This window comes from Dryas octopetala, chromosome 1, assembly GCF_963921425.1.
Source record: "Dryas octopetala chromosome 1, drDryOcto1.1, whole genome shotgun sequence".
NCBI lineage: Eukaryota > Viridiplantae > Streptophyta > Magnoliopsida > Rosales > Rosaceae > Dryas > Dryas octopetala.
Window position 1 is genome coordinate 32,052,436 of NC_141366.1, and position 72,089 is coordinate 32,124,524.

At 37.2% G+C, this 72,089-nt stretch overlaps 5 protein-coding genes and 1 long non-coding RNA gene across 6 annotated transcripts; 2 read left to right on the top strand and 4 right to left on the bottom strand.

The window, feature by feature from the left end:
- The first annotated feature begins 1,074 nt into the window (after positions 1–1,074).
- On the top strand, positions 1,075–4,825 carry MAP70-5 (microtubule-associated proteins 70-5). Its single transcript, XM_086252880.1, has 11 exons — positions 1,075–1,180; positions 2,015–2,100; positions 2,232–2,297; positions 2,394–2,564; positions 2,671–2,841; positions 2,925–3,080; positions 3,206–3,352; positions 3,550–3,621; positions 3,724–4,320; positions 4,442–4,593; positions 4,735–4,825. The coding sequence occupies exons 1-11, from the start codon at positions 1,075–1,077 to the stop codon at positions 4,751–4,753; spliced, it is 1,743 nt and encodes a 580-aa protein (XP_086109006.1). The 3' UTR covers positions 4,754–4,825.
- Positions 4,826–7,170: 2,345 nt separating this feature from the next.
- SVR7 (pentatricopeptide (PPR) repeat-containing protein) lies at positions 7,171–9,617 on the bottom strand. The gene has a single exon (XM_086230190.1). The coding sequence runs from the start codon at positions 9,551–9,553 to the stop codon at positions 7,433–7,435; it is 2,121 nt and encodes a 706-aa protein (XP_086086316.1). The 5' UTR covers positions 9,554–9,617; the 3' UTR covers positions 7,171–7,432.
- An 8,573-nt stretch (positions 9,618–18,190) lies between these two features.
- LOC147299826 (Heavy metal transport/detoxification superfamily protein) lies at positions 18,191–19,960 on the bottom strand. The gene is made up of 3 exons (XM_086247842.1): positions 19,757–19,960; positions 19,339–19,420; positions 18,191–19,093 (listed from the first exon to the last, which is right to left on the bottom strand). The coding sequence occupies exons 1-3, from the start codon at positions 19,772–19,774 to the stop codon at positions 18,498–18,500; spliced, it is 696 nt and encodes a 231-aa protein (XP_086103968.1). The 5' UTR covers positions 19,775–19,960; the 3' UTR covers positions 18,191–18,497.
- Positions 19,961–28,426: 8,466 nt separating this feature from the next.
- LOC147299827 (uncharacterized) lies at positions 28,427–31,392 on the bottom strand. Its single transcript, XM_086228309.1, has 3 exons — positions 31,138–31,392; positions 29,377–29,458; positions 28,427–29,140 (listed from the first exon to the last, which is right to left on the bottom strand). The coding sequence occupies exons 1-3, from the start codon at positions 31,153–31,155 to the stop codon at positions 28,596–28,598; spliced, it is 645 nt and encodes a 214-aa protein (XP_086084435.1). The 5' UTR covers positions 31,156–31,392; the 3' UTR covers positions 28,427–28,595.
- A 9,651-nt stretch (positions 31,393–41,043) lies between these two features.
- LOC147299828 (uncharacterized) lies at positions 41,044–42,227 on the top strand. Its single transcript, XR_015123989.1, has 2 exons — positions 41,044–41,339; positions 41,526–42,227. It is a non-coding gene; the product is annotated as an uncharacterized LOC147299828 (long non-coding RNA).
- A 1,973-nt stretch (positions 42,228–44,200) lies between these two features.
- LOC147299829 (uncharacterized) lies at positions 44,201–46,432 on the bottom strand. The gene is made up of 3 exons (XM_086255171.1): positions 46,328–46,432; positions 45,048–45,129; positions 44,201–44,805 (listed from the first exon to the last, which is right to left on the bottom strand). The coding sequence occupies exons 1-3, from the start codon at positions 46,343–46,345 to the stop codon at positions 44,288–44,290; spliced, it is 618 nt and encodes a 205-aa protein (XP_086111297.1). The 5' UTR covers positions 46,346–46,432; the 3' UTR covers positions 44,201–44,287.
- Between the last annotated feature and the right edge of the window lie 25,657 nt (positions 46,433–72,089).

Genomic DNA, 72,089 nt, shown 5'->3' on the forward strand with positions numbered 1-72,089 from the left:
AATTAAATTTCTCTATAACAAGAGCTTTCCATCAACGTACGTAGACATATCTTGACAACCCTAATAATGCTCCTTAGCTCTTATCATTTGCAAAGGACTTAATAGAAGAAAGAGACTATTTTTCATTTCTATAATTTTTTCCCATAATAATTTTCCTTTACCTGTTTTGTATTAATTTCTCTTGTAAATAGAGTTACCATATACATCAGAATTCTGAAAGGTTGAAGAATGGAATGCAACCTGCCATCTGTCACCAAGATTATAACAAACAATCCCAATTAATCTGATGGATAAAATACTACATTTCTTTTGTTTAATTGGTTAGTGACTTGGTGTTCCGCGTTGATCTTTTAAAAGAATAAAAAAGAAAAACTCCCGTTTGGCTCTTGTGTGGTATTATCTATCTTCAAATAATAAGGTTGCAACAAATGGCACCAACAATTACACCTTAACACACTATGCAATATTCAATAATATGTGTATGCCAATCCTTGAATATGAATGGTCCAAACGTAATTATAAACATAGATTAGGTAGTAGAAACATTCACATTGGTTTATCACAATTAATTTAAAATGGAACAGTTAGGATTAAATAACAACTATATATGAATTTGCACTTGAAAGACTCATCATCAATCACAAATCAGAACAGCTAAAAAGATGCATGAGTTTTTTTTTTTTTTTTTAATTCTTGAAGAGACAATCTATTAATCTTGTTGGGATTATGAAATGGTTTAGGATAATGAGGTTGGAGATAAATGTCATGTCATGATTTTTAGAGTATTTATCGAAAGTAACCGTTACTGTCAAAAGGAGGGAAGAGAGGAGCTAAAAAAGGCGGTTCGGCCGGCCTCTGATTTGTGATCAAATTTTGCTTCACAGCAAGGGAAGTCCATCCCTCTCTATGCGGTCAATTCCTTAAAACTCACACACCATCCTCATTCCTCATTAAAACCCATTAAAACCCACAAACACATTCACTTCTTCCATTATATTCCCAGTTTATGAAATTATACTTTCTCTAATCTCTGTGTCTCAAAGTGCCCAAAGTTAAACCAAAAGTCCAAAAGAGATGGTGGGTCATGAAGAACAACTTGGACTTGGAGGAGAGGACCTCTCCCTTCTCCACCCAGACCCTATTGTCTTGGAGCTTAATCGCATGCAAAACCTACTCAAAGGTGTCTCCCTCCTCTCTCTCACTCACACACACACACACAAGTAGTGTTGATTTTGTTTCTGCATTTGAAGCATGGTGTAGTGTGTATGTTATGAACTTGTTTTTGTAATATTGGATGCTATACTAAGTTCAACAAGGATAGAACTTCTGATTTTGGGGTACTGCAATTTACTAAACCTCAGAGTTCTCTTTTAATATTTTGTATTTACTTTTATGACTGGTTTTTTTGATTTGGCCATTATTAGTGAATAGTGATATATAGTTCTGTCCTGTCTTGTGTCAATTTTTCTTCTGATTCTCTGAATGATCATTGTTTTTCACCTTTATAATGTAAACTCCACCAAATTTGCCTTTATTAATAGCAGAGCCTCACGGGTCTAGTGTATATACAAGTTAAACTGTTAGTCCACAAGTAGCAACATGGCAAAATGGATTGGAAACTCTGAGCACTTGAATATTTCACTTCTGCACTTGTTTGCTAAAAAATTACCTTAATATGAAAAAGAGCAGAGGGGTTTGTCACATCATTTGAGCTTCTCAGTGTTCTTATCTTCGGGTTCAAGCTGAAGAATTAAAACACAACTTATATTATTTAGGAGTAGAACTATGAATAAAGAGAAAAGATACATGAATTGTTTATTGTCAAAGACTCAAGTTTAAATAGATTTTAAGAAATTAAAATTAAAATTATGCAGTTACCTACTCAATGGTTTGGTTTTAATTTTTCTGAAATAATTGACGTGAAGCAGGTATATGATTGTTTCTTTCTCCTACATCTTAACAATAGAATGTCTTCAAGGATTTAATACTAGTTTTTCTAAATCAATTTTTGCAGAAAAGAGTCGGGAGTTGGGGAATGCTCAGGGTGAGATCAAGGCTCTGAGAGCTACTGAAGTTCTAAAGGATAAGGCAGTAGAAGAGGTACTCAAAGAACTATGTGCAGACATATAACATACACATTGATATTATTTATGGACATGTATCCTAACTGTGTGGTATTTCATGTTATAACAGTTGAATTAATATTATTTTTTTGTTATTATTTTTTCCAGCTCCGATATGAAGTAAAAAGATTAGACGAGAAACATCGAGTCACCGAAAATCTTCTCGAGCATAAGGTGTGTTTGGTTCTTGAGATTTTTGTGTATTTATATGATTGTGATTAACTTTTGTCACTAAAATGTTCTGTCTTGTCTAAACCTGATCAAATGCAGAATCTTGAAATCAAGAAACTAACAGATGAGAAGAGAGATGCACTGGCTGCACAATATGCTGCAGAAGCAGCTCTTAGAAGGGTACACGCAAATCGAAAGGATGAGGAATCTCGTCCTATTGAGTCTTTCATTGCCCCTCTTGAGGCTGAAATAAAAATGTATAAGAATGAGGTAGGAGAACTGGAGCCATATTCCATCTATAAACGAATGCATTATGATCTTTTCACATGGATGGCTCACACTGCAAGGATTTTTCCTCCCCTTCTGGCCTTTTCAGATTGCGGCGCTTCAGGAGGATAAGAAGGCTTTGGAGCGTCTCACCAAGTCAAAAGGGTCGGCTCTTCTTGAAGCAGAAAGGATATTGCGAAGTGCACTAGAAAGGGCTCTAATAGTTGAGGAGGTTCAAAACCAGAACTTTGAATTGAGAAGACAGATTGAGATCTGCCAGGCATGACTTCGTACCACATCCTATTTCATTAGTTGAACCTAATGAAGTATGAGTATTCAATCCAATTAATATACCATATGCAGGAGGAAAACAGAATCCTTGAGAAAACAAATCGCCATAAAGTTATAGAGGTTGAAAAGCTTAGCCAAACCATTCAGGAACTTGAGGAGGCCATTTTAGCTGCCGGGACTGCAGCCAATGCTCTTCGTGACTACCAACGACAGATAGAAGAATTGAATGTATATTTCATGGTTACATAATGATGATTTGCAGGACATATAAAATAACAATTTTACTGCTACGGAGATTTTGGTATTTGTGAAATTTATCAAAGTACTAACCGAGGTTTCATGCAACCACACAGGAGGAGAAGAGAACTCTAGAGAGGGAGCTAGCAAGAGTTAAAGTGTCAGCAAACCGGGTAGCAACTGTGATTGCTAATGAATGGAAGGATGAAAATGACAAAGTTATGCCTGTTAAACAGTGGCTGGAAGAGAGAAGACTAATGCAGGTAGTTATTTCCCAGAAAATAATACGAAAATTCACAATTTTTTATTCATACAGCTGCTAATCTAATTCTACCTTACACCCTTTATGGCGATGAGGGATGAACATGATTTTCGGTGTCAAGTTATGCTACTTACCAGGGATATATAAGAGAGTGAGATTTGAAATTTTTTATGGACAAATCTTTTTTTGCATATGTAGGCAGAGATGCAACGATTGAGAGAGAAGCTAGCTATGTCGGAGAGAACAGCTAAGGCAGAGGCACAACTCAAGGTGAATATATAATACTTGCAACCTTCCAGTCACTCCATATAAAACCTTTGTTTGTGATCCACCTGAATCAGTCAATCTTCATTGCTAATGTTTTTACATCAGGAAAAGTTGAAGTTGAGGCTAAAGACTCTAGAAGAAGGGTTAAAGCATGTTTCAAGTTTCTCCTCCAATCCTAATTCATTTTGTGGTTCCCCAAAACCAGAAAAGTCCGTTAACTTCTTAGGATTTCTGACTAGTAATGGTGGATCAGGAAAGAGATCGACATCTCAGCCAAGGGCTACTACCATCAGTAGAGGTTCTCCTCTTCAACAGCCAAATATGGGCAATCTAACAGCCAATGCAGGTGGAGAGCTAAAAAGATCAAATAGCTTTAGAAAGAAATATGGTTCTGGAGATAATATGTTGAGAAAAGGCTTATGGGTTTCTAGAAGTAAAGTTGTTGATAGTGGTGAAAAGGAGAACACAGAAATGAAGGCAAATTTTGATATCAATAAGAGTGATGATAAAACAGGTACTGCAGAAATCAAAGCTAAAGATGGTGGCAATGAAGATTCACCCAACAAGATAAGTACCAACTGTGATGCAGAAGATGTGGTCTCAGGATTTCTCTATGATAGACTTCAAAAGGAGGTCATCAATCTGAGGAGGCATTGCGAAGTCAAAGAAAATGATATGAATGCTAAAGATCAAGAAATAAAGGTGAAACTGAAATTGACAAATATCTCCCCCCCCCCCCCCCCTCTCTCTCTCTCTCTCTCTCTCACTCTCTCTCTCTCTCTCTCTCTCAATGTACTAAATGCATGATATGACTGTTTTCCAGATGCTGATTAAAAGGGTTGATGCATTGACAAAAGCCATGGAAGTAGAGTCAAAGAAAATGAAGAGAGAAGCAATAGCTAGAGATAAAGAAGCTGCAGCAGCAACCAAGGTGGATGATAACAAAAAGAACAGAACTATAAACTCCTCTAAACGGTAGTAACAAATTTTGAAGAGCCTTAATACCATTTATTCCACTATTTGTTTCTTATTTAGCTTTCATTTCAATACTTTGATTTTTCAAACCTGATCATCTGAATCCTCTCAATAATTTTATTGTTTACGCAATTGCTGCAGGGTAACAAAATCATCTTGAAAGCTTACATGGGAGACTATTGAAGATCATATGAAAATTTATTCTTTGTCAGCCATGTCTTGTGATTTTTTAATGTAAATATAAAAAATAAAAAAAAATAAAAAATAAAAAATAAAAAAAAAAGAGTTTCACCAAGGCCGGATAGCTAGCTGGAATAAAATTCTGACAGTAAAAGGGGGAGCTGAGTTTGTACATCTTAGGACATCTTAGGTTGGTGTTTATTGTGTTTTCCTCTGCTTGAAATCTACATAAATGAAATCCATTACAATTTACCGTTTGTGGTTTGTGGTTATGAATTAATTCTACTTGCCAGTTTTGGGAATGGTATCAAATAAATGAATTGCAAAATGGAAGTGAACAAGATATATCAGAGATGAAAGATAAGTTTTCCAATTTCCAGCCACAAGACATCATATAACTTATAAGAATGCAATAAGATGGCACAATCTCTCTTTAAGCAGCGTTATGTCTTGAAATTTGATGACTTGTCCTTAATATAACTCGTAAGCAGTTCTTCACACTGTGTGGTCTGTACCGGAACAACACCACCCCTAACCTCATCTTCCTGCAGCTAATGACACATTCCACTCGGCTTCATCTTCCCCGGAAGAACAATGCTATAACCCAAGAGAGTAGTTCTTTTCTAGTTTCTTCTTGAAAAGGAAGAGAACTTTTCATCTTATTCATGGTTTTTACCTCTAAGGAAATAGACAAACTTGAATAAGTGGTTTATGAACATTTCTGGGAAACAGAGAACTAATTCTTTGGCTACATCATCTAGTATTATTATACCAAAGCAAATACATTTTGTTCAGGTATATTCAATCTTTATGCATCGAAACACAAATAATTAGACTGAATGTCATCATAGTCTGCATCGTGAACTGATTGCAACCAGAAGAAGGATTACATTGAAAAATATTAAAACATGAGTCCCTCTGGTCACCTAGAACATCTACTAAACTATCATTTGAAATATACAATTATCATGGTAAATTGGGTTGTAGCACAGCTGGTAAAGGGTATGATCAAAACCCCAAATCCTATCTTTCAAAAACTGCGCATCTCTGGAATGGTAGCCAAAGAAGGCCGCCATTTCAGAGGCCTTTGTAACCCAGAACTCCCTGAAGATCGGACACCAATTTCTTTAGACTGGAACCTCTTTGCACTCTCCAACAATAACTCCAACTGTTTCCTAGTCACCACGATCTTTACCTTCTGTCTTTTGTAGTTTTCTTGGTAGACTATGTTTGAAGAAACCAAAGGCTTACTCCTAAGTAGTGCAAGGTCTGGCACAAGATGGTAAACCTCCCCAGGTTCTAACTTGGTGTTGGGTGGCAATGGTGTATATGGTTGGGCATAGTGTACGAGCTTATAGCCAATGTAAGGGCCAGATGTGATTTCTTCGACTGGTGTCGAGGCATTGAATACTTGTACAACTCCATTAAAGATTACTACTTTAATCTTCTCTTGGGATTGATGGGACAGACAATTTATGCAGTTTCCCATGGTGTGCAATACAAATGAACTAAGAGCTAGAACTCTCATTGTTTTATAGTGTGACTTTGATCATCTCACGTGGGAGGTAGTTTGACGTGCAAGCCATGACACTGCTTGTTTATAAGCTTTTACTTCCCCAATGTGGGTATTTTAGTTCGCAAAGTCAACTACTGGTGTGGGTGGAGCTATGCATTTTTAACAAGCACTCCCAGAATTATGTTAGAAGTCAATGGCCTGTGCACTTTTCATTGTTCCACGGCCTCAACAAACAAATTATATTAAATTAAAATGTTAAATGTCAACTCCTATAGACAAGTGACAGATAAGGTCAAACACGTTCGACTTTCTTTTTTCCTTCTCTTTTCTGTGTACATTATTTCAGTTTCAGCAATAGTCCTCAGATATACTGGGGCTTAGATTCATGCAATTGGGCACTTTTGACTGTTCGTATACATATATATATATATATATATATTCATGGCCGATTCTACCTCCTCTTGCACTACAACTATTTTCAATATCAAACTTAGATGTTTTATGTCTTTATTAAATAAATGTCAACGAGGCCTAAAATCACACAGGAAACCCAAGTCAACTGCCCAGATTATAATGGGTTTGGACCTCAATTTCATCCACAATAGATGTATCAGACCAAAAGTTGCAAATAACATGCCCTGCATCTCAGGAGTGAAAATAGTGGAATTAAGCCCGAGAGTGCAAGTACTTAAGGATAGCAATTGTCATTTACATGGTAACAGAACATGGTACTTCATACCTCCTGTTATTCCCATGTTACAAAAGCTCTCAACTGGCATTGATCAAAAGGAATTTTGACACCTTTCATAGCATACAAACAGGCATTTTTTCAATAATTCTGAATCTTCAACTTCATTCAACCAGGGTTTAACAGGATCTAATTGATAATGTTACTCAAAATCACAGCACAAATATTGGGAAATTAGCCACTGAGTAGATGGAACAATTCTAAGAACTTCATCAACTCTATAAGACAATGGAAGTAGATCTAACAGTTGAATTCTAATTGTACAAAAATGTTCTCTACCAAGAGAAAAAGTTCCAGAAATATATAAATAGGAAAAACGAGAAGTATCACATACCAGTTCTTGACATTACATATCAGTGTGACGAGCTTTCCCAGTAAACTAGAGAGCCCAACACCTAAGCAGCAACTAATTCAGGTGAACTTCTAGACTCTAACCATGACTTGACTGCAACCTTTGTAGTCAAAAACCAGCCAGCCTTGTCTGGGGCCTCATGGAACGGAGCATCTAACTCCTTCAAATGTGACTCAAACACACTTGCTAGACCTGTATCTGAATACTTATGTTTCCCATGTCCAGTATTAATTCCAAGCAACGGCGGGAGCTCCTCCCCAGATTCCAATGTTCGAGACAAGTCATTAATCCAAACATGTAATGCAGTCAGAGCTGCACCAAGAGAGAGACCCTTGAGAAACAGAGACCACTGGGTTGAAGACCTTGACTGTATATCTGTGTATATCTGAAGTGTAAGCCCCAGGTCTAGTAGCTCACAGGCTCTCTCTAAGAAATCGAGATTCACACAAAGATCAATCAAGCAATTGCAGTACGCCTTCTTTACATCAGAACCAACTGAATTAAAAAGTTCTGATGCTTCCTTCCTAAACTCTTCACCACTGTCTTGCTTCTCCACTAAAAGTCTTATCACATACCCAAGCTTTTCATTAGCCCTCTCAATACAATTGGTAAGCTTACATAGTTCTTCCTTTGGTGTTTGGGTCATTACATTCAGGAGACAACCACAGAAACGCTCATCTGGAGTTATGTCCAATTCTAAGAGTTGATTGAATACCCTGACAACATCATCAGTACGCTTGGCCTTCCCATAGCATTGGATGAGTGATGTCAAGATAAAGATATTAGGCTCAAAACCAGCTTCCACCATCCCATTCAACATTGTCTCTGCCTCTGAGACTTTCCCACTACAGGAATATATGGTAATCATGGATGAAAATGTCCAACTATCAGGCTTCCAAGTTTCAGAACTCTTCATATCTTCGAAAATCTCAACTGCTTCATCAATGTAGCCAATATCGGCACACATAGACAAAAGGGTATTATAAAGAATTACATTTAACTCCATTCCCTTCTCCTTCATCTCTCTATATAGATTAAGCGCATCATCACCATAGCGGGATCTACCAAAGGCTCGTAAGAGAGCCGCATAGGTTGTCCAATTTGGTGAGAGCCCCTTGTTGGTCATCTCTCGGTAAATTTTCTTGGCCTGCCAAGGCCTCTTAGCTCTTCCCATAGCATCCAACAAAGTATTATAAGTAACCAAATTTGGTTTAGCTCCAATAGCTTTCATTTCCTCATAAACATTCAAGCACCCATCATAATTCCCTGATTGCCCGTGAATTTTAATCAATGTTGAAAACGTCACTGGATCAATGCGCCATTTCTCTGTTCTGGCACGATCATACAAGCTGAAAGCCATGTCTACATTACCAGCACGCCCATAGGCATCGATCATAGTTGAGTAGGTAACATCATCCGGATTACACCCAAAACTAGGCATCTTCTCAAACCACTCCACAGCCTTATCAGGCAAAGAGCACATCCTAGAACAGCTAATCATAGTTGAAAACGTAATATTATCGGGTTTAACACCTCTCTTGAGCATTTCATCAAACAGCTTCTCTGCTTTATCCAAATCCTTACACTTCCTAAACACTTTCAAAGTCACATTATAGAGAATCGCCTCCCTCTTTGGTACCAACTTCTGCTGAAAGTACTTAAGAGCAAGCAACGCATTTTCTGGATTAACCATATTATTAAGGACAACCACAGCGTCTTGTTCCAAAATTTTATCACCTAAACCCTTTAAAACTTCAAAAACATCATTTTCAATAGGACTGGAAGAGTTCAAAGACTCGGCTACTTTCACTAAAGAAGCATACCTGGAGTCGTACGATTTCTGCCTAAGCTGTGAAGCTCTGGGGCTTCTTGGATTGACCCAGATATAGCTTTTGGACGAAGACCCAGAATTTCCATCTGGGCGTTGAGGATCATCATCTTTTGAAACATTGGGGCTCTGGGTTTCTTGTGCAACTGGGTCTTGTAATGAAACATGGTTTATTTGGAGAGAGGTCCATGATTGAAGTGAAGGAAACCTGAGTTTGGAAGTGTGAATATTAGAAGAGCTTCTTAGTCTTGGCCTACTCGGGGAAGAAAGAGAGTGGGAGGGAGTTTGGCGGTTATGGAAGAGAGAAGAGGGTGAAGAGCATACATGATAAGCCATTTTCCCTCTCTGTTTTGCTCACTCTGTGCTATGCAAAGGCTTTGCTTTGCCTACCAGCCTCCTGGAGATAGGATCAATTTTGTATTTACGTTATTAACCTTGTGAATATCGCAGCTTCCGATATTTAACTGGGCCAACTTGTCCATATCCAGCCTGAAAATATCAATCCGCGTAAAAGAAAGATCACTACTATTTAGACCCCTCTTTTTTTTTTTTGTCTGAATTTAGACACCTCTTTTACTACACACCCTTTTTTTATTTAGTAAAAGGCTATAAAGGACACACAATTTAAAAAGCAAAAAAGTAAAAAAAACACACAGTAAACCCTAAATCTGATCGTAGCCCTGCCACCTTGCTTCCGTCATCGCCTCTGGCAGTTGAACTACATCGTCGGCACCTCTCTCTCTCTCTCTCTCTCTCTCTCTCTCTCTCTCTCTCTCTCTCTCTTCATTTCCCTCCCTCTTTCCCTCTCCCTCCCTCTTTCTATTTGAGAAATGTAAAAGGAAGAGAGAGAAATGAAAAACACAAAAATTTACTTAATTGAGCTAATGTGCCAATGTCCACAGACGATAACTTCCACTATGAAATAATGGGGTTACAAAGGATAATCTCACCGAAGTGGATAACTCTCTCTTGAAATTCACTCAAGAGGATTTCCCTTCTCACAAAAGTGAGGTTTCCTCTTTTTCTCTTTCGAATTCTTTCACTGTTTCTCTCAAAATAAGGCTTTGTTCGATGAAACGAATATGCATGAGAATGTGTCTTTTATAAGCCATTTGTGCATGCATTCAATGGGTGCATGAAAGGAGGTCTTCCTTATGTTCCTCCACGCATTGTCCATTTCTTGGTTTACTAATTCTTTTCCGTACTTTCCTTTCTTCTCTATTTATTTCTTTTTTTTTTTATTTCTCTTTTAATTCTCTTCTCCGATAGGAGGGATGTCCTACAATCCCCCCCTCCCGACTTAGGTGGAAGGCTCCATCATGTCAGTTGTCTTCATGTAGTATTCGTACTTGTTCTTAGGTAAGGACTTAGTCATCATATCTGAACTATTATGATCAGTATGAGTAAAAATTGGATTGGAGGATCGAGTTTGGTCTATGTAGAGTAAATCAATCAAGAAAAGAACCCTTAATTTATTATTATTATTATTTAATTTATTATTTATATACAATTAAGGTCCGAATATTAATACAATTCCTCTAATTATTCAGGTAAATTAGAGGAATTGTCATTATTTATTATTATTGATATTATTTATTATTATTTATAATTCTTTTCAAGTTGTAGTTGCTTGGACTTAATTTAGAATATCACGTATCTAATGATATCTTACATCTATGTGCTTCAACCTTGAGTGAAATCTCAGATTTTTGTTCAAGTGGATTGCACTCTAACTATCATAACTAATGCAGTGTGTACTTATGTTTTTGTTGTTTCAATTCCTGTAGGAATCGTTTCATCCACAACATTTCCTTGTAAGCTTCAGTAGCTGCAATAAATTCTGCCTCTGTCATAAATAAAGCGCGCAACACATTTTTGTAGCTTTGATATGAGACAGCTCCCCCTAAAACTGTAATCAAGTATCCTGAAATAGACTTTAACATGTGAATTGGTTCCATTGGACGTATGCCAAGTCATATTGGGTAGTCTGTATCTATGGGACCGAGATGCCATTAATTACAAGAGGCTTTGCAAGTATCGTCTTTTGAATGATGGGAAGGAATTTCACATCAACTCTTGCAAGCCGCCAACCACAGATAATTTGATAACAGGAACCCAGGCCAAGAAATTGGTCAATTCATGTTGGCAATTTGTTTTATTAATGATTCGACCCTAAGATCTGTTTGGGAGCTATGACACTATCAACATTGACTTTATCACCTTCACAATATTCTGATATCGGGAAATTGCAGGAGGAGTTCAAGGACATATTCTAGGATGTGCAGGGGTTGCCACCGCGAAGAGCTGTTGAACATGAAATCCATTTGGTAGGAGATTCACCACTACCAAACATGGGTTTATATCGCACTTATTTGATTAAATCTAAAGAGATCAAGAAACAGGTACAGGGACTTCTTGAACAAGGAGTCATCCGACCAAACTGTTCACCATGCAGTTCACCAGTCTTACTTGTTCCCAAGAAAGATTGAGGATGTCGTATGCATGTTGATTATAAGGCACTCAACAAGATAACCATCAAGAATCGGTATCCACTACCGATGATGGATAACTTGTTGGATCAACTACACGGTGCTCGTTACTTTACAAAGCTTGATCTCAAATATGGTTATCACCAAGTTCGCATCCATGAAGAAGACACTTGGAATATTACTTTCAAGACGAAGCAGGGACTATTCGAGTGGTTAGTTATGTCATTCGGGTTATGTAATGCCCTAGTTACCTTTATGCAATTGATGAACGAGGTACTCCGCCCATTCATTGACAATTTTGTCATTGTATACTTGGATGACATACTGATATTCAGTATCACCTAAGAGGAACATCTTCGTCATATTGCTCAGGTTTTGGAAGTTTTACGAACAAATTAACTACAGTTGAACGGTAAGAAGTGTGAATTTGGGAAGTAACATCTTATATACTTGGAGTTCATTGTTGGTACAGGAGAACTCATGGTAGATCCAGAGAAAGTACAAGTTATATCCCAATGGCCTACACCCCATTCAGTGATTGAAGTTTGAAGCTTTGTAGGTGCATGTCAGTATTTGTGAAAGTTTATTCGACACTTTTCATAATTTGCAGCACTTTTACAGTCTCTTACAAAGGCCAATTCAAAATTTGAATGGTCAAACAAACATGAAGAATCTTTCCAGTTGTTAAAAAGGAAGATTACCGAGGCCCCAGTGTTAGCACTACCAAATCTGCAAAAGTCATTTGAAGTAGAAGCAGACGCGTCTAACTACACCATGAGAACCGTTTGGTTCCAGGATGGGAAGCCAATTGCATACCATTCTGAGATGTTCAGTGGACCAGTTTTGAATTATCCAACTTATGACAAGGAGCTTTATGCATTACATCAATCATTGAAGCATTGGAGAGCTTACTTGTTAAGAAAGAAAGTCGTGGTTCACTGAGATCACAAACCTCTTCAGTTTTTTACTACACAGTCAAAGTTGCAGCAAGCTCACCATATGAAATGGATGTTGATCTTACCTCCAACAATCCAACAAGTTGGCATATATGCTATCTCGACCCCTACACCAGTTAGTTCTGCATTTCTGGTGGCTATGCAGATCCAGCCAATAGTTCCTTCTCAGTAAGCCAAATTAGGGTATGACACAGATGCTGATTTCAGCTTGGATTATGCAAAGTTACAACGGGGAAAGACTAGAGAGTATCAAATAAAGGATGGAATGATATACAAAGGAAAAAAATTATGCATTCTAGAAGTAGGAGATAGACTACAGTGGATTCGAAAGGCTCATACTTCCAAAGTAGTAGGCCATTTTGAGGTAGAGAAAACTCTACTGAATCTCCATCGTTATGTATTCTGGCCAAAGATGCATCTCGATGTTTCTCGTTACAATCGAAGTTGTATTCTATACAATACATCGAAACCTTCCAACAAGAAGTTAGGATTGTATCTACCATTGCTAGTACCTAGCCGACCTTGGGAGAGTATTTCAATGGATTTTCTTGGTGGATTGCCTAAAACTAAGTCTGGAAATGACTACTTGTTTGTAGTGTTGGATCGTTTTAACAAGATGGTGATTCTCATTCCATGCATGAAGACCATAACCAGAGAAAGAGCTGCTAAGTTGTTTTTCCAACATGTTTGAAAATTTTTTGGCCTACCTACTTCCATTATTTCTGACAGAGATAGTCGATTCTTAGGACATTTTTTGAGGTCCTTATGGGGAATGATAGATACTAGGTTGAAGCGGAGCACTGCTTTTCATCCACATACTGATCGATGGACAAACGGAGATTGTTAACCGGACTATGGTACATTTGTTAAGGAGTTACAATTCCAAGCATCCAAAAACTTGGGATGAAAGTCTCCCTTACTTATAGTTTGCTTTTAACCGAGCAACTCATGACTCCACATTAAAATCTTCATTTGAAGTTTGTTTGGGATATATACTCACCTCAAAGTCCTTTCGATCGAATTGGCATTCACTACGAGTGACAAGCAATTAAGTAGAAAGGAAGAAGAAGAACATGTTCGAGCACAAAGATTTCTCGAACAAGTGAGTAAAATCCATAAAGAGGTAGAGGCACAACTACAATGATCTTAGAAACGATATAAGGCTTGCCATGACAAGATCGTGTGCCATGTACGTACCTTTAAAAAGGGTGACCTAGTATGGTTACACCTTGGAAATGAGCGGTTAACCAGAGAGGGCAAGAAGCTCAAGCCTATTCATGGAGAATGTCACAAGTCAAAATGAAAATAGAGATGAAATCAGTGGGAAAAAGTTAATTGATTCAAGAACTCACCACTTACAATGACGTAATTGAGGAGAAAAATGCAAAGTATTGGGAAATGATTCTCAATGCAAAAGAGCAAATTTGGAAACTCAAGAGTGACGCTTATGAACTAAGGAAAAAGAATAAAAAATTGAAGGAGATGAACAGCAAACTCAAGCAATTATTCAGCTCAAGGTCGAAAAAACTTGATCAAGAGAATGAATAATGAAGAGGAACAACAAATCCTCAATGCCAAAAACGAATCACTCTTTGCAGAGATTGAGAAGATGAAATAAACAATTACAATGCAAAAAGAGATGATTGAGAAGTTGGATGGCAGTGGAAACATTGAGTGTGCTGGACAAATCTCAAGTCCAGTTTTCTCATTTCAGGTTGACCCTCCAACTGAAAAAGGGCCACAGTTGAAGACGAGCAAATGGGAGAAGAGAACACAACAGTTCAATCAACTTCAGTTGAACCTCCACTACCCAAAACTGATGAGGTCGAAGCTGCTCAGAAAGAACAAATGGGAGAAGAGAACACAACAGTTCAAATTCCTCAAGCTACAATGACTTCTCAAAAAGAGCCTGAAGCTGCAATCATACCCTAGCAAGAACCACAATCTGCAACAACTCCTCAACAAGAGCATCAAGCTAAACACTCTTCCACCTACCTTGATATTATAGAATATTCAAGGATAGGTAGATTAAAGCAAAGAGATGACATGATAAGGAAGGTTGATGAGATCTATGAATACAACTTAGAACCGAGCAAAGAGAAGAAAGCTAGAAGAAAAGAAGGAGCAGACTTGGAAGACAACAAAAAACTGGAAGTGGTTCCACAACAACCCAAACAAAGAAGGGTAAGGACAAGAGCTGAAAAAGGCAAAGCAAAAAATGCACAACCAACCTTTGACTTGGATCTGGAAGATGATGACAAATCAGATACAAATTTACCACTACAAATTGCAACAGAACCAATTACTCGACAACAAATTCTCATCATGCAACCTATTCAAAACATAAAGTAGACAAAGTATCATGTCTTCAATTTTTTGAATGAAAGAGTTTAACAACTCCTAATTGAATTTTGGACAAATGCCATACACAAGTACTATTAAAATTTAATGTTTGTTACCACCAAACAGTAACAATGACGTGATTGTCACTGTCTGGAAGTAATAATAGGTGATTGTCACTGCCTACAAGTAACAATAGGTGATTGTTACTGCCATGCAGTAAGAATGACGTGATTGCCACTGCTAAGCAGTGACAATAGGTTAAGGTATACTGACTACAATATGTTGTTTATGCAGCACCTTACTATAGCAAAAAGGAGAAGGTGGTATCAGTTCGATCTTAAGACAAAATGTTCAAAACTTGATCATAGATAATGCAGTGGCAAACAATGTAAAACCAATTACTACCAAAACTCAAATTAATTTCAAGCGTAAAATATATTTGAAACTACTTAACACTGTTTAAAACTTGCATACCAGGTGATAGATTCATTTGGAGAATTACTTCAAGAGGAAATGGATATAATCAACTCTGAAACACCAGCAAAGTCTACATTCCTCACCACCTTCGCTTAAGTAAGCTCATTCAAATCTTCATTATTCAAAAATATCTTAGACTTCATTATTGTCACTAACCGTCAGTGGCAATTCAATAACATTAAAAAATGATATGTTTTGATAACAGATTAAGGAAGCAAAAAATGATAACTTGGGGATGGAATAATACCTTTTTGAACCCCTCCTTGACTGCTTGGGGAAGTCAGACAACATATTCATACCAATCGTAACTTCTGAAGCTTTTCACCACACATTACTAGTGATGGACAAGAATGCAGCTAATTGGCTTTACTTCAACCCCCTTAAGAAAAGAAGGATTAAGATGGATATTTGCTACAAAAAAAGCTCAAAGATTGGTACGAAACATGTTTACATTTCATAACACTAACAATTATTTTACTATTTAATTATTATACTAAACATAGCATGCAGTAACTATTATATTCCTAAAGAATGCAGAAAGAGTGTGTGAACAGTTAGATCTTTATCATGTAGGATCTAGTGGCTGAGATTTTAGAATCAGGAACAAGAAGAAAGCTTAACAAAAGAAGCACTTTAAAAGAACTCACAGATGACACCGCTACAACAATCAGATGGTTGAAAGACTTCAACAATGACTACGAACTTCACCCCTCTCAAATTTGTCCACAGCAATCAGAGACATTATAAGTTGACTACTATATAGATCAATTAGAACAAAATTATAAAAAAAAATATATATATATTAAACTGATGCCATTTTATTTTATAATTGCATATTGGATTGTGGATTGTTTGTCATGTATAATATGGAAAAAGTTTCAAAAAAAGAGCTGCATAACAACAAAATCATCAAAAAGGACATTCGTTAAAATATACACTAAAATACAATGAAAACCTAAAAAATACAGTATATATGAAAACGAAAGTCACAAATCGAAAAACAAAAACTCAAATCAGAAGCAATTTCAAAGTAGAAGCCAACCGAAGCTCAAACCAAGCATCAATGGTGAATAGCGCCAAAACCGAGAGCGAGACAAAGAGAGCAAGGGAGAGAGAGAGAGAGAGAGAGAGAGAGAGAGAGAGAGAGAGAGAGAGAGAGAGAGCCTAAATCACAAGACTGATCGCGCGCGCCAAACACAGAGCCTCCACAACGAAAAAGAAAGCTCAAAACGGAAATTTGAATCCAATTAAATGACGCAAAGGGCAAATTGGATATTTAAAAAATAAATTTAGCTGATCGAAGTGAAATAGAAGTGGACCAGCCAACCTAAAATATGGGTCGAACGAAAATCAACTGGACTTGCTGGAACCCCAATTTAAAATGTAGACTTTAAGGGAAGGGGGGGTTATTCAGACCACCCAAATGTGCTGAGTTGACCACCCCCTTAAATTTTTATCCCTTTTTGCCCATTTTGCCCTTGCATTAAAAAAAAAAAAACCATTTCTCCCATTTTGCCGGCCACCCCTCCCCACCGCCGGCGCGACGCGACCCCACCCCTCCCCTTCTCTGGTCGACCCACCCACCCCGATCTCTCCTCTCTCTGCCTTCTCCTCTCTCTCTGCCTTGTCGGAATCTGTCGGAATCGGCGACGAAAGCCGCGGAGCTTCACGACGTCGATTAGCCGCGCACGGTGGTCGGATGAGCAAGGGAAGACCAGCATTGGACTCGCCGTGACCTGGGGAACAAAACCCAAGTGGTCCGGTGTCTCAACTCTGCCGGAAAAGGAAGATCGGGTCTTTGCCTGGGCCGATCGGGTCTGCGCCTGGGTGGGTGGGTTGTGCCGGAGAAGGGAGGGGTGGGGTCGTGTCGCTCCGGCGGTGGGGAGGGGGTGGGGTTGCGCCGGCGGTGGGGAGGGGTGGCCAGCAAAATAGGAGAAATGTTTTTTTTTTTTAATGCAAGGGCAAAATGGGCAAAAAGGGATAAAAATTTAAGGGGGTGGTCAACTCAGCACATTTGGGTGGTCTGAGTAGCCCCCCCTTAAGGGAATTAGGTACTCCAAGGTGAGTTTATTGGTAATTAACTGTAAAATTAATGGTTTAAAACAAATAGTTTTAGACTTAACAATTGAAGGTTTTCTCTCGTCAATGGTTTTAAGCCATGTAAAAGTAATGGCTTAAAATCTAATTGATATATTTAGATGGATAGCTAAGTTAGGAAATCCAACTTGTATATAAACTTCATTTTTTCAATCAAATGAATCAAGCAGTTCTTAAAGCAATTTCAGAGCTTCTTCCTTTTTCTTTAACTCTCCTAGCTTCCTCTTATTTTAAGGATGTTCGCTTCCAAAGAGAAGTAACGACGCCTTATTCCTATTGATTATTAATTTATCGTTCTATCGCCAGTTTTGGATCACTGGACCTCTCCTTCCTTGTCTGTATTTGAGCTTGTTTATGAGTGTAACGGGAGAAGCATCTAATATTTTAATCAAAGATGTAGACCTGGGGGGTGTTCTTTCATGTGAATGACAGAAAGTAGACAAGCTTATAGGCTTATAGCATCCCATGAAGTTAATTTGTCCTTGCTCAATTTAATTAAGTGCCTAAGAGAATATATAAGAGATCGGCATATATGGTTAAACAAAGATTAATTACAAAGAATAGGAAATAATTAAAAGGCATGTGTTGGAGTGGACAAACATGCAATGAAATGTGCAAAGGAAACTTTTATTTCATTAAAAATTGTAACAACGTTCATGTACCTCTATATTAATCATGAATGACCTGGTCGATTGGGACTTGCATGTCCACAAGCATCAAGCCATTCACAACCGACTTTATTAATCATTTTTGGCCTATATATAAAAACAACAAGTCAACAACACTATAATATTACAACCCAGTTGGAAAAACTTGACTTAATTAACATCCCAATTCTGAATTCCCACAGATGAAAATCATGATGAATGATCGATGATCATAGGCATCCACCATAATCTGTAATGGATCGATGGATGATTACATGACTGCGCAAGCATGGGGGTTCTCATCACTGAAACATTCAGAGCGGGGGTTACAATAGCCCCTCCCTGCAGGCACTCCACCGCCATAACTGTCATAAACGGGCCTTCCATAATAACCATCATACTGAATGAATGGGGCTGGGCCTGATGCACCATAACCACTGTAGCATGGCCCGCCCGGACGCCCATGATAACAATCCATACAACACGGGTTAACAGTAACTGGCGGGTACCCGGTAGCAGGTCCAGGAGGCACCTTCACTGGCTCCTGAGGCTTGGGTGCTGGTGGTGGCTTATTTTCAGGTTTCTTTTCGGGTTCTTTAGGCTTCTCTGCCTCTTTGGGCTTCTCAGGTGCAGGTTTAGGCTTTTCGGCTTCCTTAGGCTTCTCAGCCTCCTTGGGTTTCTCTTTAGGCTTTTCGGCTTCTTTAGGCTTCTCTGGTGGTTTGGGCTTGGGTGGGTCTTTGATCTCAATGCTCTTAATGGCGCCCCCTCCTTTGCAACACAGCTTGTCCCTGATCTTTTCAGGACTGCAGCAAACCACTTTGATAATCACCAGGTTTTGCTTTTCGTCGTACGTCTGGTCTCGTATTTCTCTTGTTCACAAAATCCAATACCACATTCCACATATAGAATTACTCAGTTACACATTTTTTTCCTTAAAAACAAAAACTAAAAGCAAAGAAACTCTTTGTGTTGCTCCATATATAATCAATTTAGCTACTAGAAATTAGTTTACTTAAGATGTTAGTGAAAGGAGACTTTAATTAATTAAATACAGATAAACGCATATGGGGGTTCATACAGAAATAGACAAATTAGGGAAAAGAGAGACTCACGAGGGAATTTGCAGAGAACCCTTTTGACCTTCTTATAGCATTTGTGGCACTGAAGGTCCACCTTCAGCCACATTATCGTGACCTGAAATCATTTGTAACAATAAAAAAAAATGTACATATATTAAGCGATGATAATTAAGAATTATATATCTAATATAGATTTCTGTGCAGAAGCACAGAAAGTTAGAAGCTTTGTGGTTGGTGGTTCGTAGACAAAAAGCAGTGGATATAGCTGCAGAGAATCAGGTTCTGACAGGGAAGATTGAGTGGTAACTATGTGACAAAATGAAGAACAAAGAGCCAAAAAAACCAACAAAATAGCATGCACTTGAAGAAAAATAATAGCAACCACAAAAATTAAGAGAAACTATCAAATGGGTTATCTAGAGATCCAAAAGCATAAACTTCACCAACATACCTTTTCCTTTTCCGCCATTGGAGTGAGTGCTGATCAGGATCAGATCTGAACCTCAGCCCCAGCTAAAATGATTGAATAGAACGTACGTGCTGGAACTGGAGATTCACTGATTGAGGAATTGGGTATAAAAACAGAGGAAGAGGGAGGAGAGAGAGAGAGAGAGAGAGAGAGAGAGAGAGATTCAGTAAGAGGTTATAAATTATGACAACTTACTTCTTAAGAAAGAAAGAAAGAGAGAGTGAGTGAAAGACGTGAGCTCACAATTTGTTCGTACAAAAACTAATATCCAATGGGATGTGGACACGTAATAGTTTTTGGAAAGTCGACTTTCATGGTGTGATCATTGGAGTTGTCTTTATATTAATGGAGTGGCCTTTTGATCGCTAGAGGTCCGATCGATATTTGTAATCAAGTATGTGCTGGCTTTTGATTCACCCACCTCACCTCCCCTCCCATGTCGTTCCAATCTTATTATAATCATGAATTCGTTATAAATATATTGCACCAAAGTAAAATTACATGCTAAGTTATCTAGCTATATAGCAAATTAAGGTAGACATACAAATAGTTTGGTCAAGGGCCTAGCCTGCCAATATTATTCCATAATCATCAAACCATTGATTAAAGTAAATTATATTGTAAGGTACATAAATATATATATATATATATATATGACATATGGTTGGGTTAAGTGCATTCAATTATGGATCGTGCACCATTGCAGCCCCACATGGCACATGGAGAACCCCTGCAGCTGTCTCTAGATCTACTCCCAGGTGCCACCCATCTTGGACTACCTAGTTGCAACTGTGATTAAAGTTAAGACCTTTCCAGTAATTATAATTAATGTACACGTACTCTAAAGGTTAAAAAGTATATGGTTCTCGTCCTTCTGGAACTTCTGGATTTACCATCATCAGCAGCAGGTTCAGGTGTAAATCATACATGGGACTTGATTCATTTCTATTTATTATTACGTAATTAATGTTGGGGGCCAGGGAAGGAAACAAAAACGGATGATCAAAATTCAAAAACTGTGGGCTCAAGAAAGTGGCTGCATGCTGAGAAAACTGTTCAAATGTCCTAGCTTTCCTGTTGTCCTTTCTCACACCAAAGCAGTTCACTCTCATTTTCTTCTTTTCTTTTTTTTGTTTTGATTTGTTTGGTAGTGCAATCTGACTATAGTATTGACAAAGTGGAAGCTATGGCTTCTATATTTATTATTTAGTTATCACACGTCATTTGTGTATATTACTATATATTTTTAGTCACTTATTTTGCTTATTTTTTCGTCAAGACATGCAATAGTATTTCAAGACCACATACACTTTAACGATAGTCGATAGTTATTTATGTGGTTGCAAACTGACTCTCTGGGATTGCCACAAGGCAAGATAAAAAGTGGTAAAAGTTTTATGGAGAGCTATAAGTTTTATTAATTTGATTAAAAGTTATTGTTCTTTTATCATATCCAAAATGAGAAGTTACTCTTCTTTTTCTTAATTTTTCTAACGTACCTCAGCATTTTCAGGAAATAATTCAGTATAATAATTTTATTGTCCTTTGGATCTTTATTGACTATTGAGCATGCTATCCTTTAACTTTGTCTTCTTGATTTGATTCTGTAAATAAAAAATGTATTTTAAATTTTAGGGCCTGCGTAAGCCATTCGTTGTTTTGTAAATGCACAGGATCATATTCATGGTAGTTACAAGATAAATAAATAGGCAAAGACTAATTTGTATCCAAAATAAAAGAAAAGATGAGCAAAAGACCAATAATATGTTGTCTCTATCGCTGTCTTAGTGCAAAATATACGAAAAAGATGTGTTCATTTCTCACGTAAGTGGTCTAAACTCTAAAGCCTAGAACCCCATAATAAGTAGTAAATGCAATTTTAATATTAGGGTGTGGTATACCGTATACCATTCCATTACCCACCAAAGATATATAGTTGTCAACTTGTCATAAGTCATAAGTGGTGGGGACAATGATTAGGCAGCTTTGGCTCTCTACTACATAACATTTCTGGTGCCGACAATTCTCACCTAGGATGGGCTTGGCTTCAGTATCTCCAGTACAGGCCCAATTTTATAAACAAATCGCCACATGGAATTTGGGCCAATGCTAGCTTTCATTCATAGTGCTGCAAGCCCAAATCCGATTTGGAGATGGACTTGAGTCACTTTGCTTAACCTAAGAGAGGCACATACTCCGGGACATGGGTTCGAAATGAATACAAACCCACCCATAAAAAGCCCACATTTGTACTGCCAGAACAATTTGGGTTTTTACAGTTGGGTTGAACAATATGAAAAAACTATATCTTTATTACAAAGGTAATTCTAAAAGGATCCCACTATCTATTTTCTAAATTCCACAATTTTTTTCTTCAATGTTTCCAATTTTACACAAAATTGTAAGGAAAAAGAAACAACAACAAACAGACCTAGGAAACCCAAATTCAGTCGCACCCCCCACCTAGCACCAGTGGCCTCTCCCTCCCTCCTCCCTTTTGACATGTTGGTGGGGGTGTTGGGGGCCAACCACTTTCAGCTCCTTATGTTGTACCAATATTATCTGCTAATTAGACGCCTCTATTTCTTTTTTCGTCTCTCTCTCTCTCTCTCTCTCGTTGACATGTTAGGGTCAATGACCTCGGCTCCCTAGGTTGCATCAATATAGTACCCAACTTAACCACCTAGATCCAACATAGGTGGAGGCAAGCCCCATGGACCTATCCAAGTTTGATGTTTTAACTTAAAAAGGCCTTGGTGCAAGTTAGGGAATATCTCACTTAATATATAGACAATCATTTATCTTATCTGCAACAATTGTATTTGATCTAGAAATCCTAACAATCTCCACCTTGGATCAAATCACAATTCTTAACAAATTTTTCTCTAAGATCACCTTAAATCATCTTAACCATCCATCGCCTCTACGCATGATCCACCAACATTACAATGCATGTGTCGCAATTGATGATACCATATGTTAGGGCCCAATGGCTTCCGGCCCCTGAGGTTGTAAGGAAATTGTCCCCAAAATAACCACCTGGGTGTCACTCCTCAAAACCCGAGTATGTAATAAAGACACCTATCTTGAAGACACCCAAGATTATAACACTTATACCTCGAGTGTCACAATCTCAAATAGAGGTGTCAAACAGGCCGTTCCGGCTAGTTTAAGTTGAGCCCATCATGCTTTCGTGCTGTGCTCGGGCCGGCGCATATGCATATAGTTAAAACCTAGACCCGGCACAGCCCACGGCTCGCGGACCATTTGTGCTTGTGTCGTGCCTTAAATGGGCCGGCCCATGGGCTTTTTTTTCTTTTTATTTTTTATGTTGAAAAAACTAATCTTATGATATTTTTTCTTCTGTATAATTAAATATTAACATTGTTTTTGCATGAAAATTGAATATTATTATTGAAAAGTTCTCTAAAAATGGAAAAAAAAAATATTAAAAGAATTGTGCCTAATTCGAGCCCATTTCGGGCCCTTACTTGGCTAGTTTCGTGCTCGTGCTGTGCCGTGCCTAATTTAATCGTGTCGTGCCAGTGTTGTGCTTAGGCTAACCTATTTGACACCTCTAATATATCCCGAATATTTCCAAACACTACTACAAAATCGTAAATAGACATCGGTCAATAGACAACGGTTCTTGTTTTGTCCGTTATCTTAATTTACCACACAACGCTTTTTTGTAAACCGTTATATGAAGTGATAATATGCCATGGTTTTTGTTCTTATGGTTTTCCTGATTTATTAAACATAATAGTTTTAGGCAAAACCGTTGTGTTGGTTGAGTTAAAAAAAATTTGGCAATTTTGCGGATCTTTGTATTTTGGTAAAACACGCTAGAATTAATGAAAAAAGTTATCGCACCTTAACTCCCGTTTTGGTCAAAGCCCCTCTGACTTCTACATCTCCTTCTTCATTACTCTTTAACCCAAATTGTTTGATCTCCATCTTCCCAGTCCTCTAACTTAGACAAACGTCCCTCGATCCCAAGCTCCCAGCCAGATCCCTCTCAGAGTCTCACTAATTCCTTCGTCTATCTGTTTCTCATTCTCACTTCTCAGTCTCTCTCTTTATTTTCTCAGAGGTGTATCTCCTACCCTTCATGAAGCCTTAGCTGCGATTTCACAACCCCATGAGCTTCTCTTTTGCCATCTTCCTCAGCTGCGTACTCCACTCACTCATCACCTTAGATTGATCCAAAATTTTCCTATTTTTTCTCCCCTTAGATCGGTCTTGTTGCGCATCATTCTGGCTAAGTTCTATGAGTTCTTTAATATTCTTTTTTTAGCTAATTTAGTCTTGCATCTTGTTAATATTTGGGCATTTCTTTGGTTGTCTATGGTTGATTTATGAATGGGTTTAGGTTTGGTTTGTTGATTTGATGAATGGGCAGGTCTAGGGTTTGGTTTGTTGATCTAATGAATGGTCTATAGTTGATTTTTTTCTTTATTTCATTTTTCTGAGATATATCTTTATTTCTTGAACTTTACTTTTGATTTTAGAGGTATTGGTTTCTTCTTTGATGACTATGATAAATATGTTCAGAGAGCCATATAAGATTTTTTAAACTTGATAAGGTAAGCCAATCATTACCATACCTTGATTGTTGTTTTTCAGTAGGTTTTTATTTTTATTTTTTATTCATTGTGTGTCATATATAGATTGAGGTTGGTTACTGGAAAATGGTTTCTCATTTCTGTAAATATATGGTGAAGTCGATCCCCAGTGCATCTTCTCTTTGTTTAGTTTTTTTTTTTTTTTTTTCCATGACCATTTTGTCTTAACCATCTTTTGTTTGTAGCAAGTTGCTAAAACAAAATCTCATATTAATTGGTTTTGATAGAAGTCCAAGAAATGGAACCAAGAGGTCAAAACGTGATCACGTGTAACCATGCTATTTCATCTTGCTGCAATATTTCATTTTTCTGCACTTTTCTTTGTTTAATAACATTTTGTCTTATACAAATACAATATGCCACATTTTGTTTGCAGCAACTTGTTAAAACAAAATTGGGTTTGATACTTGCAAGAAGTCCAACCGGTGGAGGTGATCAAGTGATCATTCCATCTTGTTGCGATGTTTTTTTTTTTTTTCTTTATTCCTTTTAGATTGTTCTGAACTTGCTCTACACCTTGCTAGTAGCTAACTCAACTCCTTTTTTTTTTTTTTTTTTTTTCTAGGTATTAGGTTGCACAAAAACATGCTAAATGTATTTGTCAGAAGTTTTCTAGTCATACTAGTATCGCAGGGAAAAGATGTAAAATGATGAAGCTAATTTGCATATTTTTGCAGGAAAATTAAAAGTAGGAAAATCAATGATGAGAAACTTACTCATATATATATGTGAAATATGTACCTCAATTAAAATGTCTTCAATTAATTGTTGATAATAGGTTTGACTGTGGCATGTTTATGGTTAAAGATGCTAACTTTTATAGCAGGAGCTTGGGGCTCTGTTTCAACCAGGTAAGGCACATATGCTTATGTTGCTTTGGCACTTGCAAGTTTATAGTATTTTGGCTCTCAAGTTACAGAACCTTTATAGGCTAGTATTCATTTTTATTTGCCTGGACCTGCATTCAAAACATTGACAATGGCAAATTGCGAGTATGTTGTTCTTCTTCCATAACATAATTCTTGGCAAAAAATACTTGGCCTTGTTTCCTTATGTTTTCTTGGTTTTACCTCTCATAATAAATAATTGGTCAATAGTATTATGCTATTAAATGAAATAGTCCTGGACCTGGTTAGATTTTTTGGAAGAACTTGCATAATGAACCATTCCTTTCTGAGACTTTGAGTTAACACATGCAGCTGTCAACTCGTATTATTCAACTTTGTGTTTCTTGTCCTTGTAGGAATACATGCCATATTTTCGATTGATGGAAATGGTGTCAGTAGTGCAGACTTGATAAGAAACAGAGGTTTGTTCCTTTTAGTAAATTGGACAATTTGGTTGGACTAAACAATGCCTTTACTTCAATTTGTCATATTTAATTTTTTATGAATATATATATAGTGGAAAGCAGATTAGAGAAGGTCTTTGTGTTGGAACTAAAGGCTTCCAGGCTCCGGATGTGAGGATTCATAATAAAGGTTAATTTATTAGATTTCTATGATTACCTAACTTAAAATCTTGATCTATATCCTCAATTTAATCCTAACATAACACTGGATAAAATTGTTGCAAGTTCATGTGTGATCTAAATTGTACTAATTAATTTACTCATAATAAGAAACTTCTCCAAGTTCTAGACAAGTCACGTCGCCTCCAGTTCTTCCATCTTTGCTTGCTCTGTTCTTCGATCTTCTTCATGCAGGTTTGTGTTCATTTCCTCTCTCTCACCTGCTCTGTCTCTCTTATTCTTGTTCTGGTTCTGGGTGAATTTATTGTGGCTTGATAAAAATTTGGGGTATTTTTCTGGGTTTAGTCAATATTCATGAGTTGTGTTAAATTCTCTGGTTTGTGATTGATTTACTGATATGGGGTTTATTGGGTTTTACTGATATGCAGTTTGTTTATTGATTTTGTAAATTATATGGGCTTATTGATATGGGTTTACTGATATGTGCTTATTTATTTTGCTTGATCTTTATTGATTTTATTTACTGATATGAGTTTATTGATTTTGTTTACTGATACGGGGTTTGTTTATTGATTTGGTTTTAGTTAAATCAGTATTTTGGTTGTTTAAAATGTTGTTTCCTTTTGTTTAGTCTTGGTTGCTCAGCTTCATGTTGACAGAAAACTGAGTTCGCCACTGGAGGTCCGGTCCTCAAAGGAGAGGTCCAGACATCAAGCCTAGGTCTCAAATACCAATCTTACTGGAGGTCCGGTCCTCAAAGGTGAGATCCGGACCTCAAACCTAAAGTTCTAAATCCAATCTTACTGGAGGTCCGGTCCTGAAGGGTGAGGTCCGGACCTCAAGCCTAGCTTTGTATTCTAATTTCTTGTGGGATTGAATACTGGATCAGAATGAAATTTTAAAGCTTGCATGATTACTCAAATAATAAGTTGGGCACTAGGAAAATGGACCAAACATGATTTGTGAACAGACTTATTTGAAGCATTAGAACAAATTCATTATGGTTATATTTTATTATTTTTAAAAAAATTATATTTTAGTCCGATACAGCACCAAACATAGGTCATCATTATTTTAACAGTCCATCTTCTTAGTCTGCTGCAGCATCAAACGTAGGACAATACTTAGTCCAGCTTAGGCCAGCTTAAGCCAGCATGCGAATCATTACAAAATCAGTGGGCACTCTTTGGAGCATTTGTGCTCAAAGATGGTCCCTGTTGGGTGAACACAAATACATTTACCTTGATAAACACATACACAAAAAAATAATGAACAGAACAGGGACCATCTTGTCTCTTCAAAAAAGATGGTCCTTGTTCTGTTCATTATTTTTTTGTGTATGTGTTTATCAAGGTAAATGTATTTGTGTTCACCCAGCCATTAAAGATTACTACAAGGCTTATATCAAGGTAAGCTGCTAAGTCTTTTATCCTTGTCAATTTAAATTTAAATGACTATCATATTCATGCAGCCATGAGTTTCAACATCTCCAAGTGACATATGATTTATTTTATAATAGAATTTCAATGATGTGTCTTATTTACACAGACTTTGACTTTTCTTTAATTAATGAGTCTATTTGCCTATTTTTCTGTAGGGATTCAAAGACGGAAGGAGCTCAAAATGCTTTGGTTGTCGGTCCATCTGCACCAAAGGCACAATGAGTAGTCTCTTGCTCTCTCAGTTTATTTTTCTCTTATTATCTTCATGAAAGGTCTTTGGGGGCAGCAATGGTTTCTCATGTTTTTACTTATCTATGTTGTACCTATATTGATTTGGTCATTAGGGGCAGCAAAACATTTTATTTTGTGAGGGAGAAATAATATACATGTATTTCTTTGATACATTCTGACTTTGTAAATTGAAAATGTTGATAATATTATTGATTACTTTTTATCTAAATGCATGTTACCAAAAAAACTCATCTCAGGTTGTGCATATTCATAATTGCATTGTGGTAATATATCAAAGACAATTGAGAGCTTCTAAAAATAGATGTAAACATGTACATAATACAACAATTTATTGTTCAAAAACCGTTGTTTAAAGTGTCGTCCTACAACGGTTTTCAATAGAAACCGATGTACCAAAGTATTATATACATCAAAAGCAAATTGAAATTGTTATTTTACACAACGTTTATTATACATAAACCGTTGTCTTAATGGCTATTTCACCTTGTGTTTATACTTAAAACAATTGTAAAATATATGCATTAGGGTATAGAAACCGTTGTCTCGCTTATTAGTACACATCGGTCTTTAAATAAAAATCGATGTCTAGATAAGTATGCAACAACGGTATCTCCTAAATCATTGGTTTTTGAGGGTGTATATACAACGGTTTTAAATTAAAACCATTGTATTAATGTTTACAAGACAACGGATATTACCCGTTGTCTATTGGTACCCCAATAGACGTCGGTCGATTAGACGACGGTATTTTGGCAACTTACACAACGGATAAAATCCGTTGTATATTACGTTTTTTGTAATAGTGAAAATAAGTTAAGCTTTTTGATTTAGTACAATGGGTATATAATACTTTTATTAAAGACCAAGCCCCAACTTTATTGTAGTTCAAAGTAGTAACCTAGAATGTATCCCAAATACATCGAATTTTGAAATCACTTTCTTTTGAGGTAGTGTAAGTCAGCTTCAATTCTTGACTCCTACTATTTTCTTTTAGAGGGACTTACAATAAATGGAATACTATCACTACTACCTTAACAAATAAGTATGATACAAACCAATATCAATAGACTCGATATAATAATTAGACAATAGCCCATCCCTGCAGGCACTCCACCGCCATAACTGTCATAAACGGGCCTTCCACAATAATCATCATACTGAATGAATGGGGCTGAGCCTGGTGCACCATAACCACTGTAGCATGGCCCACCCGGACGCCCATGATAACAATCCATACAACACGGGTTACCAGTAGCTGGCGGGTACCCGGGAACAAGTCCAGGAGGCACGTTCACTGGCATCGTTACCGGAGGCTTGGTAACGCTTGGTGGCTTTGCTGTGGCTCCATCGGGTTTCTTTTCGAGTACTGGGGTTTTTTCAGGAGGAGGTTTATTAGTCTTCTCTGGGGTTTTTTCAGGAGGAGGTTTAATGAGCTTGGGTGGGTCTTTGATCTCAATGCTCTTAATGGCGCCCCCACCTTTGCAACACAGCTTGTCCCTGATCTTTTCAGGACTGCAGCAAACCACTTTGATAATCACCATGTTTTGCTTTTCATCGTACGTCTGGTCTCGTATTTCTCTTGTTCACAAAATCCAATACCACATTCCACATATAGAATTACTCAGTTACACATTTCTTTCCTTAAAAAAGCAAAGAAACTTTTTGTGTTGCTCCATATATAATCAATTTAGCTACTATAAATTAGATTGATTAAGATGGTAGTGAAAGGAGACTTTAATTAATTAATTATAGATAAACGCATATGGGTTCATACAGAAATAGACAAATTAGGGAAAAGATCGAGAGACTCACGAGGGAATTTGCAGAGAACCCTTTTGACCTTCTTATAGCATTTGTGGCATTGAAGGTCCACCTTCAGCCACATTATCGTGACCTAAAATCATTTGTAACAATAAAAAAAATGTACACATATTAAGCCATGATAATTAAGAATTAGGCTTAATTATCAATTTATCACCCAAAACTGTAATTCATTCTCACTTTACCACCTGAAATTTTTTTTATCCCAGATTATCACCTGTAACTTACATCCGTGTCTCATTTTACCTTGTTCCGTCAATAATTCCGCTAAAAATAATGACCTTGCCGTTAATGCTGACGTGGCACGCTTGATGTGCGCCACGTGTCACATCTTTTCTTGTATTTTTTTATTTTTTTATTTTCCTATTTTTATAAACTTTGAAAATTATTTAAAAATAGCTCCGAACTTAGAAAAATACATGGAAAATTCCTATTGACTTGTCTAGACTAGTACTAATTTACTATGGGGTCAAAATGACAATTTTTCCTCTAAAAATTTTCAGAAAATTTGGAAAGTCCAAATTTATTTCTAGAAAATTAAAATACTCTAGACTCTTTGGAAATTCATAGAATAATCTCCCGAACTCCAAAAAATATGAGGTCTGCACCGTTAGTCTTCTAAAAACTAACAATACCTTTCTTGTGAACACTTGCTACCCAAAAGACCTCTCGGTCTTAGAGGAAAATAAATTTCCCTATAAAATAAATTCTAGAAAAATTATAGAATTTCTGTAAAGTCTCGAAATAATTCTCTAAAACAAGCTTTTGGTAATTTCCAAAATATTTTTGAGAATTTGTCCAAGAGTTTATGAAAATTCTAGAATTTATTTAATAGAGGGAAATTTATTTTAATATTTTTGGAAATTTTTAGAGGCAAATTGGTAATTTAACCTGATAGTAAATCAGTGCTAGTCAAGACGAGTTCGTAGGAATTTTCTGTGTATTTTTCTGAGTTCGGAGCTATTTTTAATTAATTTTTGAAATTTATAAAAATAAAAAAATAAAAATAAAAACCGAAAATAAAAGCAAAGATGTGACACGTAGCGCACATCCAGCGCGCCACGTAAGCATTAACTGCCAGGTCATCATTTTTAACGGAATTGTTGACGGAACAAGGTAAAATGGGACACAGATGTAAGTTGCAGGTGGTAATCTGTGACAAAAAAACTTTTAGGTGGTAAAGTGAGAATGAGTTACAGTTTTGGATGATAAATCCATAATTAAGTCTTAAGAATTATATATTTAATATAGATTTATGTGCAGAGGCACGGAAAGTTAAAAGCTTTGTGGTTTGTGGTTCGTAGACAAAAGGCAGTGGATATAGCTGCAGAGAAGCAGGTTCTGACAGGGAAGATTGAGTGGTACTATGTAGAGTTAATTATATTTATACCCCCTGAGGTTTATCGTCTTTTCATATACACCCCCTGAGGTTTCAAAAATTACACATACACCCCTGAGGTTTCAAAACTGTGGCATATAACCTCAAGAGGGTTATATGCAATAGTTTTGAAACCTCAGAAAATGTATGTGTAATTGTTGAAACCCCAAAAAATGTATGTAAAAAGACGATAAACCTCAGGGGGTGTAAATATAATTAACTCGTACTATGTGACAAAATGAGGAACAAAGAGCAAAAAAAAACCAACAAAATAGCATGCACTTGAAGAAAAATAATAGCAATCACAGAAACTATCAAATGGGTTATCTAGATAGTTATCTAGAAATTCAAAAGCATAAAGTTTACCAACATACCTTTTCCTTTTCCGCCATTGGAGTGAGTGCTGATCAGGCTCAGATCTGAACCTCAGCCTCAGCTAAAATGATTGAACAGGACGTACGTATTGGAACTGGAGATTCACTGATTGAGGAATTGGGTATAAAAACAGGGGAAGAGGGAGGAGAGAGAGAGAGAGAGATTCAATACGAGGTTATATATTATGACAAATTGCTTCTGAAGAAAGAAAGAGAGAGTGAGTGAAAGACATGAGCTCACAATTTGTTCATACAGAAACTAAGATCCAATGGGATGTGTACACGTAAATTGTTTTGGAAAGTCGATTTTTATATATGGTGTGATCATTGGAGTTGCCTTTATATTAGTGGAGTGGCCTTTTGACTCACCCAACTCACCTCACCTTCCATGTCGTTTCCAATCTTATTATAATCATGAATTCGTTATAAATATATATTCCACAAAAAGTAAACTTACATGCTAAGTTATCTAGCTACCAAATTAAGGAAGACATACAAATAGTTTGGTCAAGGGCCCTAGCCTGCCAATATTATTCCATGATCATCAAACCATTGATTAAAGTAAATTATCTTGTAAGGTACAAAAAAAAAAATATATATATATATATGAAATATAGTTGGGTGAGGTACATGCAATTATGGATCGATCGTGAACCATTGCAGCCCCACATGGCATGTTGGACTACCTAGTTGCAACTTCGATTGAAGTTAAGACCTTTTCAGTAATTATAATTAAAGTATAAATTCAATTTAGACACATAATTATATATGTTATTTTAAGGGGTCCACGAACTTATTAGGTGGACCCGTGTCAAGGGTTAGGTGGACCTGTGTCGCTCATTTGGAGGGAAATGAGCGACACGGGTCCACCTAACCCCTCACACAGGCCCACAAACTCTCTCTCTATTATTATTAAATTGTGGGCCCGTGTTGCTCATTTGGCAGGAAATGTTTGCTGAGATAGCGCCACGTCACCAATTAATCCCAGTCAGCAAAAGTCAAGCTGTCATTTAACTGATCTCTCAACGAATCAATGGACAGAAATTCATTTTTCAATTTAGATAATAGATCGGGTGTATATTTGAAATATTTTAAAGTTCATGGACCCTGTTGAAATAGGTTATATAGTTATGTGTCTAAATTGAATTTATGCCTATAATTAATGTACACATACTTTATGGTTCTGGACCTTCTGGATTTACCATCATCAGCAGGTTCTAGTGTAAATCATAGATGGGACTTGATTCATTTCTATTTATTATTACATAATTAATGTTGGGGGCCAAGTAGAGGTGTGATTTGGATTGGAAAATCCGAATCCAACTTATTCCTATCCGAAAATTTCCAATTTTATTCTGAATCCGAAAATATCGAAATCCGAAAATTCCGAAAAAAATTGGATTGGAATTGGAATGTTTATGTAAATTTCGATTCCGATCCGAAAAATTCTGAAATGTTCCGAAGGCATTCCGATCCGATATTTCCGAAATTATGCCAATTTATTCCATATTTATATTAATATTATATATTTTATCATTTATTTAGTATGATACATATAACATATATTTTAAAAAAGATGATTAATACTATTAATATAAACATATATACATTATAAATATATGTGTATCATAATAATATAAATGGTAAGTTGGTAACACAAACACCCATATTTTTCCGTACATGTAATTACTATTTTTTTTTTTATTAGGGAGGGGAATTGAAGATATGGGGCAATTCTACAGTTGTTCCAACTGGAATATCCCACCAATTGTAATTACTAATTACTAAATATTTAAGCTTATTATATTCAAAATTTCAAACATGATATATATATAGAGGAGTGACTAAAACTAACTGGTTAGTAAATTAATACGAAACTAACCATGCTTTTGAGACCACCACATAACTAATCTCATAATCCGAACCGTCAATTATTTAGGTCATACTTCAAAGATCATCATTACAACCTTCAGCTCCCTAGGTTGTACCAATATCGTTCCCAAACTTAACCACCTCTCTCTCTCTCTCTCTCTCTCTCTCTCTCTCTCTCTCTCATGTTGACATGTTAGGGTCAATGACCTTCGGCTCCCTAGGTTGCATCAATATAGTACCCCAACTTAACCACCTAGATCCAACATAGGTGGAGGCAAGCCCAATGGACCTATCCAAGTTTGATGTTTTAACTTAAAAGGCCTTGGTGCAAGTTAGGGAATATCTCACTTAATATATAGACAATCATTTATCTTATCTGAGACAATTGTATTTGATCTAAAAATCCTAACAATCTCCACCTTGGATCAAATCACAATTCTTAACAAATTTTTCTCTAAGATCACCTTAAATCATCTTAACCATCCATCGCCTCTACGCATGATTGACTAACATTACAATGCATGTGTCCCAATTGATGATACCATATGTTAGGGCCCAATGGCTTCCGCCCCTTGAGGTTGTAAAAAAATTGTCCCCAAAATAACCACTTGGATGTCATTCCTCAAAACCCGAGTATGTAATAAAGGCACCTATCTTGAGGACACCGGCCCAAGATTATAACACTTTTACCTTGAGTGTCACAATCCCAAATAGAGGTGTCAAACGGGCCGTCCCGGCCCGTTTAAGTTGAGCCCATCATGCTTTCGTGCTGTGCTCGGGCCAGCCCATATAGTTAAGTCCTAGGCCCAGCACGGCCCACGGTTCGCGGGCCATTCTTGCTTTTGTCGTGCCTTAAACGAGCCGGCCCATGGGCTTTTTTTTCTTTTTATTTTTTATGTTGAAAAAAATAATCTTATGATATTTTTTCTTCTGTATAATTAAATATTAACATTGTTTTTGCATGAAAATTGAATATTATTATTGAAAAGTTCTCTAAAAATGGGAAAAAAAAATATTACAAGAGTTGTGCCTAATTCGGGCCCATTTCGGGCCCTTGCTTGGCCAGTGTCGTGCTCGTGCCGTGCCGTGCCTATTTTAATCATGTAGTGCTAGTGTTGTGCTTAGGCTGACCTGTTTGACACCTCTAATCCCGAATATTTCCAAAATAAGTTAAGCCTTTTGATTTTGTAAAATTGATTGGATCAGAGTATTTAAATACACAGCAAAGATACAAAATATAATACTTTTATTAAAGACCAAGCCCCAAGTTTATTAGAGTACAAAGTACGTAGTAACCTTGAAGAATGTATCCCAAATACATCCAATTTTGAAATCACTTTCTTTTGAGGTAGTGTAAGTCAGCTTCAATATATTCTTGACTCTTCCTATTTTCTTTTAGAGGGACTTACAATAAATAGAATACTATCACTACTACCTTAACAAATAAGTATGATACAAACCAATATCAATAGACTCGATATAATAATTAGACAAACAAACAAACAACAATTTTGAAGTCGTGTGAAAACCTCTTATGATATACACTAACTAACATTTCGTTTTGAAATTAATTTGAAAGATTATGTGATTGGATATTTTGTGGTGTTAAAGTTTTTGGAATTGTAATTGCACTAGTTGACATTTATTACAACCTTAAAGTTATTGATAATGCAGTTTAGGTGTTTGATGGGAGGATTGTGCAAGAAGAGGGTTAAACTATTGCAGTGTGTATTCATAGGCGGGTTTTTACTTGCCATAGCTGCCATGAAAATCTTAAAGTAGTTTCTTAGATTTAATTATTTTAAAATTTTTTAAGTGTGTCATTTGTAATGATTCATTACAAGAAAAAACACTTTGGGCAACGAACTGATTTCGTCGCTCAAAGTTTTGGGCGAAGAAATCAGTTCGTCGAGAGTTTGGTCACTCAAACTATGACGCCCAAGACTTTGGGCGACGAACGTATCATTTTCGGTGCCTAAAGCTACCTAGGGAGACGAATGTTGTTCATCGCCCAAAGCGACTTTAGGCGACGATATTATAACTTTGTCGCCTTATGTGACTTGAGGCGACAAACCATATTTTTCGCCCAATGAGGCTTTGGGCGACGAACTAAATTCCTCGCTCAATGTGGCTTTGGGCGACAAAAGTTGTCCCTTAAGGCTTTTTATCTTTTAGTTTTTTACTTTTTTAAATACTTTGGGCAATGAAAATTGTAGTTCCTCGCCCAAAGGGACCTTGGGAGATGAAACCAATTCGTCGCCTAAGGGTTTATTTTTATATTTTTATATTTTTTTTATCCCAAAAACTATATTAAAAAAATTTATAAATAGCAAAATGTATTACACAAAGAAACAAAATGTATAAATAAATTTATACACCCGCTTCGACTTCAATCTTTCGGGTTGCGTAGATACGAAAGCCGCACCGGATGATGCGGGAGCCGAGGCGCCTATAACTTGACTGTAGTGGTGAGCCGAAGAGGGCTGGACTATAGCATCGGGAGCCGAAAAGGGAGTGATCTAGACTGCAGCATCAGGAACGGGTGAGGGAGTGGCCAGGACTGCGGCATCGGGAGCGGGTGAGGTATCGGGATTGGGAGTGCATGCAGGGTCGGTGGTCCTAGATGCATGCATTCGCCTTCCACCTTGTAATCAACAAAATTAAACACAACAATTTCAACAATTTAACAATTAAACTAAATTGAACAATTCAACAAAATTTTATAATTAATCTCAATTTTGCAAAGAATTTAAATTTTACAAGTAATGTAAATTGTTGTGCCGCTAATCTAAATTTTGCAAGTGATCCTCCAACCAAACATAGTGCCACTGATCACAGTCTAAACCATGACAAGCTAACAAGTGAGCTACGGAATTACAAATACGATATTGATCGAAACTGAAAAGAACAAGACTCAAACATAGACCACGTACTAGAAAAAGCAAGTAGATATATATCAAGCATTAGTTCTTACTTTTTATGGAATGATATTAATTTTTTCTCTTTTTTTTTTTGGTCTGAGATTTATTTGTCCTCTGTGGACATCAGAAATATTCCACTTTGGCACCATAACAGACTATCAGTCTTACCTTCTAATTTGGAGCAAATAGTCTTTCTCGGATATTGCATCTCCTCCAAATCCTTCTTGTATGTAGTCGCTCAGCTACAGAAATTACACAAAAACAAAAAGATAGGGTGCGCATGGTCAAACACTAAGCACCCCAATTGCAACGACCACAATCTCGAAAAACCTATCGTTTCTTCTTTCCCTATGTAAACACCAGCATAAACACCATGGAGCCATTCACCAACAGTTAAGAAACCTCCTCCAAGCCCATGAATACCTCACTGAGTCAGGTAAAACCACTTAACCCCAAAAAAGGCCAGGGAAAAAATGAAAAGAGCTTAACATTCATTTTTTATGAAACTTTAGGACCTGTTTGATATCCTATTCAGAAACTAATTTTTCTTTTAAAAAACACGGAATCCTCTAAAAACAAAAAAAAATTGTGTTTGGCAGCCCCTTTTCAAAGTTAAGTATCCAAAAAATACTTTAAAATGGCCTCTTTTTAAAAAAACTATAAAATGTCGTTTTTCCCGTTTTTTTTTTTTTTTGTTTAGCATCATCGACGCATCCTTCTGAAGCTTCTTTCTTCTGTGTTAGTTTTTTTTCTTCCCCATGAAGCTGCTTCAACTCCGAACCCAAACCCTCCATCGCTCATTTCCTTTTGGTGTTTTCCAAAGTGCTTGATCCTCTGCTTCTACTTCTAAATTGTGTTTGAGCATGCCCTCTATTTCAAAGATGGTTCCAAATAAATTTGGTGCTGGATCCATTGAGATCTTCCAGTGGGTGAATACAGTGACGGATCCAGGGTCCTTAACCCGGGGTATCATAGTGTAAAAGTAAAAAAAAAAAAAAAAAAATTTAGACGACAATAACAATAACAATAAAAAGTTGAATGATAAACAATATTGCAAGCTACATGTAATAACCTAATTTTTAAATTTTAAAAAAATTTTGTTTATTAAAATAATTACTTGTCTTTATACTTACTTAGTTACTTATACTTAATTACTTATATTATTATTTATTTATATTTATATTTGTGTTTATTAGTATTAATTTTAATTACGTTTTAATTATGTTATAGTATAGAGGAAATTACAAATTTGGTTCACTTATTTTATATCTAGTTCAATTTTGGTCCACGATCTTTTTTAAGTTCAATTTTGGTCAACTTATTTTATACCTAGTTCAATTTTGGTCCACGATAATTTTTAAATTATGATTTAAAATTCTTTTGGTTATGTTTTTTTCAATTATAATTGAAGTAAGTTATATTTCATCATTTCTCAGTCATATGAACCAATTTGGAGTATTAAAATCAAAGAAAATTGAAGTTTGAAAAAATCTGGAAATTTTCTAGGAAAAATTGGTAGTTTCAGGTATCCTACTTTGGGGCCAATTATCTTGAGTTTTAGAACTCCGATTTGAATTATCTTTATATAGTTGTAAAGAGGAGATGCATAGCTGTAAAACAAGTATATGTTTGCAGAATTTGGCTGAAATTTGATAGGGTAAAAGGCGGGACAAATTTGAGAAAACAAATCTGAACTTTTATTGAGCAAGTGAAACAATTAGTGGACCAAAACAGAACTTAAAAAAGATTGTGGACCGAAATTAAACTAACTATAAAATAAGTGGATCAAATTTGTAATTATCTCTATAGTATATATATAAACTTATGTTATATATACTTATATTTACTAAAAAAAAAAAAAGGTTCCAACAGCTTCTAGTGTTACGCTAGCGTGTGTGTGTGTGAGCTTTCCTAGCTTGTGAGTGGCTGGGAGTGAGGTGTGTGTATCTGTGTTCAATGGTGTGTGTGTGTGTGTGTTTAATGGCTCTGGCATCTGGGTTTGTAACAAACCCAGCAAAACCCCAGATTACCAAAGAGAAAGAAAACAGAGGAGAATATAAAGAGAGAAACCAAGAGAGGAAGAGACGAGAAGAGAAAAGAGAGAGAAAGTCTAGCAAAACCAAGAGAGGAAGATAAGAGAAGAGAAAAGAGAGAAAGTCCAACAGCCACTGAGGCTTTTCATCAAGAAGGTGGTGGGCGACTAGGCAGCGAGGGGTCGTCGTCCAGAAGTTTGAGGGGTCACCGGTGGCTGGGAAAGATGGTTCATGGCTAGAAGATCCGGCGTTGGGGGGTCGCCCGACCCCCTACCTCCCAACGTGTGTCCGCCCCTGGGTGAATATCAAAGTTCATTAAATTTTTTCTCCTTAGGGTTTTGATTTAGTGATATATTTGTGGATTATAGCATCTTTGTGGTTTTGTTCTTCTATTGTTCTTGGATCTGGTTTGACAATGACATATTTTGATTATATGTTTAAGGTGTTTGATCATATCAATTTAGTGCATGTAAGGTGTTTGAAACAATGCCTATTTGAAAATTTCTTATTCGAAAAATCTCATACCAAACATGTTTTTCAAATTTTTAAAACTGGTTTTAAATCTCAAATTTTCAAAAAATATTTTAATTTTCAGAAATATTTTTTGAGTAGAATACCAAACGAGGCCTAAAAACCTTAGCATTAATAGATCATCAAAAAAAAAGAAAAAAAAAAGAAAAGAAACTAGATGAAAACAAATAGGCTTCTAGTTATCGAAACTTCGAAATTACAATTGGAAGTGAACTCCAGACCTAAAAAGTACATAATTTGGAAGCTCCAACAACTTAAACTATACTTTTATTGCAAACTATCCATAATGTCCCAGTAACATAACATAACTAGAATCAGACCCATGAAGCCCATTTTCAACCTCTATAAATAACAAGTAGCTTTAACCAATAAAACTTGAGAGAGACAACTAAACCAGTAGAATCCTCATACAAAGAAACATAATTTACAAGTCAAACAGTATCGACAGTGGGAAAGTCTGTAGAAATTAGTGATTTAAACAACAATCTTACCATCAAGGCATCAATCCCATAAAGGGCTTTGGCCAGTGATGAATTCATAGCCGAACGAGCATTGGGAAAGTCTGCAGAGCACTGCCAATTTCAATTTTGATTCCTTTTCTTTACCTTGATTTTCCTAGAAACCAAACACAGAGAAGTGCAAAAACACCACATACAAAGTGACAACTGAGAAAGAAAGAAAACCACAAATAAAAAAAATATTAAAAAAACCCCACAATTGGGTGGGTTTGCTACATGTGGGTTCTGGTGGGGTTGCTAGTCGAGGTGGGGGTTGCTGGTGGGGATAGGTTTGGAGAAGAGGTACCGAGGGAGGCAGCAAAGAGAGGGGAGAGAGAAAGAGGAGGCCAGGGAGGGTTTTGATGGGGGTGGGGATGAGTTTCCGGGAGAAAGAAAGAGGAGGGGTGGGGATGGGTTTCGGGGATAGAGAAATAGGAGGAGCTGGGTTGGGTTTCGGTGGGTAGGGTGGGTTTCAGTGGGGAGGGCGGCAATCAGGGAATGAGATGGGTGGTCGGGGAGGGAGATGGGTGGTTGTGTCTAGGTTGAAGCAGGGGAGAGGAAAAAGAGATAATAGGGGAGAAAAGGAAGAAAAGAAATAAAGAAGAAGAAGAAGAAGAAAAGTATATCTGGGGAGTGTTAATCGAAAAGACTTTACGCGACAAAGCTGATTTCGTCGCCTAAGTGTGTGAATTGTTTTGCGCAAATTAACCCCGTTTTTGAGTGAAATTCGCACCCTTGGGTAACGAAAAGAGGAAATTATTTGGTAGCCCGACTAAGCACCCTTTGGGCGAGGAAAGTATTTTGTCGCTCAAGCTCCCTTTGGGCCAAGAAATTCGTATTTCGTCACCTAAGACTTGAATTTGTTTTGCAAATTTATAATTTATATTTAGTGTTTTTTTTTTCCAAATATATTTAGTATTTAAAATATATATAATAAATCATTATAAGATTATAATAAACTTAATAATATACAATAGGATTCAAAATTTTAACTTAATTACTAAATTATATTTATAATTTTAAATATATAGAAATATAAAATATATATATCAAATATATATTAAAAATTTCACAGTTTCCTAACTTCTACATCTCCGATTGAGCTAATTTTTTGCATGAATGATCCTTGAGTGGAGAACTAAAAAATGAATGGTTCAGATCGTTGGAAACTCGATCGAGATTTGACCATCTACATATAAATGAACGGTTTTAACTCTTTTGTTGAAACCTTGTCATTTCAATAATTGGGAAGACTACAACGTGATTTCAACGATCGGAGCCGTTCATTTTCTATGTTCATACTCAAAGATCATCCATGCAAAACATCAGTCAAATCGGAATTCAGCTAGCTGTTAAATTATCATTATAAAAACCACGATCGTTCATTAATTCAACCACCGTTACCTAACTTCTACATCTTCGATTGAGCTCAATTTTTGCATGGATAATCTTTAAGAATGGAACTCAAAAGTGAACGGTTCTGATCGTTGAAAACACGATCGCATCGTATTCTTATACCTAAATATAAATGCACATAAAAAATGAATTGGACTTTGGGCGAGGAATCTGTGAGACCCCGTATTTACCAAGTTTTATTTTGAGAAGTTATTTTAAAAATTTTGGAAATTTATTGAAAAATAAAATGTTTTGGGTAAATTTTTTGTTTTAATTTGGGCTTGACCCGAAAATTAACTTTTAAAATTAGTGGCCTTTTGGTTTTGAATTTGAACTTATTGGATAGGTCTCGAGTCCATGAGAACGTAGACACGAAGCACGCGTAAATTGACATTACGGTTTGAGAGTTATGAACGTGCAAACTTAGGGGCTTTTTTGTAATTTTGTGTGGAAGGGTATTAAAACCTAAAAATGAGAACTTATCTCAAATTTCTCTCTCTTCTCATCTCTCTCTCTCTCTCTCTCTCTCTCTCTCTCTCTCTCTCTCTCTCTGATTTTCTCACTCTCTCCTCGCGTCTCTATCTCTCTCGTCTCTCACCTTTGTTGCGCCTGCCACCGGCCATGGTAGCGCGTTCGGCCGTGGTTGGCAATAGGACTGGCCCAGATAGCCTCGCCGTCCTTCCCTCTTCCTTCACCTGGCCTCCGTTCAGCCCAAAACATCCCCAAAAGTCGACACCAATTCTGGCCGGTTGGAGCTCCGACAGTTTTGCAGCCCAGCTCTGGCCCAGAATTGATCTTCTCGTTGAAGTTGTCATGATGGTACTCTTCGATCGTCCATCGGAGTTCGCACGACGGCGAATCGACGACTCAAAGGCCGGCGGCTTCCTTCGCCGATTTCGGCCATTTCCGGCGATAATTGGTCGTCGACTCAGTTGTGAAAAATGATCCTTTAGGTATGAGTTATATTTCTCCTAAGGTGTGGACGTCCAATTTTCAGAAATTGGAAATTCGATTTTAGGTTTTTACCTATTTTGAATTTCTTGAAATTGAACTTGAATTTGAGTTTTTTTTTTTTTGTGCAATTGAAGGTTCCTTTATGCAATTATGATTAATTGGAGTTGAATTTGGGTGTTTTCTAGGTCGTGCCGTTGTTGCCACCGCCATCTCCGCCACTTGTGGTGGCGGGTTGGTGGTTGTTTGACCCTGTGTCATCCATTTGATGTCCCAGGAACCTTTCTAAGTCCATTCGGTGAGTTTTGGTGGTGTTTTATGTGTTGTTTGTGGTCGGGTAACCACCGTGTGTGGTGGTTGACTGCTCATTTCGACTGTTTAACGGCCAGTTTGTGAAATTTGAATTCAAATTGTTGGTTGTCTGGTCTTAACAAGTACCTGGCTCAGGAATTCTATTTTTGATACCGTTATGCTGCAGGATTGGGAATCCGAGCGTGTTGTCGTCCAAGGGTATTTCGGTCATATCAATTGTTATCACTAAAACCTGTGTTTTCGGTTTCTCGTCGAGTTTAACCTTTAACGACTCTAGCTAAAGATATGTTTTATTTCTGTAATTTGGTGAAGGTACTTGAATTCGAGTAATTTAGGTTTATCTTAAGATTAGTTGGTTTTGTATTGGAATTAGGATTTTAGATCAATCACGTGAACCGGTGATGATGGTGTTGTAAAGACAACTTAGGAATTTCTCGAATGGACATATGGGATCAGGCTAAGCTCTGGAATTCAGGTAGAGGGATCTGAGGAACCTTTGATTGCAAATTTGATTGTATTGAATTTTTGTTGAAAATGCGATGTGTGTGCTAATACGTGATTTATATGAATTATCTGAATTATTTGAGCATGACATGAATTAGTAAATTATTATATATAATTATGTGCATTTATTTGAATGTGAAGTATAATTCATTGAGAAATGAAGTTGCAGTGGTGAGAAGGGATTGAAGATTTAAATTCTGTTATTTAAATTTCATAGTGTGCGCGGAAAGTGAAGTCCCTTCAGCAGAGAGTGATAAAACGATCTAAACCCAAAGGCGCATTAGGACCATCGGTTGCGGTCGAAGTTAGGATATCTTGCACTTTAGCTGTGGTTAAAGTGAAGATGTGCATTGCAATTTATATTTCAATATGCATCGAGTGTTAATTTGTATAATAGGACACTCGGGGCCACAGTGGTAAAATGCATGGTATGGAACGTGCAGACCTGTTTGATTTATTATATGGATTAACTTTTTATCCATATTATGAGGCTTAAATCGAAGAAGTGTAGCATAACATTCATGCATTAATAAAATTATTATATTATATATTATTTGCTCCATGTTGTATGTTTCAATGAGCTTCAGTATAAATAATTTTGCATGAAAAGGTTGAATGTCCATACTGAGCCGTTGGTTTGAGCTCATCCCCTTATAGACTTTGTAGGTACTGTGTAGCGAAAGTTAGTGTAAAACTGACCGGGAGTAATTAAGGTAATTAAGCGTGAACCAAATCGGAGCTAATTAAGATTTTGAGATTGTGAGTGTTGTATTGTACAGAAGTATGACTTACATTATAAATGAAGCTTGAATCCAGTTTGTAGTATAATAATAGTACGAAGTTTATTTCTATTTATTTTATTTTCCTATGTCACATTCTGGTTATATAACTTAATTTTATAATTAGAGTGTGATTCACACCTTAATTCGAGATTAACTCTTAATCCCGGATTGAGGTGTGACAAATCTATAGATTCGTCGTCCAAAGTCACTTTAGGCGAGGGATCTATAGGTTCGTCACCCAAAGTCACTTTAGGCGAAGAATAATTTTGTCGCCTAAAAGAGACCTTAGGCGACGAAGAGCTTGTTTCCTCGCCTAAAGTGACCTTGGGCGACTAGTTCCTTAACCATGATCGATCATTCATACACCCTAAACGCTAAACCTAACTTCTACATTTTCGATTGAAATAATTTTTTGTATGGATGATCTTTGAGTAGGAGACTAAGAAATGATCGGTTCGGATCATTAAAAATACGATAGAGATGTAAACTTCTATATATACATACACTTGAAGAGTATAATTCAATTAACTCTTTCGTTAAAACCTTGTTGTTTTAATAACTGTGAAGATCACAACGTGATTTCAACGATCAGAGCCGTTCATTTTCTATGTTTGTACACAAAGATCATCCATAAGAAAAATCGGTCAAATCGAAATTCATCTACCCGTTCGATTAGCATTAGAAAAACCACGATCGTTCATAATTTTGACCATCATTACCTGACTTCTACATCTCTAAGTGAGGTAATTTTTTGCAAAGATGATCTTTGAGTGAGGAACTAAAAAATGAACGGTTCGGATCATTGGAAACATGATCTAGATGTGAGCTTCTACATATAAATACACTTGAAAAATATAATTTTATTAACTTTTTTGTTGACACTTTGTCGATTCAACAATTGTGAATACTACAATGTGATTTCAATGATCAGAGTCATTCATTTTATTAGTTTATACTCAAAGATCTTCCCTGCAAAAAAGTCAGCCAAATCGAAATTCATCTACTTGTTCGATTAGTATTAGAAAATTCACAATCGTTCATAAGTTTGAGCACTGTTACCTAACTTCTACATCTCCGATTAAGCTAATTTTTTGCAGGGATGATCTTTGAGTGAGAAATTAAAAAATGAACGGTTCGGATCATTGGAAACAGGATCGCATCGTATGCTATCACATACATAAAATTGTACACAAAAAAAGGCATTAGGACTTTGGGCGAGAAAGTGCAAATTTGACTTTAACATCCCAATTCTGAATTCCCACAGATGGAGGCAAGTAACTAGAAAATCATGATGAATGATCGATGATCATAGGCAGGAATGCACCATAATCTGTATATGGATCGATGGATGATTACATGACTGTGCAAGCTTGGGGGTTCTCATCACTGAAACAAGTAGAGCGGGTGTTACAATAGCCCCTCCCTGCAGGCACTCCACCGCCATAACTGTCATAAACGGGCCTTCCACAATAACCATCATACTGAATGAATGGAGCTGGGCCTAGTGCACCATAACCACTGTAGCATGGCCCACCCGGACGCCCATGATAACAATCCATACAACACGGGTTACCAGTAGCTGGCGGGTACCCGGGAACAGGTCCAGGAAGCACCTTCACTGGCACCGTTGCCGGAGGCTTGGTAACCGTTGGTGGCTTTGCTGTGGCTCCATCAGCTGCAGGTTTAGGCTTCTCTAGGTCTTTGGGCTTAGTATCTGGTGGTTTGGGCTTGGGTGGGTCTTTGATCTCAATGCTCTTAATGGCGCCCCCTCCTTTGTAACACAGCTTGTCCCTGATCTTTTCAGGACTGCAGCAAACCACTTTGATAATCACTAGGTTTTGCTTTTCGTCGTATGTCTGGTCTCGTATTTCTCTTGTTCACAAAATCCAATACCACATTCCACATATAGAATTACTCAGTTACACATTTCTTTCCTTAAAAAAAAAAAAACAAAGAAACTTTTTGTGTTGCTCCATATATAATCAGTTTAGCTACTATAAATTAGATTGATTAAGATGTTAGTGAAAGGAGAATTTAATTAATTAATTATAGATAAACGCATATAGGTTCATACAGAAATAGACAAATTAGGGAAAAGATCGAGAGACTCACGAGGGAATTTGCAGAGAACCCTTTTGACCTTCTTATAGCATTTGTGGCACTGAAGGTCCACCTTCAGCCACATTATCGTGACCTGAAATCATTTGTAACAATAAAAAAAAATGTACATATATTAAGCGATGATAATTAAGAATTATATATATAATATAGATTTCTGTGCAGAAGTACAGAAAGTTAGAAGCTTTGTGGTTGGTGGTTCGTAGACAAAAGGCAGTGGATATAGCCGCAGAATCAGGTTGTGACAGAGAAGATTGAGCGGTACTATGTGACAAAATAAAGAACAAAGAACCAAAAAAAACCAACAAAATACCATGCACTTGAAGAAAAATAATAGGACTGTTATTTACACACCTTTTTTTTTTCTTTTTGCACACCCTTTTAAAAAAAAATCAAAAATCAAAAGAAAAGACACACACACTCCTCACCTAACACACCCCTCATTCTCAACCTCACCCCGACCACTTCCCCTCCTTCACCCGACCCACCCATCCCCCTCCCTCCCTCACCCGACCACTGCAAGCAGCACCCGAGCCCTACCCCCAACCTCCTCCACTCTCTCTTTTCTTCTCTCCTCCCTCCCTTCCTTCCTTCATCTCGCCTGCAACACCAATGGCCGAGCACATCGTCTCCAGCCAGCAAGTCGAGCTTCACCCTTCTTCTCCGAGCTCGCCTGCAACGCCGCGCCTCAACCTGCTGCAACCACAACGAAGCACCACTGCCAACAAAAAAATCGCAGCTGGTTCGGCGACTATATACCGAATGGGTCGTGGATGTTCGACGGCTACCTGTCGAATAGGTTGTGGATGTTCGGTGGGTGGCTGTTGAAGGAAACTCAAATTTTTGGCAGACCAATGCCGAATGAAGGAGAAAGGGAGGGAGGGAGGAGAGAAGAAAAGAGAGAGAGGAGGGGATTGGGGGTGGGGCTCGGGTGCTGCTCTCAGTGGTCGGCTGAAGGGGCAAAGGGCTGGGTGGGTGTGGCTAGGTGAGGGAAGGGCTGCGTGGGTCGATGAGGGAGAGGAAGGGGCTGGGTGTGTGTGTTTTTTTTTTGTCTGTTGATGGGGTGTGCAAAAGAGAGAAAATGAAGTTGGTTTTTGAGTGTGGGAATGAGAGATGTGTATTTTCCTTTAATTTTAATTTTTTTTATTTTTTTTAAAGATGTGTAAATAGGAGCCCTAAAAAATAATAGCAACCACAAAAATTAAGAGAAAGTATCAAATGGGTTATCTAGATAGTTATCTAGAGATCCAAAAGCATAAACTTTACCAACATACCTTTTCCTTTTCCGCCATTGGAGTGAGTGCTGATCAGGCTCAGCTAAAATGATTGAATAGGACGTACGTATTCGAACTGGAGATTCACTGATTGAGGAATTGGGTATAAAAACAGGGGAAGAGGGAGAAGAGGGAGACAGATAGAGACAGATTCAATAAGAGGACAAATTGCTTCTCAAGGAAGAAAGAAACAGAGAGGGAGTGAAAGACGTGAGCTCACAATTTGTTCGTACAGAAACTAAGATCCAATGGGATGTGGACACGTAAATTGTTTTGGAAAGTCGATTTTTATGGTGTGATCATTGGAGTTGCCTTTATATTAATGGAGTGGCCTTTTGATCGCTAGAGGTCATTATGTGCTGGCTTTTGAGTTTTGACTCACCTAACTCACCTCACCTTCCATGTCGTTTCAATCTTATTATAATCATGAAGTCGTTATAAATATATATTTCACAAAAAGTAAAATTACATGCTAAGTTATCTAGCTATATAGCAAATTAAGGTAGACATACAAATAGTTTGGTCAAGGGCCTAGCCTGCCAATAGTATTCCATGATCATCAAACCATTGATTAAAGTAAATTATATTGTAAGGTACATAAATATATATATGAAATATAGTTGGGTGAGGTGCATGCAATTATGGATCGATCGTGCACCATTGCAGCGCCACATGGCATATTGGACTACCTGCGCCACATGGCATATTGGTCTACCTAGTTGCAACTTCGATTGAAGTTGAGACCTTTCCAGTAATTATAATTAATGAACACATACTCTATGGTTCTGGACCTTCCGGTCCTTCTAGAACTTCTGGATTTACCATCATCAGCAACTTCTGGTGTAAATCATATATGGGACTTGATTCATTTTTATTTATTATTACGTAATTAATGTTGGGGGCCAAGCAAGTTATTAAATTTCAAGATTTTCGACTAAATTTGTCAAAAATTTTGTTTTTTTAGGATTTCGAAATCGAAACACATATTTAATAATTTTTCGAGAAGATTTTGCCGAAATTTTTGAAATTCCTGCAAAATTAACCAAAATTTATTGAAATTATCAAAATTTTACTATTTTCTATTTTCTCCAACTTCAGAAATTCACAAAAAATAGCTCGAGACTCCAAATAATTCACCGAAAAATTCTACAGACTCGTATTGATGAGTACTAATTTCCTATGACATCAAAATAGTCAAATTTCTTTCAGAAAAATTATGAAAAATCCTACTCTCATAATTTAATTATGAAAAAAATAATAATCGCCAAATTCTTGAATTTTCCTTTTCTAAAATTCATTTCCACACAACTAAGTTCTAGAATCATAACCAAAAATCTAAGTTAGCTAAAATAAACTTACGGAAATTTCTAATTCCTTTAAACAAACCTTAAAATAAGTTTGAAAAATTTAAGTAACAAAATTACCATAAGCCAAAATTTGGGTTGTTACACTCAGTGAAGACAAAGCTTGGCTGGGTGAGAGGCAAGGGAAAAAAGGAAGGAAAAAAAAAAAAAGATTGAAGAGAGAGGCACGGGGAAAAAAAGTAAGGAAAGAAAAAAAAAAAAGAGAAAAAATGAGGGGGGGGGGGGGTTTGGGGCCTTTAGGCAATTGGAAAGAAAAAAAAAGGTTTGGAATTTCTTTTAGTTATTTTAAACCCTAAACTCTAATACATTTATATATAAAAAAATAATTAAAAATATCCTAAAGGGCCTAAAACCTAATATCCTAAAGAATATATAATATATAGGGTTTAATATATAGATTATAGAGTATAAAGAATATTAGGGTATATAGAGTATTAGGATTTAGATTTTAGTGTATAAATAAATTATAGAGTATAAAGAATATACTAATTTTATTTATTCATTATACTAATTTTATTTAACAGTATTTACTCCAGCGCGCATTATATTCACCGTATATCACATGAAACCTATTATATAATTTGGTTTCTTCAATGTTTTTTATCAATTTAGTAGATAATATGTTAAATAAACATATGTTAAAGTTTCATTAAAATTTTCTGTATTTTGATAGCAATTTTCGTCGTTTCCGTTTAATTTTTGTCGAAATTTAAAAATTGTCGAAATTTTCATCAAAATTTTCTCGAAATCTGAAATTTAATTCCTTAGGGGCCAGGGAAGGAAACAATAAAGGATATCAAAATTCAAAAACTGTGGGCTCAAGAAAGTGGCTGCATGCTGAGAAAACTGTTCAAATGTCCTAGCTTTCCTGTTGGCCTTTCTCACACCAAAGCAGTTCACTCTCATTTTCTTCTTTTCCTTTTTCTTTGTTTGGTAGTCCAATCTGACTATAGTATTGACAAAGTGGAAGCTATGGCTTCTATATTTATTATTTAGTTATCACACGTCATTTGTGTATATTACTATATATTTTTAGTCACTTATTTTGCTTATTTTTTCGTCAAGACATGCAATAGTATTTCAAGACCACATACACTTTAACGATAGTCGATAGTTATTTATGTGGTAAAAGTTTTATGGAGAGCTATAAGTTTTATTAATCTGATTAAAAGTTACTGTTCTTTTATCATATCCAAAATGAGAAGTTACTATTCTTTTTCTAAATTTTTCTAACGTACCTTAGCATTTTCAGGAAATAATTCAATATAATAATTTTATTGTCCTTTGGATCTTTATTGAGCATGCTATTGCTATCCTTTAACTTTGTCTTCTTGATTTGATTATGTAAATAAAAAATGTATTTTAAATTTTAGGGCCTGCGTAAGCCATTCGTTGTTTTGTAAATGCACAGGATCATATTCATGGTAGTTACAAGCAAGGAATAAAATTTTGAGTTTCAAGAAAATTTCGACGAAAATTTCAAAGATTTTTAAATTTCAACAGAAATTAGATGGAAATGACGGAAATTGCTATCAAAATACGGAAATTTTGAATGAAACTTTACCATATGTTTATTTAACATATTATCTACTAAATTGATAAAAAAACATTAAAGAAATCAAATTATATAGTAGGTTTCATGTGATATAAGGTGAATATAATGCGCGCTGGAGTAAATACTGTTAAATAAAATTAGTATAATGAATAAACAAAATTAGTATATTCTTTATACTAATTAATTTAATTATACACTCAAATCTAAACCCTAATACTCTATATATTCTATATACCCTAATACTCTTTATACTCTATAATCTATACATTAAACCCTATATACTCTATATTTTTTAGGATATTAGGTTTTAAGCCCTTTAGGATACTTTTAATTATTTTTTTATATAGAAATGTATTAAAGTTTAAGATTTAAAATAACTAAAAGAAATCTCAAACCTTTTTTTCTTCTTTCCAATTGCCCAAAGGCCCCAAACCCCCCCTTATTTTTTTTTTCTTTCCTTACTTTTTTTCCCCTTGCCTCTCTCGTCAGTCTTTTTTTTATTTTTTATCTTTCCTTCCTTTTTTCCCGTGTCTCTTACTTAGCCAAGCTTTGTCTTCACTAAGTGTAACAACCCAAATTTTGGCTTATGGTAATTTTGTTACTTAAATTTTTCAAATTTGTTTTAAGGTTTGTTTAAAAGAATTAGAAATTTTTTTAAATTTATTTTAACTAACTTAGACATTTGGTTGTGGTTCTAGAGCTTAGTTGTGTGGAAATGAATTTTAGAAAATGAAAATTCAAGAATTTGACGATTATTATTTTTTTCAGAATTAAATTATAAGAGTAGGATTTTTCATAATTTTTTTGAAAGCAATTTGACTATTTTGAGATTATAGGAAATTAGTACTCATCAATTCGAGTTCGTAGGATTTTTCGGTGAATTATTTGGAGTCTTGAGCTATTTTTGGTGAATTTCTGAAGTTAGAGAAAATAAACAATATGATAATTTCGATAAATTTCGGTAAATTTCGATAAATTTTGGCGAAATTTTCCCGGAAAATTATTAAACATGTGTTTCGATTTTGACACCCTAAAAAAACGAAATTTAATTCCTTGGTTACAAGATAAATAAATAGGCAATGACTAATTTGTACCCAAAATAAAATAAAAGATGAACAAAAGACCAATAATATATTGTCGCAATCGCTTTCTTAGTGCAAAATGAAAAAAGATGTGTTCATTTCTCACGGAAGTGGTCTAAACTCTAAAGTCTAGAACCCCATAATAAGTGCAATTTAATATTAGGGTGTCGTATACCACTCCATTACCCACCAAAGATATATAGTTGTCAACTTGTCATAAGTCATAAGTGGTGGGGACAATGATTAGGTAGCAACATAAACATTTCTGGTGCCGACAATTCTCACCTAGGATGGGCTTAGCTTCAATATCTCAAGTACAGGCCCAATTTTATAAACAAATCGCCACATGGAATTTGGGCCAATGCTAGCTTTCATTCATAGTGCTGCAAGCCCACATACGATTTGGAGATGGACTTGAGTCACTCGGCTTAACTTAAGAGAGGCACATACTCCGGGACATGGGTTCAAAATGAATACAGATTATTTTCAATATCCAAAAAAATAAGAAGAAATGAATACATACCCACCCATAAAAAGCCCACATTTGTACTGCCAGAACAATTTGGGCTTTTACAGTTGGGTTCAACAATATGAAAAATCTATATCTTTATTACAAAGGCAATTCTAAAAGGATCCCACTATCTATTTTCTAAATTCCACAATTTTTTTCTTCAATGTTTCCAATTTTACACCAAATTGTTTATAAATAAATAAATAAATAAAAAAACAACAACAAAAACAACAAACCTAGGAAACCCCACTTATCACCAGTGGCCTCTCTCTCTCTCTCTCTCTCTCTCTCTCTCTCTCTCTCTCTCTCTCTCTCTCTCTCTCTCTCTCTCTCTCTCTCTCCCTCCCCCCTCCCCCCCTATTGACATGTTGAGGGCCAATGACCTTCAACTCCTTAGGTTGTACGAATATTATCTGCTAATTAGCCACCTTTATTTCTCTTTCCGTCTCTCTCTCCCATTAACATGTTTGGGGCCAACAACCTTCAGCTCCTTAGGTTGTACCAATATTGTTCCCAAACTTAACCACCTCTGTCTCTCTCTCATGTTGACATGTTAGGGTCAATGACCTTCAGCTCCCTAGGTTGCACCAATATACTCTCCAACTTAACCACCTAAATCCAACATAGGTGGAGGCAAGCCCAATGGACCTGTCCAAGTTTGAAGTTTTAACTTAAAAGGCCTCGGTGCAAGTTAGGGAATATCTCACTTAATATATAGACAATCATTTATTTGAGATATGGGACAATTCTATTTGATAGAAATCCTAACAATCTCCACCTTGGATCAAATCACAATTCTTACAAATTTTTCTCTTAGCTCACCTTAAATCATCTTAACCATCCATCGCCCCTACGCATGATCAACCAACATTACAATGCATCCGTCCCAATTGATGATACCATATGTTAGGGCCCAATGGCTTTTGGCCCCTGAGGTTGCAAAGAAAGTGTCCCCAAAATAACCACATGGGTGTCACTCCTCATAATCCGAGTATGTAACAAAAGTACATATCTTGAGGGCACCTAAGATTATAACACCTATACCTCGAGTGTCACAATCCCGAATATTTTCAATTAAAATAAGTTAAGTCTTTTGGTTTAGTAAAATAGGTTAGATCAGAGTATTTAAATACACAAGATACAAAATATAATACTTTTATTAAAGACCAACCTCCAAGTTATTGTTGTTCAAAGTAGTAACCTTGAAGAATGTATCCCAAATACGTACATCGAATTTTGAAATCACTTTCTTTTGAGGTTGTGTAAGTCAGCTTCAATTCTTAACTCTTTCTATTTTTCTTTTAGAGGTACTTAAAATAAATGAAATATTGTCAATACTGCTTTAACAAATAAGTATGATACAAACCAATATCAATAGACTCGATATAATAATTACACAAACCAACAACAATTTTGAAGCCGTGTGAAAACCTCTTATGATATACACTAACTAACATTTCCTTTTGAGTTTTATTTGAAAGATTATGTGATTGAATATTTTCTGGTGTTAAAGTTTTTGGAATTTTAATTGCACTGGCTGACATTTATTGCAAAGTTAAGGTGTTTTTTGGGAGGATTGTGCAAGAAGAGGGTTAAACTATTGCACTGTGTATTCATAGGCGGGTTTTTACTTGCCATAGCTGCCATAAAAATCTTGAAGTAGTTTCGTAGATTTAATTATTTTAAAATTTTTTAAGTGTGTCATTTATAATGATTTTTTGAAAATGTAAAATCATAATGAATTCATTTTTGAATAAGTAGGGGAGAAAGAGGAATAAAACGGTACATTTTGTATTTTTTTCATCCATATGTTAAAACTAATTATAATTATTTTATGAATGATTTTATTTATATTAATTCAATGAAAAAAAAATTGTCAAACTCAATGACACTTTATAGAATTCTATAAAAGTTTGTCATTCAAACTCTATATGATTCTATAATTAAAAGTCTATCATTCGACTCTATACAATATTGTAGAGTATATGAAAGTCAATAAAAAATCAAGGACTATGCAAAAGTCTTTCGCTTAAAAAGAATTCTACAGAACTCTACAGGGTACTCTAATTTTAAAAAAAATAAAACCACAAACACACAATTTTACTGGCAAAATTCCTAAATAAACTTGTCTAATTAATTTTTTTATTTTTTTTAAAAACCCTTCAATAATCAAGTTCTTAGGCCCAAGGTAATATATGACTTGGATCTAGATTGAAGCCTCTCCAAGTTTCTGTTATCTTGGGCAAATATATATAACTAAAAAATCAAAAAACTAACCGAACTAATCGGCTCTATTCGGTCTGGTTTTTTCTTTTTTGTTTAGTTATCGATTTGGTTATCAGAACCGATAGGTACAAACCGGTTTGGTTTTAGTTTTGGAATCCCATTCATAATGGTTATAACCGAAGGATATTTATTTATTATTATTATTAACACTTACTAACACTTACGTATTATCTTTAACCCTTATTTATTGATTATTTCATTCATCAACAAGCTATATAGGCCCGGAAACACAAAACACTATATATAGAGGCCAAAAAACAAATGAACCAAACACCCACTATCCAATAGAAGATATGGAAAGGAAGAGGCAAACACTTCTTTCCTCAAGAGTTTCAACCCATGATGAGAGAGAGAGATGCTTGAGAGAAAACAAGAGATGAAGAGAATGAGAAAGCTAGAGATATGGAGGTGCATCAGTACGCTTAAAGAACCCTAGGGTTTCTCTATTTGTTGTATTTAAAGGATTTCAATATATATAAAAACCTAAGATATATGCAGCTTACATATTTTATTTCCCACAACTTACTTCCATTTTTCAAAGCCAATCTCATCCATTCTCTTAAAGGCGAAGTTGTAAATAGTTCCAGCTTTTCAGCTACAATTCTTGTCTCGTATTTAGAATGCTAGGTGAAAAGTTTATTTGGAATCTTTTGCTTATCTATAATCTTTGTTAGGTTAAGTATAATTATCTTGTTATACTTCCTAGTCAACATAAACTTTTAGAAACTATGCATGTTTTGCTTACATACTATGACTTTGTCATAATGAGGATGTTATTAATTAATTTTAAAGGATAGGCAAGGAATTAAATTTTCGGATTTCGAGAAAATTTCGATGAAAATTTTGAAGATTTTTTAATTTCGACAAAAATTAGACGGAAACGATAAAAATTGCTATCAAAATACGAAAATTTTTAAAGAAACTTTATCATATGTTTATTTAATATATTATTTACTAAATTGATAAAAAAACATTGAAGAAACCAAATTATATAGTGGGTTTTATGTAATATAAGGTGAATATAATGCGTGCTGGAGCAAATACTGTTAAATAAAATTAGTATAATGAATAAATAAAATTAGTATATTCTTTATACTCAATAATTTAATTATACACTAAAATCTAAACTCTAATGCTCTATATACTCTATATACCCTAATACTCTTTATATTCTATAATCTATACATTAAACTATATATACTATATATTCTTTAGGATATTAGGTTTTAGGCCCTTGAGGATATTTTTAATTATTTTTTTATATAGAAATATATTAGAGTTTAGGATTTAAAATAACTAAACGAAATCTCAAACTTTTTTTTTTCCTTACTTTTTTCCCCCGTGCCTCTCTCTTCAGTCTTTTTTTTTTTTTTTTCCTTCCTTTTTTCTCGTGCCTCTCACCCAGCCAAGCTTTGTCTTCACTGAGTGTAACAACCCAAATTTTGGCTTATGGTAATTTTGTTACTTAAATTTTTCAAACTTGTCTTAAGGTTTGTTTAAAGGAATTAAAAATTTTCTTAAGTTTATTTTAACTAACTTAGACCTTTGGTTGTGGTTTTAGAGCTTAGTTGTGTGGAAATGAATTTTAAAAAAAGGAAAATTCAAGAATTTGGCGATTATTATTTTTTTCAGAATTAAATTATGAGAGTAGGATTTTTTTATAATTCTGAGAGTAATTTGACTATTTTGAGGTCATAAGAAATTAGTACTCATCAACACAAGTCCGTATAATTTTTCGGTGAATTATTTGGAGTCTCAACCTAATTTTGGTGAATTTCTGAAGTTGGAGAAAATAGAAAATAGGAAAATTTCGATAAATTTTAAAAATTTCAGCGAAATCTTCTCTAAAAATTGTTAAATATGTGTTTCAATTTCGGAACTCTAAAAAAATGAAATTTAATACCTTAAGGATAGGTTAATGGCCGGAAACAATCCCTAGGCTTGTGAAAAAATTAATGTGGCCTTTTGAAAGGATTTTATATGAGGATAACTATCCGTTATAAAAGGAAAAGTTGGAAAATTCTATAAAGAGTTCAATCTCTTGACATAGAATGAAATGTTTTTAAGATAGAGCTTGAAGGCTATTGAAGGAATCGAACTTAGAGTTAAAATACAATTCTTGTAAATTAAAACTTAGTTAAGTAAAAGGGTACCTTGGAGGATTTCTTTAGGAAATCTAAGGAACTGATGAACTATTGATAACTATGTATATCACATTGGTATAGTTGATGCATAAGATGGAAGATTGATATTTTTTTACCATTTGTAGTAATCTTGTTCAAAGTGTAAGACTTTGTACATACAGTTCAGATGTTAACATTTCTCTCTAGAAGATATCTCTAAGTGTGATTCTTCTAAAACCATGTGAGAGTAGTGGCGTGTGATGGAAGTTGGCAAATGATGGACATCAACTAATTGCTAGTTGTCATATTATTTCAAAATGGTTAATGATCTTCTTCCGGTCATTACGTTTATTCCCAAAAGTCTATTTACATAGAGATAGTATGGTCAGGTCAAAGGTATGGTCAAATTTGTGATAAGGACTATCATTAGCTACCAACCATATACACACCATATTTCTTTTGTCTTTTGCTTTACAGTGTGTTTGGATGAAGGAATTTTAATTTTCACAGAAATTCATAAATGATAGAATTTAAAACTCCGTTATTTAAATTTCTATAAATTACATTTTCTATTGTTTGGATGTATGTATATAGAATTTTGTAAATGACATGAATTACAAATTTTAATTAAAGCCCCACCGACTACCCACCCACGCCACCACCTTCCCCTCCCTTTGAGTCTCCGACCACACTCGTCTCTCTCTTCCATTCTCTCTTCTCTTCTCTCTATATACTCCTCATCTCTTCTCTGCAAATTAAAATTCCTTCACAAGATTGATTTTTTTTTTCTCCAATTCCAAGAGCCTAGCAACCAAAGACAAAAAAAGCATCTCCATTAATTGCATTTTCTTATAATAAACTTAGAAATCAGGTTGGGATCAGATTGATGGGAATCCCAAATGGCAGACCAAACAAAGATTAGCCCAACATATTCCAATCACAATCGTAACTGTTACCAAACAAACAAAAAAAAGATTGGCAAAGCTGCAACGGCTGCCGGTGGAGGGAGGTGAGAGAGAGTTTAGAGAGAGAAATAAGAGAGAAAAAGAAAGGGGAGGAGGTTATGAGGGTGGTTGGAGGTGGCGTGGGTGGAGATGGGTGGGCAGTGGGCTTTATGATTTTTTGTTTTTCTAACCTTTTAATTTCTTAATATTATTTGTGGAAAAAAAAGTTTGTAAATGTAGCAAGATTTAAGTCACAAATAATTATTAGAGAGCTGAGATCAAAAGTCAGGTATAGTCTAATAGGAAGAAAACTGGCAAAGGATCCAAGTCTAGATGGTGGTTGTGGTGGGTGGGTCTTTTTTCTTAAAATCTCAAATGTCATGGAATTTGGAAATGACACCTATTTAGGTGGAATTTAAAGTCAGAATTTATGACTCTCAAATTCCATAATTTTTTCCACGTAGAATTCTAAGATTTCCGTGTTAATGAGGCCAAACAAGGGAATTGGAGATTTTCATTTCTCAAATTCTGACTTTTAATGAAATACCGAGTTAAATTTCTTTATCCAAACACACTGTTAAAGTTATTTGTTTTTACTTGAGTCAATCTGAGTTGGTACCAGTGTCGACTACCTTTGAGTTTACACACCGGGTTCATCTTCACACAGATTAAGCGAAGTCCTAGACTATCTAGGCAAGAAAAGAGCGAGAATCTCGGCTCACAATTACCTGATTCAAACCTCGGCCCGTAAGTTCCGGCCGAGGTTTCCACTTGTTTTCCTTCCGTCTATAGAAGGCGGTGGCACGCCACAATCTCTTTGTCCATGTGGCAAGAGATCCCATTTTTTAGCCAATACACCCTCATTGTTGTTACCTTTGGGGGCCACCTTTTATAAAAAAGCCTCTATTATAACTTGGTTTTTAAACACCAAGTGATCAATGTACTCTATCACTCACTATGTACCCTTCTGTATAACCTCAAACTCAAGCCTTGCTGGACAAAATTATGCATGCATTTTTTGGAGTTAACCAAAAGGATTAAGCTCTCAAACCAAATTGGCAGCTGTTTTAGAATTGGTTAAATTTAGGGTTGCTTGTTTCCATGTCAAGTGTTATATGCTCTTAGAGGATTATTATGATCGAGTAGCATAATAATCTCTATTTCATGTCAACCAGAGTTATAACCCCTTGTTTTTTTTTTTTCACTCGGGGTAGTGATTCTTGGTAGTATATATGTGCTTTATTCTCAAAGAAATATGAAATATACCTTATGTTATTTTTCATTTTAGTCCATTTTGGCTTTTAGGAGTGAGTGATGATGTATATGTGGCTTGTGGAGAAATTACAAAACAAACAAACAAACAAAACTGTAAGGGTTAGCATTGGGGTCTTGGAAAAAGGCTCCTCTCTATGTAATGTTAGAATGGGGATTCACATAGACTCCATTAACAATTGAGGATTAGTTTCACTCAATGTTTCTTCTTTCTAATGTTGTACAATGAGGATTAACAATTGAGGATTACTTCCACTGGCGGATGGTGTTGATGCAAAATTCCCGTAAGGTAGATGCAACAACTTAGGGGTAGTGACCTGGCTGATCCAAAGTCCTGCTAGATGATGATGATGTGATCTTCCTGTAGACAAACACAAGATCAAAGGAGATGGACCGGTGTGGTACCAGCCAAACACGCTCCGATGATGAAGTCAGTGATGTGTGTTTGATAGTGTTTGTATGGAAGTGAGGAAGAACATGTGATGAACTTGGGAGAATGGGAAGAACAAGGCAAATGTTCTGGGTTTATTCTCAGCAAGTCCAAGTGTGTTTTTGGTAAGCCAAAGTTTGTGCAAGTGTTTGCTTTGTGATGGCTGGATGGGTGGGGATTCTGGCTTTGTGCATATAAGTTGGTTTATATAGACAAGGGAAGGTGTGGAGAGTAAGTTACCTGCATGTGATTGAGTGGCTGAGAGAGATCCACGCGTTCGGTCATAACTAGTAGCATGCACAGCTACTCACCTCCTTTGCATTCAATGCTGCATTGAATGCAAGGATGGAAGATCAGGTGGAATGCCCCATTAGTCATGGCTGTGAGCTGGAATGTCTTATCTGTCAGAGAGTCACGTCAGGTGCACTTGAGTATGGCGGTTCGTCCCAACGTGATCTTCTTTAGGATGGCGGTGGGAGGCCGAGCCGATCCGAACACATGTCCTCACGTGTAGACGTGAAACCCATGTGTGATCGGATCGGATTTAGACAAGTCGGCCAAGCCGATTAGGTAGGTAGTGCAGTGATCCTCTCAAGTGAAATCCAGCCGCAACTAGGTTCTGAGATGACGATCACCAAAGCCGAGCCGATCCGAACTGGGAATGGAATGGACTGAGTTGATGTGGTGATGTGGAGATCCACGTCTGATCGTGATCGGTCATTGGTCCGGGCCGAGCCGAACCAATGGTTGAGATGATCAGGTGGTGACAAGATTGTCGAAGCACGTCTGATCGTGATCGGTCATTGGGCCGGGCCGAGCCGAACCAATGGTTGAGATGATCAGGTGGTGACAAGATTGTCGAAGCACGTCTGATCGTGATCGGTCATTGGGCCGGGCCGAGCCGAACCAATGGTTGAGACGATCAGATGGTGACAAGATTGTCGAAGCACGTCTGATCGTGATCGGTCATTGGGCCGGGCCGAGCCGAACCAATGGTTGAGACGATCAGGTGGTGACAAGATTGTCGAAGCACGTCTGATCGTGATCGGTCATTGGGCCGGGCCGAGCCGAACCAATGGTTGAGATGTGACTGGAGAAAGATGATCTCCAGATCTGAGCCGAACTGATGGTGTTCGAAAAAGATAATCTCTCAAATTCCTGGTGGATCTCAATGTCGGTTCGGATCGGACATGGGTAACCCGGTGGTAAGAGCCGATCTCAGATGTACATGTTGTTGGCATTTGCTGAGCTAAGATGATGACACAGATGGCTGGGTCTGACCAAGTTGACCATCAAAGAATCTGAGCAAAAATGGGACCTGGTGTGCCACGTGTTGGTCTGTGTTTGGCCATTGAATCCATGTGGATTTATCCACAAACAGAGTCCCCCAACTTCCGGTCCGAGCAGACTTGTGATGAATTGGAAGTTGAAAAAAGGTGATGACCTATAAGAAGTGACATTCGGCCTGACTTGGCCATTATGATAAAATGCAATGATAATTCCCAACTTGTTTTCGGATCAGCCTGATGTGCATGATGAAAATAAGTAGAAACTATAAATCCCTGATGATCTCAGATGGGTTTGATGTGTCCATTGAGATATTAGGAATTTTGTTTTTGAGAAAAAATATTCAAACTTATTTTCAGATCGGCTCGGTATGTACGATGAAAGTTTGAGTTTGAGGGTTTGAGGGTATATTTTTTTTTTTAGAAATATCCTGTCGAACGTTAGGACTGTAGAAAGTCACTTCGGCTCGGACATGGGTTTTTATAGACCTGATGAGTCTTTTCCTGTTGGCCAGTCGCTCCGGCTTGGACCAGGTGTTTTTATCTTCAAAATCTGAGAATCAAAGTGGATCTAGATGTGTTCATCTATATTTGTCGAAAGAAGATCAGATCGGACAGTCCCCGATCTTGATCAAGTCAGAGGAAATGTTTAGAACACCATTGTAGAACCAGGCGAACACTTCAGTATTTGTGCGTAGGTATGCAAGTGCGTTTGAGCACTGAGCCGAGCTGATCTGAGTCTTGAGCCGATCCGAACAGGTTGGTCCGATTTCTCCTCGAAAAAATCGGGACCTCTTCCCAATCCCTAATAGGGAGAGGCCGAACCGATCAGGCAGATAATGCAGTAATCCTTTCAAGTGAAATCCGGCTGTGACTAGGATTTGAAATGATGATCACCAAAGCCGAGCCGAGCCGAGCCGGGATAACCAAGAAAGGATGAACACTCAATTCTTAGAATATCCTCAGATCGGGTCGGATTGGATGTGGGGGATCCGCCGGGATGATCCGACCCGATCTGAAGGGCCAGAGGCGAAGTCGAAGGTCTCAGCCCTCAACCAATATGAGTATCTCTGGTTTCAACGGTGTTGGTGGTCCTCCTTGGGTCAGTGATCTTCACCCTTGGGGCTCCGGTCAAGAATTGATTAATCTTGCCAGCTCGGGCGAGAGTCTCTATTGCGTCGCGAAGAGAGTAGCAGTTGTTCGTGACGTGACCATGGTTGGAATGGTACCTACAATAGATATCTTCCTTGATTTTGTCCTGAGGTGGACCTCGAATCTCCTTAGGGACCGGGAGCAGATCCTTGATTTTGGAAAAGATATCCTCCAAGCTTGTGTTCAACGGGGTGAACTCAAGGTACTGGACGTAACGAGGCTCCCCGCTTAGGAGTTGGCTTGACTCCGCAGTTTTGGTCTTCTTCCCCTGAGACAGGCGATTAGGGTATGAGGTTTCTTCCTCCTTCCGCTTAGGAGTTGACTGGTTGGTTTTCAGTGCTTCCACTTGAGCGTTCCACTCTTCAGCTCGAGCCCATTTGGTGGCTTCAGCGGAGAGCTCGTCGTAGGTGGATGGAGGGTTCCTCATCAGATGAGAGCGGAGTCCCCCGGCGAGCAGACCTTGCATAAGAGCGTTCTTAGCCGATCTGTCGTCGCAATCATCACACTTCGTGTATTCGATGTTGAAGCGGATCAGATAGGTCTTAAGGCTCTCCCCTTCCTGCTGTTTGATGAGTGACATATCGTTCAAGTTGTAGAGTCGTTCGGATACAACCCGATATCTCGTCAGGAAGGCTCTCCGGAGATCGGAGAAAGAGTCAATGGAGTTCGGCTGGAGAGTTCGAAACCACCCCCGAGCCGATCCCTTCAAGGTTGAAGGGAAGATTCTGCACTTCGTGGCCTCAGATGCCTGGCGGGCCTCCATGGCGTATCTGAAGCTGTCAAGATGATCGTAGGGATCTCTAGTCCCGTCGTACTGATCCATCTTGGGGGGTTTTGTATCCCGGGAGACCTCAGCATCCATGATCCTGCTGGTATATGGGAGGGGGAGCTCTTCCCCGTGATCGGTTCTACCGGTGTACCCCCTGGAGACCTCGACTTGGCCGAGCCGATCGTGGACACTCCAGATTTGGCTTTGGACCAAAGTCCGGACAAGATTTTCCACATTGGGTGGGGTCGGCTCGGCCGCAGTTTCCCCTGGACACTCGGTCCGGTTACCGAGTCTCTCGTTTACCGGCTGACGAGTGATCCTCTCACTCACCGGACGTCGGTCGGACATGACCATGGTTGGGCCGAGCCGATCCCGTGTAGGTTGTCTGCCGGTCTGGGTGCTGGAAGAGGAAGGTTCGGGCTCTTCTTCCGGGAATACATTCGGCTGCGGACCAAGTCTACTCCTGGTTGGAGTTCTTTGTTCGGCCGATCCGGTCCGTATTGGGTTTCCGAGTGGAGTCCCCAGTCTGGTTCGGATCGGCGATCTCGGTTCCTCGCTCGGATCATCATGGTAACTTCCAGGAGGTGAAGTAGAGTCTCTGACATAGGCCTGGCGTTTTTGTTAGATGATCTGTCGAGCATTTAAGAACTCGAGCTGATCAATCAAGGGCATCCTCTCGAAGCCAGGGAATGAGCAATCGATGTTCCGTCGGCAAGGGTGATTGTCGATGTCAGCCTGAGTGACTTGTGGGGGACGAGCTGGAGAAAGAACCTCGGGATCAGCTCGGGTCATTCTCGTGTTATTGCCGATCCGAACACTCATCCCTTGCTGAGCTCGGGCGTTGCAGTTCGGCGGTCTGTTCTGCCTGTTTAGTAAAAAGCTCATTGTTTTGCCTAAGAAGTTCGTTCTCAGCAGCAAGTTGTTCTTGATTTACCCTTCTCAAGAGCCTATTGGTAGCTCTGAGATCGGCTGGGTCATTGCTGATCCCAGCTCTTCCAGAGGGATTGGCTCTTCTCGTCTTTTCAGGTGTCTCAGGCTGATGTTGTTCATCATTCTGGGATCTTCCTGAGGAAGAGCTACTGTCGCGAAAGATGGTAGTCATGATGACTTGTGTGAAGGAAGAGCTTAGCACTTGTGGTGATGAACACAACGGCTGAAGTCGATCTTCCCCCAGACGGCGCCAATCTGTTGATGCAAAATTCCCGTAAGGTAGATGCAACAACTTAGGGGTAGTGACCTGGCTGATCCAAAGTCCTGCTAGATGATGATGATGTGATCTTCCTGTAGACAAACACAAGATCAAAGGAGATGGACCGGTGTGGTACCAGCCAAACACGCTCCGATGATGAAGTCAGTGATGTGTGTTTGATGGTGTTTGAATGGAAGTGAGGAAGAACATGTGATGAACTTGGGAGAATGGGAAGAACAAGGCAAATGTTCTGGGTTTATTCTCAATAAGTCCAAGTGTGTTTTTGGTAAGCCAAAGTTTGTGCAAGTGTTTGCTTTGTGATGGCTGGATGGGTGGGGATTCTGGCTTTGTGCATATAAGTTGGTTTATATAGACAAGGGAAGGTGTGGAGAGTAAGTTACCTGCATGTGATTGAGTGGCTGAGAGAGATCAACGCGTTCGGTCATAACTAGTAGCATGCACAGCTACTCACCTCCTTTGCATTCAATGCTGCATTGAATGCAAGGATGGAAGATCAGGTGGAATGCCCCATTAGTCATGGCTGTGAGCTGGAATGTCTTATCTGTCAGAGAGTCACGTCAGGTGCACTTGAGTATGGCGGTTCGTCCCAACGTGATCTTCTTTAGGATGGCGGTGGGAGGCCGAGCCGATCCGAACACATGTCCTCACGTGTAGACGTGAAACCCATGTGTGATCGGATCGGATTTAGACAAGTCGGCCAAGCCGATTAGGTAGGTAGTGCAGTGATCCTCTCAAGTGAAATCCAGCCGCAACTAGGTTCTGAGATGACGATCACCAAAGCCGAGCCGATCCGAACTGGGAATGGAATGGACTGAGTTGATGTGGTGATGTGGAGATCCATGTCTGATCGTGATCGGTCATTGGTCCGGGCCGAGCCGAACCAATGGTTGAGATGATCAGGTGGTGACAAGATTGTCGAAGCACGTCTGATCGTGATCGGTCATTGGGCCGGGCCGAGCCGAACCAATGGTTGAGATGTGACTGGAGAAAGATGATCTCCAGATCTGAGCCGAACTGATGGTGTTCGAAAAAGATAATCTCTCAAATTCCTGGTGGATCTCAATGTCGGTTCGGATCGGACATGGGTAACCCGGAGGTAAGAGCCGATCTCAGATGTACATGTTGTTGGCATTTGCTGAGCTAAGATGATGACACAGATGGCTGGGTCTGACCAAGTTGACCATCAAAGAATCTGAGCAAAAATGGGACCTGGTGTGCCACGTGTTGGTCTGTGTTTGGCCATTGAATCCATGTGGATTTATCCACAAACAGATGGCCTTGGGCTTAGTATCCCCTACTCGAACAAAATTTTCTAAATGCATTCATGAATTTAATTATTCTTTTTTATTGCATATGACTTTACCAAAGAAAACAACCATCAAGGAGTTAATTTTTCATGACATCTCCTTGTCATTTTTTTTTGTTGCTGATTGCATCTTTTTATTCTTTTAACTTGTCTTTAGCAAATTGGAAGTAAACCCATCAGAGGAATAGATGACAACTTGAGAAGCTCTCTTACAACACCTTTATTTAAATTGAGTGTGTGTACTATTTTTTCACTGCAGGTAAAGAAGATACATGGTGAGGGCAAAAATATTGGTCATTTTGGCATACAAGTATCAAACTCTCAAATTAGTACATGGTTGATGGCTTTCTGAACTTTTGGGACTTAGCTATCAATTACTATGTTTTAGATTTTCTCACCATGTATTACATTTTTTGACTAAATAGAAATATTATTATTTATTAGTGACATTTATGTATATATTACGTTTATAAAGTTTATATATTTAATTTCATGAATTTCTTTTTAATTAATTATTATATATATGTGTGTGCGTACGTTTTTAGCATTTACATTATTATATATTAAAATAAAACAATTGTATTAATATTAAAATAATTTTGGAAAAAAACATATAAAATCAATAGCGTTGGAAGCACGTCATTAAAAGATATTTATATGACACTTCACATCTGTCATCTAATATTGTTTATGGTGTTATAAGGAAGTCTACAAAATGTTTAGATAACATTAACAAGGCGCTATTGAAGAGTTTTCTAATATTCTAAAAGTTTAAGTGCATTTATGAAATGTCATCTCATACTTTTCTATGACACGGATAAGGTGCCATTGAAGAGTTTCCAGAATTAAGGGCGCTTTGGTCATGCCATCAAAGAGTTCAGATGACGCATTTTACATGTAATCTAATATTCAAAAGGTTTAAGGGAATTTATAAAATGTCATCTAATACTTTGCTATGATGTGAATGAGGCGTCATCAAAAAGTTATTAATGATGTCTCACAAATGTCATAAAAACAGGTTTTAGACAGTGTTTACTTGATGTTGTCATTTCACTCGCCTTTCCAAGACTCTTGTATCTACAACGTAATTTGTGACATTTGAAAAATGTCATTGAAACCTTTTCATGACGCAAATCAGGTGTCATAGAAATGTTTTATGTTGTAGTGGAAAAAGAGTGAGAGTAAGAACATATTGGAGACGCAAGGCTGCTGCAAAGAGGGTTCTAGAAGTTGAAGAAATTTCAGGTACCTCCACCACTTCCATGGCATTGGTGATGCTTTCTCTCTCAGATATCTCTCCTCCATCAGTCAGCAACAAGCTTCGAAAGGGATCATCAAAAAGAAATGATCTAAAGCAATGCCCGTGAGCATTGCATTTCCTAAATTGGTTATCCCTGGACAACATCAATTTGGATTTTATATGAATCCTCTCAAGTTGATTCTTATGGGCTTCAACCTGGATTCATTATAAATCCATTCAAATTTGTTGTTCTCGAGCATCAATTAAAAAAGGAAAACAAGTGACAAAAAGCCAAGAAAATAAAGTAAACAAAAAAGGTTGCCTTCTTGCTCTCTGTGAGTATTACCTGCAAACCAAAGAAATGGAGGTTGTAGCCTACAAAAGCAAGGTCAAAAACTACCTTGCTACTCTGACATACCAAACCCCTAGAGGTGCACCACATGAAGGAAGAAGTAAAAAACAAATTGACTTCCATCTCTTTTTTGTGCTGCAATATTGAACAAAAGAAAAGATCAATATTGCCAAGTCCAATTGGAGGGATGAGCAGTAAAAATAAAAAAGAATTTATGGATCAATGTGAGCTCACGCAAGCTAAAAAAAGAGACCAAAAGAGGCTGCTGCACTTTGGGAATTGGCACAAAGCCTAGCTGCCGTATGGTATTTAAGTTGATGTCCAACTCCACAAACTATTGTACTGGAGCAACAAATATCATTCCAAGGCCTTAATATAAGTTGCAACAATAGAGTCATGTTGAAGCTGCCACTTGTTTTAAAATCTCAATGAGAGGCAAAGGCTAATAGCTAGAGAAGTTCATCTTGTAGGGCTTGCTCAGTTTTTTTCCAAGAAGAAAAAAGGTGTGGTTGCATTGCTTTCCATCATCTTTGGTCATCAAAGCCAGTGGGCTTGCGTGCTCAAAGGAGGTGTACCTCCAAATCTCACTAGGCCTACAAGAAAGTAGAGGCCAATTCTTATTTGAATTGCATCTATTGTGACTTGGCTTATATAATGAAATACAAAAAAATAGGGATTACTACCATTTTGCTCCCCAGACTATTACACTTGTATCAGTTTGCTCCCCAGACTTCTAATTTGGAAAATTAAGGACTCTGACTTTTTCAATTTTGCCAATTGAGGTTCTTTTGTCAATTTACACATTTTTTATCCAAATCTTTGAGGGCAAAATGGTCCCTTCCAATTAGATCTTATCATTTTTTCCTCGTGCATCATTTTTTCTCTTTTATTTCTTGCTAAATTTTGCTTGATCATCTCGAAATTTTAGATGAAAAATGTATAAATTGACGGAATAACCTTAATTGGCAAAATTGAAAAAGTCAGGGTCCTTAATTTTCCAAATTAAAAGTCTGGGGAGCAAACTGATACATGTGTAATAGTCTGGGGAGCAAAATGACATTAATCCCAAAAAAATATATATGCCAAGTATCAAACAGTGAGCAATGAAATTTAATGGGCTTGTTGTCAAAGCTAACATGCGCATTAACAAATTAGTATACCAATTACAAAAAAATTGGTACAAAATAAACAAAGCCTAGTGGTCCTTTTTCCAAATTCTCTTTGCCCATTAAAAATATAAAATGTGTCAATTAATAAATAATTGATACAAAAAATTTAGTGGGCACATTCATCAAATCTAAATCTCAAATTGGTACAAAACCAAATCTTCCAAATTCATGATTGCCCATTAAGAAATAAAAAAATGTGTCATTAATTTAACAAATTAATTAATGGGCACATTTCTTTCAAATCTCAAATCCAATTCCCAAATCTCAAATTCAACTCTCAAATGGTACAAAACCATATCTCAAATTGATACAAAACCATCCCTCAAAAATAGTACAAAACATCTCAAACTGGTATAAAACTATATCACAAATTGGTACAAAACCATTTCTCAAATTGGTACAAAATCATATCTCTCAAATAGTACAAAACCATCCAAATAAAATCTCTCAAATTTCCTAACGAACTACATTCGGTTTGATCTCTTCAAGGGTATGTAGGCAACCTACTAAAATTTAGGTGCAACCGCAACCAAATCAAATCCGTTCAAATTTCCCAAAGATTGGTTCTACACACAATATTCTCTGAATTAATCTCTCAAATCAAATCCAAGGGGTCTAAAGCCTACTCAAATTACTCAAATTATTTAAATGAGTCATTCACCAATTTAATTCCCAAAAACTTGGAATTACGTGTGATTTAATCTTGCAACGGGTACGTAGGCAATCTAGAACCAAGTTTGGATACAATCGCATCCTAAATCAAATCCTTGGTTCAACTCACCAAATTCACCAAACACTTTAATTACCTAAATCCCAATTTTCCAATGAGTCATTCACTCATTAAGAATCCCAAATCCAGAACGACGAATTGGTTTGATCCTTTCAAAAGGGTACGTAGGCAACTTGGGACACTTCCCAAGTGCAGCCACAAATCTAAACACTCACAGATCTCATCAATTGATTTCAGTTCTGTCATAACTGGAATCAAAGGGTCTTCCCTCGTACCAAAGGATTGTAATTAAGAGATGCACTCTATCTTGAATGTGTCGTACCCTAAATAATAAAACTCTATTCCCTAATTGAGTAGAGTGAAATTTTGTTGGGTAACAATAATTATATATATATATATATATCACATTTTGATTCAACAACCACAATGAACAATGCTTTTAACTACCACAAGGAACTTATCGATCTTCTTCATATCACCACTCATGACTCCTACTTCTCTTCCACGGTTGACGAACTTTTCTAGTTCATGGTTTATATATTGGTGCAGCCTCATAAAAGGCCAATCGCTAGTCTGATGTCGGCCAAGCTCAAGAAACCATTCCAATCAAAAGTTGTCAAGAAGCCCTCCAAAGCTTAAGTATCGGGTACGTTTACTTTCTCATATGACTTATGTTTTTACTTTCTCTGATTTACTTGGAGAAAATTTTGGCTTCTTTGTTTGTGGTGACAGGTTTTACTAAAGAGAATAATGATGTGATCGTGACGGGTGGTGCTCTGGAGACTTCGATTGATAGCACTTCCGGCCAGGATGGTCGTGCCTCACATGGAGACCAAGGTTGGTTTCTTATTTCATTCCGATCAACATTTTCTTTTTGTAATCAATTAATCTTCCTTTGATTGTTTTTTTCTTAGGCCCCAATCCTTCCAAGAAAGCTCCCAACTCTGTTTCGCTCAAAGGAAGATTCAAAAATCGGTGATAGCGCAAAGTTCCCGCCCAAGGTAAGCTTATTTCCCTTTCAAACTCATTTTCTTACTTAGTTTTCCGATCGGAATATTTTATGCCTTCACTTTCTTAACAAGACCTTTCCTTCCTCTTAGCACCGTCCAATCAAGATTCAACCGACCATGAAGAATCGACCGACCAAGCTCTTAAAAAATGATCGAAGACATCTACTCACAAGCTACGCATGAATACCTATGTACATATTTTTTTTATTTCAAAATAAATATATGTGAGTTTTTCTTTTCTTTTCTCTTTTCTAGGACTCGCACTCCTCTATCCCACTTACTCCTCGGGCCAACAGAAGCGGCCCAACAAAGTGAAAGGAATGTATGTTCTAGTTTAGAAATCAAGAAACAAGTAAATATTTGAGCGGAAGCTATAGATATTCAAAACCTTAAAACATTTTATACATTCTCTTTTTACTAAAATCAAAGTTGTTAGAACCATGGAAACATAAACTTTAAGAGAGAGAGATTTGAAATTTACCCTTGAAGCCAAAGGAGCAAGTCCTTGTGAACACCCTTGGGGGTTTCCTCCTCTTGGGGTTTCGGCCAAGGTCAGGGTTTCACCTTCTACTCCTTTTCTTCCACTTATTTGATTCCTAATCTTTCAAGTGAAAGATCTCTAAAGACTAACACGCTAAGTGATATCTTAATAAGATGAGATCTTAGAGAAAAATTAGCTAAAATGACTTTCTCTAAGAGAAGGAACGTACCATGAGATATGTATGACTTTGAATCATGGAACTAGGTTCATCACATGACATGAGCATGATTCTCTAAACTTTACTAGGTTAAGTTGGAAGACACACAATAAAGAGAAAAAGGAGTTTATGGAAAGCTAGGGTTTTTGAGAGAATAGTGAGGAGATGATAGAGTGTTAGAATAGAAGAGATGAAACAACAAAGAGAGTCTCAATGCCGCACCCTCCCCTTAGGGGAGTCATGTGATGCATGATATCATCTTGTATATGTGCATCATCATTCACTTTTTTTTCAAGTTAGTACTTCAAAAAAAAAAATTGCACAGACGTACCTCAACTACCATTTTTTGACACTGACATACCTCCGTCAAGTTTTCTGTCTGGAAGGTCGTTAATAGTCAACGTAACACAATAAAATGGCTTTAAAAAAATTGGGGTACTTTTGCATATACATCAGTGCAACTCTTTTTATTATGGTACTAACTTCAAAAATGATATAAACCTGAAATATCTACGTGTAATTTGCTTTTAAAACAACTATAAAAACAACTTTCACTCTTTCAGGATGTCAATGTCTATCTACTTTTTATATTTTTTATATTTTTGAATTTGAGTTATACTACAAATAACATAATGAATTATGATTTTTGAACCTACCAAGCTAGTTAGCTACCCTGTACTGGAGGGCCAGCACTCCACTACCTAGTCTCTATTTTGACCTGACTGAACCTGATTGTATCAAGTAGAAAAAGTAAGTAAAGCTTGGATAAAATTTACCTTTTGGCTTTTTTAGGAGGGCTAGTCACTAATGTGACTCAGTTCCCTAAAACAGTGAATTTTGTGACCAGTGTTTAAATGCTGACATGAAAGTAACATTTGAAAGTCAGCAAAATGACACCCCCATCCCCACGTACTCCTCCACTCTATCTACAGGCACATTTCACAAGGCCAGCCACTCTAACAATTGTGATCTTGAGGTTTGCATGAAGTATCGAGTATGTACTCAAGTACGTACATTCCTGTAATAAGTTACCTGGCCCAAGTTTTTGTCACATGTTCTAGAGTCAAAGCTTGTGAATTTTGCTGTATGTATTGTACGAGAATGGCTAAGACAAGAAACTTCCTTTCTGATTTTGTTGTGTGAATTATTTGCTGCAGAAAATCCAGTTTAATTTATAATTTATTGGTAGATTGGAGCGGTGTGGTAGGCTAGTAGGCAATTGAGCTGAGCCTACCAACTTGTAAGCCTCGCACTCGCAGGACATATATCATATATGGGTAGATAATAAATAGAAGGAGTCAATTCAGCTTCTGTATGGTCAGGTTTCGTCTTAATGAGTTTTTTTTTTTTTTTTTTTTTTGAGTGTTTTCCCCACATCTTTCAAGTTGCAAGGACCACTGGTCAATTTCTGAATTTTGTTGTGGAATTGTCACGAGCTTTTGCTTTCAGGATTCTAAGATATGATATCACATTTCAGAATCAGCTTTTAATCCATAAAAAAGCTCAGCTGCTTTTGCTTGGCTTCTTCCCCTTTTGTTGTTTTATAGTATATATAACTAATGAAACTAATGAGTAAATTAATCAGCAAGCCACCAAAACATGCAAGTTTAAAATTGTTGATGCGAATTCTCGTGAGGTAGATGCAACAACTTAGAAATGATGACTTGGCTGATCCAAAGCCTTGCTGGATGATGACGTGTATGTCGATTGAGATCTTCCTGTAGACAAACACAAGATCAAAGGAGATGGACCGGTGTGGTACCAGCCAAACACCCTCCGATGATGAAGTCAGTGATGGTGTTTGATGATAGGTGAGGAAGAACAGATGATGAACTTGGGAGAATGGGAAGAACAAGGCAAATGTTCTGGGTTATTCTCAGTAAGTTGGGTAAGTTCTCTGGTGAGTGGGAATGTTTTGTGTAAATGTGTTTGTGGATGGATTGATAGATCCCATTTTGCACCTAAGGGTCGATATATATATAAGCAAAGGAAAACTTGATAAGTAAGTTATCTGCATGTGAATTAATGGTTGCCAGTGACTCACCTGCTTGGTCAGAACTAGTTGCATGCACAGCTACTCACCCCCTCAGCATTCAATGCTGCAATGAATGCTCCATTAAATGCAAGGTTGGAAGGCCCAGGCAAACTACCTCAATAGTCATGGATGCAGACTGGGACATTCCATCTGTCAGAGGATTTATGTCAGGTGCATTTAAGTGTGGCGGTTCCGACCAACATGTTCTCCCATAGAGTGGCGGCGGAGAGCCGAGCCGAACCGAGCAGATGTTCCTGTGCGTACGCACGAAGTTCATGCATGATCGGATCAGACATGGGATTCCAAGTCGAGCCGACCCGAGAGATAGGGGTCCCTCCGAGCCCTAACTGGCCGACGTCAGAACTCGAAAGGAGGTCACTTCGGTGCCGAGCCGAGCCGAACTGGAATGACCGTGGAAAGATGGGCACTCAATCCCCTGGAAGATCATCGGTTCGGCCCGGGCCGAACATGGTGGACCCGACATGGAGATCCGGTCTGAGCTGGCGGAGGAAGTGCTGGGCAGTGATGATGTGGAGGTCAAAGTCTGACCAGCCACGTGTCCAGCCAGGATTGGCTGTTGGATCGGTATGGGTTTACCCACAAACAGGAGTCCCCCAGCTTCCGATCCGAGCGGACAGTGGTGGGTTGGAAGCTGAAGTGTGATGACCTTCTCAAGAATGGCATTTTTGTTTGATCCGAGCCGAACTCAACAGGACCATGTTCCTGAAGATCCGAACAAGTGATGACTTGTGTTTGGCCAAAATATCTCGGGGGCAGGTGAAGGGACGTTTGATTTCTGCATGGGGGAACGTAAGGGTCACCTCATTTATGGGTATTTTGAATGCTTGACAGGTGTCAAGATCTGAGATTTGAAGCGCCACTTTTGGACGGCCGAGATTGATTTGCATGGGGGCATAAAAGTGACCATTTCTCTCTCCTTCCCTTCACATTCTCAGAAGCTCACTCTCTCTCTCCCTGCGAAACTCTCTCTCTCCCACCGCGATTCTCTCTCTCTCCCCGTTGGTTGAGTGGTGGTCCGATCCCAAGTCCGACCAAACACGGCGATAGGCGAGGTGGTTCCGAGGGTGTTGGGGGCGGAAACTTTGGGCGGAGGAAAACCAGTAAGTGACTCTCCTCCTTTCTGAGTTTTTTGCATTTCGGGTTTTCTGGGTGTGTGTTCTTGGTGTTCTTGAAAAAGGGCCCCTTTTGATCCAAAAAGCAAGAGAGAGAAAAAAGAG

What these genes read in the sequence shown, in the direction of transcription:
- LOC147299826 (XM_086247842.1), bottom strand. An exon ending in GGTTCTCTGCAAATTCCCTC is followed by an intron (nt 19,094 to 19,338) that starts GTGAGTCTCTCT and finishes TGTGAACAAGAG; the next exon opens with AAATACGAGACCAGACGTAC.
- MAP70-5 (XM_086252880.1), top strand. Translation starts at nt 1,075, where the DNA reads ATGGTGGGTCATGAAGAACAACTTGGACTTGGAGGAGAGGACCTCTCC. An exon ending in CATGCAAAACCTACTCAAAG is followed by an intron (nt 1,181 to 2,014) that starts GTGTCTCCCTCC and finishes CAATTTTTGCAG; the next exon opens with AAAAGAGTCGGGAGTTGGGG. An exon ending in AGGATAAGGCAGTAGAAGAG is followed by an intron (nt 2,101 to 2,231) that starts GTACTCAAAGAA and finishes TATTTTTTCCAG; the next exon opens with CTCCGATATGAAGTAAAAAG.
- LOC147299827 (XM_086228309.1), bottom strand. An exon ending in GGTTCTCTGCAAATTCCCTC is followed by an intron (nt 29,141 to 29,376) that starts GTGAGTCTCTCG and finishes TGTGAACAAGAG; the next exon opens with AAATACGAGACCAGACGTAC.
- SVR7 (XM_086230190.1), bottom strand. Translation starts at nt 9,553, where the DNA reads ATGGCTTATCATGTATGCTCTTCACCCTCTTCTCTCTTCCATAACCGC.
- LOC147299829 (XM_086255171.1), bottom strand. An exon ending in GGTTCTCTGCAAATTCCCTC is followed by an intron (nt 44,806 to 45,047) that starts GTGAGTCTCTCG and finishes TGTGAACAAGAG; the next exon opens with AAATACGAGACCAGACATAC.